The sequence below is a fragment of the Mustela lutreola genome, chromosome 6 (genome assembly GCF_030435805.1).
Source record: "Mustela lutreola isolate mMusLut2 chromosome 6, mMusLut2.pri, whole genome shotgun sequence".
Lineage (NCBI taxonomy): Eukaryota > Metazoa > Chordata > Mammalia > Carnivora > Mustelidae > Mustela > Mustela lutreola.
Window position 1 is genome coordinate 144001784 of NC_081295.1, and position 72089 is coordinate 144073872.

General features: G+C 40.1%; 1 long non-coding RNA gene across 1 annotated transcript; it reads right to left on the bottom strand.

Moving 5' to 3' along the window:
* Positions 1–3822: 3822 nt before the first annotated feature.
* On the bottom strand, positions 3823–56115 carry LOC131834552 (uncharacterized). The gene is made up of 4 exons (XR_009354927.1): positions 55962–56115; positions 20076–20157; positions 19867–19982; positions 3823–4425 (listed from the first exon to the last, which is right to left on the bottom strand). It is a non-coding gene; the product is annotated as an uncharacterized LOC131834552 (long non-coding RNA).
* Positions 56116–72089: the final 15974 nt, after the last annotated feature.

Consider the following 72089-nt stretch of genomic DNA (forward strand, 5'->3'; position numbering starts at 1 on the left):
TGATGCTTGAGTCAATAGCAAATCATTTTGACCTGATGATCTTTCGTTTTATAATGACTCACAAGGCACTCCTGGTATTTGGAGCGTACCTGCACCAAACCCTCCCCAACCCACCTACATCACAGGAAAGTTTTTGAAGTCAGGAGCATGTCTCCTCTTGTTTGGATGCCGTCCCCCCAACAAAGTCATGTATCTATTCAGCATTCTTTCAACAAATGCCCATCAGCATATAAGGGCTGCAGGCATAAGTTGTGAGGAAGACAGACCCAGTCCTTGGCCTTACGAGCCAGTGTGGAGTGGGCTTATAGAGCCAATATCCTGGGACATAAAAGGAAATGAGGCATATATTTTCTGAAGGAAGAAAAAAAGCATGTGTGATAACTTCATGAATGGTGGCAAGAGAGTTGGGAGAATCACATCTAATGATGTATTTCATGACACAATGATGTAGGTGGAGAATACCAAGGCAGGTGGTGAACACAGCCCATCTGCCAGATTCTGCAGACTTTCTACGTCCTCTCGAAATAAAACCAGTCTTCAGGGGTTTCTGGAAGTATTCTATATCTTGGTCTGCGTGATGGCTACACAGGTGTATACATAGATAAAAATGCATCAAGCTGTCCCTATTTCATAACTCCATAAAAAAGGTCTTGTGTGTCTGTGTATGCTTAAAGAAAAACGGTGAGAAGGAAAGCAAAGTGAAACACCTGACTGCTGGTGTGACCTCTTATTCCCATAAAAATACTCCCAGATCAGTCCTGCCTGGATCCCAAGGACACAAGCTGGAGGTGTTTTTTGGCCATAAAGTGCAGAGCCACCCAAATGGGTTCTTGATGCATTCAATGGGAGACTTGGAGGGAGTCAATGTTCTCACATGCTGGAGGATTAGTACTGAACCTGAAGATCAGGGCAACGTTTCTGAACTCTGGCAGCACATTAGGACCACCTGAGCATTCTTAACAAAACCCCAGTGCCTGGACCCCGCCCTCTGAGACTCTGATTTAGTTGGCCTTGGATGGGCCTCCTGTACCACTATTTTTAAAAAGGTGCCATTTTTAATGTGCAACAAGAATTCCTAATCCCTAGTGAATCCCATGTCTTCTTCAGAGCATTAAGGAAATGGGATTTCACAAAGTTTAAGTGATTTGCCTCAAGCAGTGCTCCTGGGTACATGTCTCAATTATCGGAAGAGCTTGTGGAGTGTATCCATGCCTGAGAAGAACCACTGGCTCAAGGTTACAAAGGACTGAGTGGTCAGAGCCAGGAATCCAATCCAAGTGCTTTGATTCTTAACCTCTAGTTTGTTCCACTTCATCTCCCCTAAAGGGAGACATCATTATTGGCAAAAGCTTTTGAAATAAAAATTGTAGCTATGGCTTTAATCTCAATTTGAACTCATTAGAGCAACCCCACTGACTGGAAACATTAGAAGCAATCTAGGAAGGTGGAATTCACTCTTTAAAATCCTTCTTGATGGGAATAAACAATGTCAATGGCTCTCCCAGGTCTTAGTTCTCACTTCGCTTCTCACCAGCCTCCCCCTTCCCAGCCCCCACTGATAGATTCTGTCTGCTCAGTTAATACATTTGACATAACACACTTTGTGCCATCACTCTGGCACTCCTCCACATTAAAACACAGTAACTCGAGAAATCAGAAAAATGAGGTGGGGATTAGTCAGAAAAAGACTAATGTAGAAGCTGATGTATCTTGAAACATCTGAGAAAGAGCATTAATGAGATCTTCACAAGCTAACTTAAAACTTCCAGTAATAAATGAGCTGCCCAACGAAAATGACTTCCCAACTCTATAACGATAACTTGAAATCTTCAAGCAGTTGCTTAAGACATTGACTACAATGTCTGTTTTTCATTCGTTAGTGAGATCAGCATCTAGAAGCAAATGTGAAAGACTTTCTCAGAAATCCATCAATCAGATGAGTTGAAAATAGCTCATCTCCCTACAGCTTTTTATCAGTGCCTTCCTTTGAGGTAATCAAGGCCATTTCTGCCTTCACATGTGATGATGCTCTTTTCTCCATTTTATCACTTTCATCTGGATAGTGATGTACATTTTTGCGAGGGGATCATTATGTTTTTAACAAGAGTACAGAGTACATTCAAACATGAAAGAAAGATTCCTCTATTAGACTGTGTCAGTGTGGTTGGACAAGTGCATGTTAGATGAGAGATTGGTTTAGATCAGATCTAGCTTGTCTTCAGGACTGGCAAATGTAGAAAATAAGGTATGGTGGAGCCCTGGTGCCGAGTAGCACTGAATTCAGCTGCAATCTGGCATGGGGAGGACAGCACGGGGATTTTTCCAGATGCTCTCATCCTTCCTTTCTTTTTCTTAGTAAATTTTTTAAAATTTTAATTTCAGTGTAGTTAACATACAGTATTATCCTAGTTTCAGGTGTACAGTCTAGAGATTCAACAACTCTATACGTGACTCAGTGTTCATCATATAAAGTGCCCTCTTAATTCCCTTCATCTGTTTCATCCACTTCCCATCCACTGCCCCTCTGGGAACCACCAGTTTGTTCTCTCTTAAAGAGTTTGCTTTGTGGTTTGTCTTTTTTCATTTGTTGGTTTGTTTGATTTCTTAAATTCCACATGTGAGTTAAATTATAGGGTATTTGTCTTTCTCAGTCTTATTTCACTGAGCATTATATTTTCTAGCCCCATCCAGGTTGTGGCAAATGGCAAGATTTCATTCTTTTTTTTTTTTTTAAAGATTTTATTTATATATTTATTTGAGAAGGAGAGCAGAGGGAGGAGCAGAAGGAGAGGGACAAGCAGATTCTGTGCTGTGCATGGAGCCGGATGGGGGGTTAAATCCCAGGACCTTGAGTTCATGATCTGAGCTGAAACTGAGTCGATGCTTTAACTGACTGAGTGACCCAGATGCTCCAAGATTTCATTCTTTTTTTTTTTAATGACTGAGTAATATTCCAATGTGTGTGTATGTGTATGTGTATGTGTGTGTACATGTGTGCATGTGTGTGTGTGTACCACCTCTTCTTTATCCATTCATCTATCGGTGGACATTTGGGTTGCTTCCATAATTTGGTTATTGCAAATAATACTGCTGTAAATATACTGGGTATATTTACTGGCATGTATATACTATACTATAAATATACTGGGTATATTTATTGGCATGTATCCTTTCAAATTAGGGTTTTGATCTTCTTTGGGTAAATCCTGGGTCGTGAAGTTACTGGGGCATAGGGTAGCTCTATTTTCAATTTTCTAAACCTCCATACTGTTTTCCAGAGTGGCTGCACCAGCTTGCATTCCCACCAACGGAGCACAAGGATTTTTCTTTCTCTGCATCCTTGTCAACACCTGTTGTCATCTTTCCTTTCTGACTTAGAGGAAGTGTTGCTTCACAGATATTCAATAAATGTTTGTTCATCCATTCATTCATTCATCCAACCAATTATCATAAAGTTGCCAACTGTTTAACAAGTGCTGCTAGGTGTTAGAGTATACATGTGAATAAAACACAGTTCATGACTATAAAGTTTTTATGGATTCCTTACTGAATGAATGAATATAAGGAGGAAAGGGAAAAAAAAAGTGTTTTCAAGGGGCACCTGGGTGGCTCAGTTAGTTAAGAGTCTGACTCTTGATTTTGGTTCATGTCATGATCTCAGGGTTGTGAGATCAAACCCTGTGTCAGGGTTCCACACTCAGCGTGGAGTCTGCTTGAGATTCTCTCTCTCCCTCTGCCTCAGGCCCTCCCTCTGCTCTAAATAAATAAATAAATAAATAAAATCTTCTAAAAACCAGCAACAAAAAAAGTGTCTAGGGGAATAACAATACTAGAACAGTGTTAAGAAAGTATGAAGTTTTGAATCAGGCAGATACTGGTTCAAATCTAAAAATCCCTTCTTATCAGCTCTTCATGCCTAACGTCAAGAATTCAGAGTAACAGAAGCATTTAGTCAAGAATACTTAGGTTCATTGGGATCCTTTGAGAATCAAAATGCAAAATAAGACTAGACGTGACAGATTTATTGAAGAAAACACCTGTGAAGGGTAAGGAAGGAGGAAGAAGGAATATGTAGGAAGATGCCTCAGACCATGATGCCTCAGACCATGATTCCTGGGAAGCAGAAAGGGAAGGGAGGAGGGTTGGATAGGGAGAATCTGAGATTCCAGTGCAGTTGCAAGAAAGTTTTAGCCGAGTTGATGGGAGTCTTTGAGCCAAAGTCACTCATTGGAGGAAGCCTGCATCTTATGGAGGAAGCCTTGGCATCTATGCTTAGCCATTACAGAATAGCAATTTACTTGAAGTGTGGCTTCTGAGAATGTGGTCACGGATCCAGAGGGTAGCATGGATCTGGGGTTGCTGTTCACTTATGTCATTTCCACAGCATGACATCAAAGTAGCCCATGACTACCAAAGTCGTTTTCACTGGAAAAATAAAAAAGAAAATTCAATTAATGTTTGGCTAAATCAAGAGTTGAGAAGATTAAAAAAAGAAAGAGAGAGAGAGAAGATAGTAAATCTTACAAGCTTTGTGGCCATACAACTCTTTTGCAGTTAAGAGAAGCCATAGACATTATGTTAATTTGGAGGTGTTCCAATAAAACTTTATTTACAAAAACAAGCAGGAAGACTGTTGGATTGTGGAGCATAGTTTGTGGATACCTGGTTTGCATGGATAAGGTGCTATTTCCTCACATTATGTCTAGAGATAAGATTGCAGGTGATGCTTCAGGGACTCAGCATGACATAAGACTTTTCCATCTTTTGCTCTTTTATTTTCAGCATCATTTTAAGGCTATCAGCTGATTTTCAACAGAAATATTCTCAGCAGTTTTAAAGATAGCAAATGACTTCTCAAGGGATGCCTATCCCTTATATAAGGGAGGAAATGACATCTTCTAAATTCCCTAGCAACAATGAACTCATTAATTAATCACAGATTTATTGAGCAGTTACTTCAGATCAGGTATTATTCTAGGTGTTCCCATAGTTAACAAAATAGAACAACTCTTTGTCCAAATGAAGCTGACATCCTAGTGGAGATGGAGGGGGTGATGGAGGATAAACAAGATAAGTAAAATATGTAGTAGTAGATGGTAGGAGATGCTATGGACAAAATAAAGTCAGGAAAAGGGAAGGATACTCCATGTGGTGGCAGTAAGGAGAAATTGCATTTTAAGTGAGGTGGATCAAAAAAGATGTCATTGAGTGGGTAATATTTGCAGAAAGATAAGGTAGTGTTAAACTATGAAAATAAATTATGGAAAAATTTTCCAGGGGAGGGGAATCTATCCAGTGCAATGTTCTAATGCCAGATCTATGTAGCTGGAGTAGAGTGAACCAGGAGAGAGGGGGAGACTCGAGGAAAAACAGGTCAGGAGGCCAGGTCACGTGGTGGGGATTTCTGGGGCTCTGTGATGACTTTGGCTTCTATTCCGAGGGAGATGAGAAGCCATGGGACCATTGTGAGCTGAGGGAAGAACACAATTTACATATTAACAGAGCCACTGCGGACGCTGTATTGCGACTACATGGAAGGAAGCGGCAAGATGGAAGCATGGCGTCCCATTAGGAGGCTTCAAAGCTAAGAGTTGCTGGTGATTTGGAGCAGGACAGCAGCAGCAGAGGTAAGGAGAAGCCTAGAGTTGCAGAATCTGTGGATTGACTGGATATGGACGGACCGTGAGAGGAAGAGGAAGCAGTGATGACTAAGCTGGCAGACTTGCATACCGGGGACACTAGGGTTGACATTTAGTTAGATGGCGAACACGGAGCAGGCAAAGACACTGGAAAGGCCAAGAGGATGAGTCGGACCAGTTGGACTGAGAATCTTATCAGCTCACTGGCTAAAGATGCTGAATAGGCAGTTGGTTATGTAAGTCTCTGCATTTAGACTTGAAGTCTACCCTGGGAATCTTCCGCAGATGCTTCCATATCATTGCCTGGAATTTTGTCATATAGGCAGCTTATCCCTAGCTGCAGGGAAAGTAGAGATGTCCATGTTCACCTTTTCCATCTTCCACAGAGAAAGATAGCAAGAGAGAAAGGGATTGGTATTTCAATGAGCAACATCTGACTTATTGTCTCTTAGCTCTTTCTATCAGGGATAATGAAATCTACTTTACATGATTATGGCAACAACTCACCTGAGCTAACTATAGAAGGCTCCGGGCATACATAACGTGTTCTTTAAATACCCGAGTTCCCCTCCCTTCCCTTCCCTTCCAGTGACCTGAGATGTCCTGGTAAGTTGTTAACTCTGTCAATAATACTTATTTTTGGACTTCCTCATTTAATGAAGCAGTGACACCACTATTTTTATAATCACTGCTGTGGCAGAAGAAAGGAACTTTTCCTTCCCCATGTTTCCGCCCCCCACAGCCACATACTTTCAAGAGCTGGATCGGTGAAGCTGGTTTTCTTCCTCTCAGTGACTCTTCCTTCTCATTTCTCAGAGGGTTTCGTTTTCACTTTTACGTTTTAGTTTCTGTGCGTAATGATAGTCAGAGAATCTACAAATTCTTAGTAATGATCAACCATCATGAGACAGGCAAAACTCTCCCCCAGTCTGAGACTTCATTGAAGAGTGTCTGGGGAGAACATTCACAAATACAAAGAAGTCCAAAGCAACATGAAGGGTGTCTCGTTCAAGGCCAGGTGGAGGCATGTGTTCGGGCCACTTGGTGGGACAAAGTCAGAGCGAACCCAATGGCTGTCAGAGGTAAATAACTCTAGAGACATTATTCTCCACTCCCACATCTGGCAGAAAACTATGTAGGAGCATTCTGAAGCCCTGTGTCAGCCTTATCTGTCCATTTTATATTTGCTTTATATCCCTTTCTCTCTCCCAGTGCAGGGAGAGGGCAAAATGTTTGTGTGTGTTTCTACCTATACAGGATGGCCATAAAGTCTTGACTCTAAAATAATATCGTTTTATCCTTTACTGTAGTGTGATAACAGTAAATCTTTTACAATGTGTTTGTCTGCTTTTCCAGACTTTGTGGCCACCGTGTGTGTGTGTGTGTGTGTGTGTGTGTGTGCGTGTACACGTACACATGCATGTGTGAGTATTATGTATTGGTTACTAGGGCTGCCCTAACAAAATACCACAGAGTGGACGGCTTACACAACAAAAATTTATTTTTTCACAATTCTTGGAGGCTAGAAGTCTGAGATCAAACCTTCAGCAGGGTTGGTTTCTTCTGAGAGCTCTCTCTTTGTTTTACAGATGGCTGCCTTCTCCTGTGTTCCCATACAGTCTCCCCTCTGTGCATTGACTGTGTCCTAATCTCTTCTTTTAAGAACACAAGTCATAGTGTGTTAGGATCCATCCTTGTGGTTTCATTTTAACTTAATCATCTCTTTAAATATACTCTCTTCAAATATAGGTACATTCTGAGGTACTGAGGGTTAGGACCTCAAGATATGAATCCTGGAGCTACATAATATACAGCTCATAACGGTATATATTTATATATAAATATAAAATGTTACATATAAAATACATATATAAAGCACATATTATGTCTTATATAATGCATTATATTTATACCTTTTATACATATACATACATGTATCCGTGCACATGCATTATACACACAAAGATTTTGAGATATTGTCCAATTTGTGCTTGAAACTTCCTCCTGTCTGTAGAAATGCCAGTCCCCTGACTGCCTAGGGCAGCTTTCCCCTGTAACTGTAGATGTCTGCCAGAGGCTCATTGTCCAGATCTGTTAATCTTTATAAGATGCTCTGAAGGGCAGGATACCTTAACCTTCTAACCTCACCATGCCTGTTAAGTAGGAAAGACGGTGCTCTGCTCCTGGGGCAACTTCACCTGCCGTGTTCATGAGCAGAATCTCAAAGCAGAAAAGCCTCTTGGATGGGGGATAAAGGGAGGGGGGTGGGGTGCGTGCTCCGTGCTTTTGTTTCCCTAAAATTCCTTTAGCAGCAGGCAGGAAAAGTGACCACAGCAGGGTAGGCTTCTGTTTAGGCTGAGGAAGCAGGGAGCCAGCCAAAGACCAGGAAAAGACCCATGCTTCTGGGTTAAAGATAAACTGAAAAGGTATTTTAAGAGCTAGCTGTTGGTCCAGTGGGAACAATAGATAAGTTAAAGGCCTGGGTATTAAGCCAATTTCATCTCTGAGTAATATTTTTTAGGAAACTATGAATGACATTGAGATTGGCAACCATTGTTCACTTGAAAGGAGATTTTTCAAGAATCTTGACTTTTCCCGTGATGTATGGTCAAAATGGGAAGAAGAAGCTAAGATTTCCCTGCCGCTCAACTTCAGTCCTTTGGGGTTGACTTTTCTACTTGTCAGTTACAGATTGGTCAATTTTATTTTCAATCATGTATAGGCACTAATTTGTCCAATTTCTTTACTACTCAAATTAACAAGTCTGGACCAGCAAAGTTCACACCTCCTGGGAGTTGTGAGACATAGAGTCTCTGGCCCCTCCCAGACCTACAGAATCAGAATCTGCATTTTAAAAAGATCCCCAGTTGATCTCTATTAATATATAAGTTTAAGAAACAGCAGTCTAAGGGCCTAACATCCTAGTTGTGACCTTTTCTGGAAGGTAGAGACCATATACAAAAGTATAACACTCTATTAGGAAACATTTCCTATAGTACCCCATCTTGAGTAGGCAATAAACAACCGGTGTGCTCTGATGATCGACAGGTGATCATTAATAGAAGAAACAAGTGAACAGTAAGAGATGTTCTTTCAAGACTCCAACAAACTGACACCTGCCTATTCCTTGGTACATTGGTAACTTTATTATTCATCTAATTACAGTATTTTTATGCTGTGTTATCTTGAGTCACTTACTTGACCTTCTGTGACTTAGTTTCTCTTCTACAAAATGGGGTTTAAAATAATACTTATCAGGGCGCCTGGGTGGCTCAGTGGTTAAGACTCTGCGTTGGGCTCAGGTCATGTTCTCAGGGTCCTGGGATAGAGCCCAGCATTGGGCTATCTGCTCAGCAGGGAGCCTGCTTCCTCCTCTCTCATCATCTCTCTGCCTACTTGTGATCTCTCCCTCTCTGTCAAATAAATAAATAAAAGCCTTATAAGTAAATAAGTTTATACCTGTGAAGCACTCATATTGGCATATTGTGTCTGGCATATGGTAAGAGCCAAATAAGTGTTAGTTAAAAATACAATACAGCAGGACCTGTATAAATGTTTATGTCTCAAAATCTTCCCATGTGTGAATTGTTATGATTTTTTTAAATGTATTATCTGGTTTCTCCCTATATATTTGCATACTACTTTTCCTGTTGTTCTTTAGGTTTCTTGAAGAAAGAATAAAAGACGGTTACCATCTTCCCATAAAAGTATATAGCACAGTGCTCAGCACACAGTAGACTCTTAGTTTTGCAGAACTATGTATGTTCAGGTGCACAACCATTTTGAGAGTGAGAGCTGATTTGACTAGTTTGATGTTTTTCCACTGCATTGATGACAACATTGGCTATAGTTCACATATTCATTCATTCCCTCATTTGACAAAGGTTTGAGCACGTACTGTGGTCTAGATTCTGTCCTAGGTGTTCAAGATATGCAGGAACAGATCTTTTAAAAATTCTTTGAGGAGTTTTGCTCTAAAGAGAAGCAGAGAAACTAGGTACTCATGAAGGGAGAAGGGGGGTGGGCAAGAGAAGTTAAAAAATGGATGATGTGGGGCGCCTGGGTGGCTCAGTGGGTTAAAGCCTCTGCCTTCGGCTCAGGTCATGATCCCAGAGTCCTGGGATGGAGCCCCACGTCGGGCTTTCTGCTCGGCAGGGAGCCTGCTTTCTCCTCTCTCTCTGCCTGCCTCTCTGCCTACTTGTGATCTCTGTCTCTCAAATAAATAAATAAACAAAATCTTTAAAAAAAAAAAAAGGATGATGTTACAGCACGTGTATACTCATGGAAATTGAGACAAGATGATGAGAGAAGATAGGGGGGCAGTTCCCTCCTTGGGATAACAAGAGAGGATGAGCTCTAATGCACCAGTGTTGCAACTGACCTTGGCTGGCAGCAATGACAACTTCACCATAAAGAAAGGAGAGAAAGCATAGGACATAGGAAACAGGGTAGGTATCAGCTCTATCAGGAGACAGTCAAGGGGAGAAATTGGAATTTTCAGGGGAGAGAAGGTGAGCAGTAGTCCTTGAGGACAGCGGGAGAGGTAATAGGGTCTGCACACACAGAATGCCTGCCCGATGGTGGTAAGGTCCATTGTCCACTGTGGTCATGAGTTTAAGGGAAGACCAGGAAGCACATTGGTGTGTTTTTCTTTGGTCCCTTTTAGCTCCCCGGGTGCAGGTGTGGAATAGGCCAAGAGCTGCTCCTCACCAGATTGTACTCATGATTTGGCACCACAAGTACATAGCCACTGGAAAGACTAGATGCGCCAGTTCCTTAGGAAACTCACAGAACAAGTACCCTGGATATGAATTATTTGCATAATAAGAAATCATTTACTCCCAAGGACTATGCCATATCCCCTGGTAGTATTCTGTTCGTGTTGGGTTTTTATATTCCTCTTATCAAAGGCTTTCATTTCTGGAGAAGTAACTGATATTCCCATAATCTTTCACCCGTATAATTCCTTGCCTTCACTTGGACCCCACTTGGACCCCAAGTTTACCTATGCCTTCTTATGACCCTTAAAATATAGTGACCTTATTTAGTACCTCTGCCTGGGAATGGGCAACCCACAACTGGAAATGTGTTTGCTCTGCTGACTCAGTAGTTTGTTGAACAGCCTGAAAGCGTTAATGCAGCTCTTTCCGGGATTTGGGGTATCTCTTCTATGTCAGGACCTTGCTTTTTTCTTTTACATTCAGAATGGAAATTTTTTTTTCTGACGGATAGATTTGTGTCACCCAAATTTCATTTTTCGTCCCTTCCTCCATGTCAACTGACGTTATTACCCAACTTCCATGATTGTCCTTTACCTGAAACAGCAAGGCTCCAGAATAGCTCTTAAAACTTTGCTGCCCCAACAAGGAGGAAATAATGAGCTTCTTTCTCTTGAAAATCTTTTGTAACCTCCTGTGGTGAGTGCAGGGGTTGCTCTGTGCATTCTCAATTCTCTCTGGCTCCTGGGCCACTCTAGGGCAATGGGAAGCTGACTGTGCTCTGGTCACTAAATTGTCCTTGACTTGGGGGTTGCATTGTGCTCTCTAATGTAAGCATTGTTGGCTGCATATTTCTTACCATGCACAGGTGCAAAAAGTACCCAGGGGGCTTCCCCATAGCTCTGGATCATGCATAGCCTTCCCTTGATTACATTCTGTACCCTCTTCACACCTCCCCTCCCTTGAGTCTTCCCTGATAATGCCAGGGTAGGGACATTCTGTTCCAAGCTCATTAGTCAAGAATGTTACCAGACTGCCCTGAAGATTTTTTTTTTCCTCCCTGGTGTGGGCTCTCCCCAGTTCTGCAGGAAATCTGAAAATCATGCTGTCTTTATACTGAATTCAACTCAGGATCACATTTCTTCACCTGTGCCCGGGCATTATAGAGATGTTCTCTTAAGACCCCAACAAACTGACAAAGATGTTCAAATTAACAGTTCTTCTGCATGTGGAAGAATTCGATGACTCCCTGGGATAGTCATTCCTGAACTCGTTCTTCCAAATGGTGCAGCTTTTGGCTTCATCTTGCTGGGAAGAGTAGCCCTTCTGAAACACTAAGAGCAGGGTAACATTTGTGTCTGCCTACAGCCACTTTGTGGGGATCTCTGGGAAAGCTAGAGAGCCAAGCATTTGATTCATGAATATTTATCAAGTGCCTACTATGTGGCAGGTGCTGTACTTTGAGAATCACAGAAGTGATTCTAAAATTTTGCCACATTTCAGAATCTCCTGACGAGCTTAAAAATAATACTGATGCTTATGTTAAAGCCCATATCAAATAAATCAAATCAAGACAGCAGAATTTTTTGAAGCTCCTAGCAGATTTTTGGGACACCTGTGTGGCTCAGTAGGTTAAGCATCTGCTTTTGGCTTAGGTCATGATCCGAGGGGCCCTGGGATCAAGTCCCTGTCTGCTTCTCATTCTCCTTCTGCTCCCCACCCCTCACCCCATGCTCTCTCTCTCTTTCTCTCTCAAATAGATAAATAAAAGAAAAATAAAAAAAGCTCCTAGCCAATTCCAATGTGCAGTCCAGGCTGGAACCAGTGTTTTTGACAGTGCTCTTCAGCTTTAATATGAAAATGAGACCCCGGGACATTTTATTAAAAATGCAGAATTTGATTCAGTAGGCCAGGGTAGGGCCTGGGCTTCTACATTTTCTTAAAGTTCCTCGGAAATACTGATGCTGCTGGTCTGCAGACCACACTTTGAGTAGCAAGCAATAAAGTTCCTTTATCCCTTGATGTGTCAAACTTTCCTGCCCTTGAGTCTTCACGTAGGCTCTTCCTTTTTCTCTGAAATCACCTCTCTGGAAATCCCCAGAAAAATGCTTTCTCATCTTTTGGTCCTTCAGGTTTCCCCTGACCACCCAATAGAGAGTAATCTCTACCTTCTTTCTCCATAAATGTCTATTTTTTGTTTTCTCAAGGGTTCTTCTGACACTAGTGCAAGTGCCAAGAAGCCAGGAGCCACCTCCATTTTGTTCTAGACAAATTATATTCAGCATTCAGTGGATGTCTAACAGAAAAAGCAGCTGATAAATGCTTGTTGAATGAATGACAACAGGGGTGCCTGGACAATTTCACCTATTTTTCTATTTCAGGTGAGACAAGAAGAAGTGAGAATAGTCCAGCCTTTTCTGTGAAATAGAAGAGAGTATCTTTGAGCATGTCTTATCTGGCCCTTTAAAAAAAAAAAAGAAAGAAAGAAAGAAAGAACTTTGACTAAAAAAGTATGGGCAATCTCAAGAAACTCAAGAGCCATTCCTAAAAACAGAGCTTGAGGAAAAACACTAGGACAACTTCTTGCATTGCTTAGTGAATACCTTCAAAACGCTAAATCATCAGTTTGACAGTATTATCTTTTCAGGTCACTGCAGCTCACTAAGATAGCACCGAGTTGAATAATCAACAGAGAAATACCATAAACATCTCAGAAACTGAAGTGACCTTGGGGCTGGTTCATTACTAAACTAAGATCATATCAGAGGCCTTAATTCACCATAGGCAGTGTCTCATCCTTGCCTGGGCTTAAGATGGCAAGTAGACTGAGAATCACATGTAACTCCTCATTTCAGATTTAACTTGTGAAAAATAGAAATTTGTATTGCTTTCTCATGGATGGTGCAGTGGTCAGAGATAGTACCAAGGCTGTGGGTGCCCCCATATAAAGGACCGTGGAAAGTCGAAGTAAAGTTATTTGATAGGATTAAGAGATACAAAATTTATCCAGTCTCACAAAATGGGAGGAGAGGGCTATTACTCTTGAGAGAACTAAGGCACAAAAGAACTAATTATTCACCTGAAGTTGTTCAGCAACGGGATAGAGGAATAGGACCAACTCATCTCTCTACCCAATGGAAGCCGGTCTACTCAGTGACACAGTTTCCCTCTTCCTAAATTCATGACACAAAAGATTTATGTATTATGTTTTCTTTAATCTTTCTGAATGGGGCACTACAGAATCTCAGCCTTTTTCAAGCATACAGATTCTAAGAGTAATGAATTTTTGTATTTGCCTTTAGTGTTTATTTAGTTTTTCATTTTGAAAAAATTGACTGTTACCATTGACCTTTTCCTTCATACTGAGAATGCCCATGGGCTGTGTATGCTGGTGAGTGTTTGTTAGTGACGCTACCTTTCTACATTATAGAAAAATAAACAGGGAAATGTCCAGAAGGAGCTGAAGTAGTATTTAGGGACAGGACACAGGACACATTCCATCTATGAGTCTCGTGATACTGCTTGAATCAGTGCCACAGTATTATTTAGTCTGATCCCCATGTGGAAAAGGAAACTTTTGGTAGGATTGTCCATCTCTCGTGCACATTTCCAAGGTCTGAATGTCTCTAAAATGCATGGAACTGAAATATTTTGTGTAATTACAGCCTCTAGAGGCCTCTACAGCAAAAGACATAAATCAGTAGGAGTACGTGTATTCCAAGGGAAGTTTCTCTGTTTGTCCTTCAGCCATTCAGTTCTAAATTCTATGAGAAGAGAATGAAATTCATTCTGTTGTGGGCTCCAGGAAAATCTTTGGAGAACAAGCATGTGATCAGCATACATCTCACATTGCTAGCAAAGCTGAAGAAGCTGCCTTGAGAGATTATAGAAATCATAGGATCTCAGCCCTGGATACCAATTGGATGGGTCTCACCTAAGTAGAGAACATCCTCTAGGCCTGGTGAAGAACAAAGAGCTCAGAACTTTGGGGAAAGTTTTTCTTTGTTGGATTTAATTTTAAAACACATCTTCCTTAATTTAAGCCTATGTCTGTATCACTCTATCTTCTACACATCTATCATAGTTCTCACCTCTTAAGCAATATATGTAAGATCAATTCTTTTTCTGGCCATTTTACATCCTTTATAGGAATGGTTTTATTTATAAGTTTAAAAATGAAAATGTCTTTCCAACAATAATCCTTTGAACATTTAAACAAAGATATGAAGACCTGTCTTACTTAATGTCCTCTACTACACTTGAAATGAAAATGATTGATTGTTATGTATGGCTCTAGGCCCCTCATGCCAGATGGTCTTCATGCACTCATTTATTCACCACGCAATCACATATTCATACAATACACCGTATTGTATGAAATATACAGAGTGCAGGAGGACCATTATTTACCTTGTGCCTTCAAGAAAGTAGGTTTATTGGGGGTTAGCTTCTTTTTTAATTTTTTTTAAAGATTTTATTTATTTATTTATTTGACAGACAGAGATTACAAGCAGATAGAGAGGCAGGCAGAGAGCCTGAGCAGAGAGCCTGATGCGGGGCTTGATCCCAGGACCCTGAGATCATGACTTGAGCTGAAGGCAGAGGCTTAACCTACTGAGCCACCCAGGCGTTCCAGGTGTTTCTTTATTAGCATCTTTTTCACATAGTGATCTGCCTCTAGCTAAGTCCATCTACTTCTGTCTGTGGCTGGGAAGATGTTTGTCAAAAGATTCATGATAAATATCTTCAAATTCGTGTTAAAATGGTCTTGAGAGAGAGTGGAACTATACCACACAATAGATAGTTTAAAGAGACAGGTAACTAGAAGGAAACATAGACAAGAAACTAGAGTCTGAAACAGGTAGCGAATTGTCTTGTGAGTAGCAACTTTCCCTTCACTAGAATCTTCTCAGATGTTGTCGAGGGGCATCCTGCCACTAACACCAAACTAGAGAATTTGATTTAATTACTGGAGTGGTGATTTCAACTGTCTTTAGACTTCTCCACTTTTTTCTCCCAATTATTTGGCTTTGTTTTGTTTTTAAACATTTCATTTATTTGACAGACAGAGATCACAAGTAGGCAGAGAGGCAGGCAGAGAGAGAGGGAGGAAGCAGCCTCCCCTGCTGAGCAGAGAGCCCCGATGTGGGGGCTTGGCTTTGTTTTTAAGGAGTGTAGAGAATAAACCCTCCCTCTGCTGAACTGCTGAAAACTAGCCCACACTTTGCCCCATGGAGCCATCCATGCATGACCCAGGCAAAGGTTGTATCATTTACCCAGTTCCAGGCATGGCTCAAAGAGCTTCACATGCATTTAATCTCACTATTCTTCTAACAGTTTTATAGTTTTAGCCTCTACATTTAGGTGTTTCTTCCATTTTGAATCAGTTTTTGTATGTGGTGTGAGGTAAAGGTCCAACTTCATTCTTGTGCATGTGGATATCCAGTTTTCTCAGTATCATTGTTGAAGAGATTTCTTTTCCCCATTGAATGGTCTTGGCACCCTTGTCAAAAATCATTTGACCTTATATTCCAGGGATTACTTTTAGGCTTTCTACTTGATTCCATTGCTTTAAATGTCTGTCTTTATGCCACTACCATGCTCTTTTGATTACTGTAGCTCTGGGGTTAAGTTTTGAAATTAAGAAGTGTGAGACCTCCAACTTCATTCTTTTTCAAAATTGTTTTGGCTATTTGGGGTCGCCGGAGAGTCCATAAGAGTTTTAGGATAAATTTTTCTATTTCTGCAAAAAATGCCAGTAGGATTTTGATGGGAATAACATTGAATTTGTGGGTCATCTTAATATCATTATGTCTTCTGATCCATGAACACAGGATATCCTTCCATTTATTTGTGTCTTTAATTTCTTTCAACAATGTTTTATAGTTTTTAGTGTACAAGTCTTTTCTTCATCCTTGGTTAAGTTGATTCTTCTGTGTTTTATTCTTCTTGATGCTATTGTAAATGGAATTGTTTTCTAATCTTTACATTAATAACCCATTTTATAGATGATGACACTGGGGCACAGAGACATTAAGTCACCTGTTCCATGAGTAGTAGTTCTGACAGGACCACCAAACTGTGAAATCAGGATTTGAACTCAGTTTGCTTGATCCCAGAGTTGACTTCTTCAGTGCCCCACTGCACTGTCATTGCAGAAATAGGAATGGACCTTCAAGGGCCCTCAAGATGGTGATTTACAGTGGAAAAGCAGGATTTCTGTGGTTTCTGACCACTCCTCCCTGTCCTTCCTTCACCCTTCCAAACTCTCTTTCCAACAGTTCATTGCAAAAGGGAGACAAATTGTAAACAAGAGACCTTCAACTTTCAAACTTTAGAAGCTTGATGAAGATTTATAGCCCATTCTCTTTAGAGTGCCCCTTTTCCTTCCTTAGCTGGACTGTGAATAATTCTTATCTACTTATGTGTTCTTATTTTTTTTTTTTTACAGTTTACTCCAATTTCCCAGAATAATTTCAATAAATGATTAGAAACTGGTTTGAACACATAGCAATAAATTTTTTTAATGAGCTTTGTAGTAAAGCCTTTGTCATTTTCCTTATTATGGATTTGTCTGGATTGAACAAGGATCCCTTTGTATAACCAACCTCAATAAACCAATACACCAAAGAGAGGCTTCATTTATCTCTGGTACAGTAGCACTAACCTAATTCAGGTGGCTGACTTGAATTAGTATGATAATCTCTCTCACAAACCCAGATATCAAAGGCTTGAAAATACATGTGGAAATACCCCAATGTTTCACCTGTTTTATTAGGGCCATGTTCTAAGAACTCAATGGAGAGCCCCCAGATGAAAGTACTGGAAAAATGTCTATTCTGTAACATCCTCCATGCAATCAAATGAGGAAATAATGGAGAAAAGGGTGGTGATTCTTCATTCCTTTGTCTCTCTTTCCATCTAAATAACCACCAAATTCTACCCATCCTTATTCCTACATATCTCTCCAGTCCATTCACTCCCTATTCCCACTGCCACTGTCTTCGATCAGGCTCCCATTCTCATTGCCCCAGATTGTTACTGCAGTCTCCTCACTGGACCTCTACTTTCAGTCTCCCCCCAGGGTGATCCTCCAGAAAATAAGTCTCATCAATGGATCTCCTCACCTGAAAACACTTGATTTTAAGTCATCCCTCTTTCTTTTTCTTACCCCTTCCTCTATCATACTACTTTATTTCTTCTCCTCTAGCTAGACTTGTATATCTTAGGACATGCTATTCTCTCTTTCTGGAGCACTAGCCTTGCTTATCTTATATATCAGTCCAGGTCCACGCAGGAAAATGAAAACCACTGTAGTTTAGACAGAAAGAAATTTAGTAGAAGGCATTGGTCACATAGATGACTGAAGAACTGAGAAAGCAAGCAGAAGAGGTGATACAATGCCAACTGCCAAAACAGGAAATAGTTACCATTCTTTGGCCTGGAGGGATAAAGAGAGAGAATGGTGTTATTTGATCCCAAGGTCAGATAGACACTAAACTCAGAGTAGAAGCTGGAGCCATGGAGAGAGAGGATATCTTATGAGAACTGGAGCCATTGAGAAGATGCAGCCATTGCTTGAGACCCTAATGAAAGAAAAAGGAAGAAGGGACAAATACCAAGCCTTTTTTCTCCTCCCATCATCCAGAATCCCACAGTGCTTCTCATTGGCTGAATTTACATTGAAGCTATAAAAGAAGAGTCTGAGTCCTTCCTATACACAGCAAGAAAGAGAAGGGTAGGAAAATGATCTGTATATTTAACTAATTCCGTCTTTTCAGAATTCAACTTAAATGTCATTTCTTCTGGAATATTTTTCCTGATGCTGTCATGATATCCAATTATGGCCCTCTCTTTAAATTAATTTTATTATTCTTACCTTTTACTTTTTAATATTTTTACCTTTTAACATTTTATTATTATTACCTTTTATTATAGATGCTCATGTCATTATTGATTTCTGATTTAATCCATGAGGTCTTTCAGAATATCCGTAGTCCCAATAACATAGTTTCATAATAATAAATATTGGTTAAATGAGAAAATTATTTTGGTAATTGCTTTCCCTAGAAATTGTACCAGTTTGCACTGGCCAAAACAATAAAAGTGCTTATTTTTGACATCTTCACCAGACTGTATGCAAGTAAACTGCTTGATCCTTGTGGACCTGAGAGTTGAAAATTGTATGTTAATGAAATTTATATTTGCATTCTTTTTATTGCAAGTGAAGATAAGCATCTTTTCATACATCTAAGAATCTACAGTGACTATTTATATCTTTTGTCTTTTTTTCCATTTGGTTGTTGATCTTGGTAATACTGATTTATAGGAGTTTATATATTAGGAGAATTAGCCCTTTGCCTCATGTGAGCTATGAATGCTTTTTCTTAACTTATTATTCATTATGAGACTTGGGTTCTTATGGTTTTACCATATAAAAATTTTCTAATTTGTTAATATTTTCCTTTAAGGGTTTGAATTCAATATGGCTTTTGACTTATACTTAGGTCTTCCCTAAAGGATTATATTTTTTTAAACTCTCAATTTTCTTTTAATATTTTACCATTTTATTATAAAAATTTTTATGCTTAAATCTGTGATCAGTCTGGAATTTATTTCGATATATGGTAAAAGACTTGGAAAAAGCTTTATTTTTCCCCTAAATATTTTTTTAGTTGTCAAAACAACATTGCTTAATATTTTTTTCCTCACAAACACAAAAGGTTAGTTTTATCACATACTAAACATGGATGTCTCTTTGGGTTTGTTTCTGTACTTTCCATTATGATCCACTGATTTGTCTATTGATGCAACAGTTCCATAATGATTTAATAACTATACATTGAATTTTGATTGCAATATTCAGATGTTCTGGTTAAATGCCTATTGAAAATGTATGACAAATAATGAATCAGAAATAATAGTAGTGACAAAGTTTCCTGTTAGAGATTCCAAACTAAACCATGAAGAGACATATAAAATTAAATAAGCAAGACTTCTGCATTCAGTTTGCATATAGGCTAATCTTTCCACTGCAAGAAAATCTTGATCAATTACAAACACATTGTATTTTTAAAGATGCCAGGATACTGCAGAAACTAGAAGGACTGGATATACTAATTTTTAGTAAAGAAAAAATGTTTCTGAGGAACATTGATATCAGACATTTTTTTTTTTTTTAAACCTTAGGGGCATTTGTTAACTATGAGCATAGCTTCGGCATTGGGTTTACCCAAGCAAAGAGACTCTAGTAGAATGAAAACCAGCAAAGCTGCAGCAGTCATGAAGAGTTGGTGTGACAGGATGAAAACTCACAGGGACCTAAATGCACCATCAGATTCCCATGGAAATTTTCCTTGGTTCTGGTGTTATGTGGAAGACAGGGGATCTAAGATGGAAGATTCTAAAAGGCAGAATAAAACCTCTCAGACTTGTGTGCTTGGGAACCAAAAAAAAAATTCTAGGATAACATTGACTTCGATACATAGCCACTCTCCCCCTCAAGATACCTTCCAGAGTGTGAAGACACATGGATATGAAGCTGCCTATTCGATCCCTTGATCTTTCAGTACTGAGGAGATGGAGACTCTTCAGGCTTTCAGTCAGAAGATCAGATATCCATGCCCTAAGGGCAGAATTAAACCAGAGAGAGATAATTCTCACTACATTTCAACCCAACAGGGCCCCAGCTCAATTTCTGAGTTGTTCAGAACCTCACCTTGTTTGCCCAGCAGAGAAGAAAAGGAATATCCTCTGTTGTAAGAAAACATCTTGTAGAATGGTCCTTTAGTACACAATATCTGGAGAAAAATTAAAAGTTATTAGTCATGCAAAGAAATAAAACTGGCTGATAAACAACAGAAAAATAATATAATAGCTATAGACCCACAGATGATCAATGTATTGGAGTTAGCAGATGAAGGCTTTAGTAAAACTGTGATTATTATGCTAAAGAAAACAGAACAGGAAGAACAAAGTAGATCAAAGTGTGGATAATTTTAATAGATAAATCAAATCTACAAAAAAGAAATTAAGTGGATATTTTAAAACTGAAAAACAGGATAAACATAAAGAGAACCTCAACAAGGCAAATTGTAGTTAGATTGCTTAAAATCAAAGTCTTAAAAATATCCAGAGGAAAAATAAGCACATTACCTTTACAGGAACAACAGTAACACTGAGAGCTCTATCTCAACGGTAGTGATTAAAGCCAGAGGTAAGTAAATAATACTTTTTAAGGACTGAAAAAAATTAAGAACTAATTCATATCCAGTAAAAACATATCATTTATATCCAGTAGGAACATCCTCAAAAATGAAGGTGGAATACATATGTTTTCAAAGGCAGAGTTAGAGAATTAGTTTAAAACAGACTATACTAAAGGAAAAACTAAAGAACATATAACCAAATCCTTCAGATTAAAAAAGTGATTCCAGATGGAAACATAGAAATATTGGAGGAAATAAAGAATAGTATAATGGGAAAAATACATGGAGATTTAAACAAATGCTAACCATATAAAAGAATAATCTTAATGTCTAGTGAAACAAATTATATGCAGAACTCGAAATGCATGGCAATGGTAACACAACAGTGATTGGAAGTAAATGGAACATAAAGACTCCTACCAATGTCAGGAAAGTAGTAGAAGTAGTAATTTATATTAGTACTATAATAAGCTGAGAATGCCTATTATAATCACTAACAGAATAATAAGGTAATTTAAAACTAACAAGTTAATAGAAGGAAAAATTAAGTAATAAAAAAACTGACTACCTCAAAAGAAAGTAAGAAAAGAAGAACAAAATAGAAATATAAATAAGCCAAATGGAAAACAAAAGGTAGCCAATACATACTGTAATGTATCCACGATTACATAAAATATAAATGAACAAAAAGTTCCTAGTAAAAGAATATTTTTGTTAGACTAAAAAAAAAAATATGATACTCAGAAAAGCCTAAGTTTGAAGTAAAAGAATAGAAAAAGATACACAATATAAGCATCAATGAAAAGAAAGTTGGTAAATCTGTACTAATATCAGATGTTATATTTTAAGACAAAAAACATTACTAAAGATAGAGGGACACTTCACCATGATAGTGCCAAATCAATCAGGAAGAAATCACAACACATTGATACATCAGTATAAAAACATTCTTCAAAATACATAAAGCAAAAGTGAAAAACACAAATCTAAAATCATAGTGGGATACTAAAGATCCTCTTTTAGTACACAATAGAAAAAACAAAAAAATCAGTAAAGATATAGATTATGTGGATAAGAATATTAACTAAACTGATTTAATTGACAATAGAGAATATTGCATTGAAAAGTGATTAACACTTTTAAGGGCACAAGAACATTTTCTGAAACTGACCATATGCTGGGTTATAAAGAAAGCATCAACAAATTTCGAAAGATTGAAATATGGAATTAAACCAGACATCAATAACAAAAGGATAAATAGAAAAATCTAAATGCATGGAAATTAAACATATGTTTTGAAATTATTCATGAGTTAGAGAAAAGATCTAAATGAAATTATAAAACATGTTAAATGAATAGTAATAAAGACACAACACAGCAAACTTACAGAAATCCAGCTAAAGCAGTTAGTGGAGGAAAAGAACTCCCTGAAGGACATATATGAGGGGAAAACATGAAAATTTAAGTTTCTATCTCAAGAAACTATAAAAAGAATAGCAAATCAAAGATTAGGGAATTTGAGGAAAAGAAATAAAAAAGATACTAATGAACAAGAATAAAACAGGAAAGAAACAAACAACTGAGAAAATCAACAAAGCCAAAATTGGTTCTTTGAGAAAAACCAAAAATACTCTAGAATTAACAAACCCATAATAAAAATGATCAAGTAAAAGAAAACACAAATTGCTACTGTCAGTGATGAGAAAGAAACACTACTTTAGATCTAGAGACAGCCAAAAAATAAGAAAATGTTATATACAGTTTTACTAAAATAATGTGTTAATTTAAATGAAATATATAAAAATCCTCAAAAAATAAAACTTATATAAGAACAAAGAGAAAATATGAATGTTACATACCTATTGGAAAGATTGAATTCTTTATTAAAAACCATCTCATAAGAAAACCCAGGCCCAGATGGCTTCGTCTTTGAATTTCTCAAAATATTAAGGATGAAATAATACTATTTTGCACATAGTATTCCAGGGAGTTAAAAAAAAAAAAAGGAAGAAAGAAAAGGAAGAGTAAGGAAAGCTTTCTTAGAATGCAAAGAATATCTTAACTGAAACAGAAAAAAAGATAAATAGGGTTTTATCAAAATGTAAACTCTGTTCAGCACAAGAAACACTAAGAAAGTGAATACCAAGGCAGCATCCAAGAAGAAAATATTCACAATACATGCATCTGACAAAGGTCATGTATTTTATCCAGAACATTATTTTAAATGAAGTCACCTAGGGCTCTTACTGTTCCCTGCCAGCCAGGTCCAATAGGCATAACGACACCAAATATCTGTGCCAGCATGATGTTTGGAGGCCTACCAGGTATCAGGTTCCTTCTGGACGATATTATGACAAATAACAGAATTGACACTGCCCAAAGCAAAACAGTTAAACTGCAGTATACTCCTTGTTTCTGCCATGTGAATACAAATGATTTCTTCTGGAGCTCTAGATGAATTCATAAACACAAACATGCCCAAAGGTGAGAGAAGATAACCGCAACATTTCAGGGCCTTGAATGTATTGGTGAAGTTTCCAGGGGTCTAATTTTGGGGACACTTGGGATATCCCTTTACACTACTCACCAAAGAAAAAAAGCACAAGATGGACAGTTCTCTTTGAATTATAAAGGCAGAATATACCATATTTAAACATGCTGCTCCAATCCATTTATCAGCTAACCCACAAGGATATTAGTTTTTGAATGGATCAGAAGAGAAGCCTCTGAAGCAGGTTCATGCCACATGGCAAGCTGTTCTGGCCATTGGGTCATAGGCTGCACCACAACCAACTGTATTAGAAACTGGTTCTTAGAAGTCACCGGAAAACCTTGAGAGAGCATTCAGAGAACAAGGTGTAAGTTTTAGAATATGGGCATGTTTTCTTCTGCCAATAATTCTCCATTTGAAAAGTAGCTCCAGGGATGCCTGGATGGCTCAGTTGGCTGAGTGGCTGCCTTCAGCTCAGGTCATGATCCCAGTGTCCTGGAATCGAGTCCTGCATCAGGCTCCTTGCTCAGCAGGGAGCCTGCTTCTCCCTCTGCCTCTGCCTGCCTCTCTGTCTGCCTGTGCTCACTCTCTCTGACAAATAAATAAATAAAATCTTAAAAAAAGAAAGAAAGAAAGAAAGAAAGAAAGAAAGAAAGAAAGAAAGAAAGAAAGAAAAGTAGCTCCAGATTATGCCTGATCATGGGAAGTGAAATGACTCTGCAATTCTAAATTCTCTTAATGAAATTAGTATTATCTGATCCACTATGAATCCTAGCATCCCATTGTAAAAAGAAGATGGTATACACAAAACTGGACCTGAGTAGGTCCAGAAAACACAAGTACAGTGTATAAGAGAACAACACAGACTCACATAGCAGCTGTTCCTACTACTTCGTAGTAGTAGAGTCTGCCTTGACCCAGTCCCATGCCACATGGAAGATTCTTATGACCAGGCAATGAAGGAGAAGATAATGTGAGCCTGGTTTACAGATGTTATCCACACATCATCTACCTTATAGTCTTATGTGGGGCTCTTCTTGAATAGTAGGGGTGTAGGGACAGTCCCCCAGAGGTCCTAACTTCGTACACTATATTTAGTTGCCCACTTTGCGTGGAAGGAGGGATGATTTTCTATGGATCTACATTAATTCATGGAAGGTGCCAAGGAGCTGACCTGCTGGATAGGGACTTGTAAAATTGACTATTTTATTCCGGAAATTCTGTGGGGGGTGGGACTAGGAAGTGGATGAGCTTTTGGAATGGGCATACAGTATGTAAATATTTGTGTCCCACATAAATGTCCGGACAGTATCCACTTCAGAGACTTTCAATAATCAAGTTGTCAAGACAAGTCACCTTGTGGATCTCAGTCTGCCTTTTTCTCCCACCATCCTGCATTGATGAACACTGGGGGCAGGAAGGGTTAAGCTTGGAACTTGGTGGATTCACTGGGACATCTCTGAGTGCTGCTCTCTTGCCCAAACCTCTGGTAAAAGGAAAACCATGACAACCCATAGGATGGCCAAACACTCATAGCCTATAGAAATGAAGGTCCAGCTATACCCTCATAGAGAAACATGCCAGGCCAAGATGAGTATAGGGAAATTTGTGATGGGTGGTAAAACAAGGTTTGTCTGATTATACATTTAGTCTTGTGACCATCTAAGTAAGTAGAACTACACTTTGTATTAGTTGATTCTTTTTGCTCCTGCTATCTTATACCTTACATGGAGAGGACTAAGGGTGACTAATGTTTTAAGTTTTTGAAGGCAGTGTGACTGAGTTTATCCTGAAAGGATACAACATTTGATCAGATTTTGTGTGTCTCCTGTGTTGGGAATCATAATAGTTTTCATCCAAAGTATAAGAACAGATGCCAAGGGGCAAAGACGTGGACTGAATATTTTCTTTGGCCCATTGAACCTACTCTCCATCCTTCTCCAATTTACTCCGTGTCCAGAAAATCCACTTTTTTTTTTAATAAAGATTTTATTTATTTATTTGACAGATAGAGCTCACACAAGTAGGCAGAGAGGCAGGCAGAGAGAGAGGGGGAAGCAGGCTCCCTGCTGAGCAGAGAGCCCCAAGCGGGGCTCGATCCAAGGACCCTGGGATCATGACCTGGGCCGAAGGCAGAGGCTTAACCCACTGAGCCACCCAGGCGCCCCCAGAAAATCCACTTTTATGGATTATATTAATGGGCATTTTCACTTGCCTTCTTGTTGGGTTTGACCAAAAGAAGTCCCAAGCAGGGATCTAGACGGCAAGAGCAGAGAGAGAATTCAGGGTATTTATTTCTCTAGTTATCATCCTGGAGGTGGGTCACATCATCCTATTTAAGGATTAGTTCCTAATGGAGACCTTCTGGCTTCTGGTAACTACTCCTTCTTTGACTCCTTCAGGTTTAGTAGTGGGAATAGCACTACCCCTTGGTGACTTCCCTAAACCCTACACATACCTTTGTAATGGGCTCTCTACTAAATTCACCTTAATTACTCATTTGGGTGTGCCATGTTTTCCACTTGATGTACTATCATTTTATATCTCCTCTTTAAAACCCTTCTTATTCATGCATTCCTAATATTAACAGATGACATTACCACCTACCCAGTTATCCAAGACAAATATCCATGTAAATAACATCCTGGTGTGTTCTTTTCTCTTCAGTCCTCATGGCTCATTCACAACCAACTCTTCTTCAACATTTTTTTAGGGGCATCTGAGTGGCTCAGTTGGTTAAGCGTCCATTCTTGGTTGAGGCTCAGGTCATGGTCCTGAGGTTATGGTATCTCCCTCTCTGGGCCTCCTCCCTGCTTGCTTACATGCTCTCTCTCTCTCTCACTGTCTCAAATAAATAAATAAATAATCTTTTACACTTACCATGCCTACTGCTACAGCTTTACAACTCAATACTTGCAAGTCTTCTTAATATAACTTCCCTTTTTAAAAATTAACATATAATGTATTATTAGCCCCAGGAGTACAGGTCAGTGAATCACCAGGTTTACACACTTCGCAGCACTCACCATAGCACATAGCTTCCCCAATGTCCATAACCCCACCCCACTCTCCCTCCCCCACTCCCCTTGGTGACCCTCAGTTTGTTTTGTGAGATTAAGATTCTCTTATAGTTTGTCTCCCTCCCAATCCCATCTTGTTTCATTTATTCTTTTCCTACACCCCAAACCTCCCACGTTGCATCTAACTTCCTCATATCAGGGAGATCATAAGATAATTGTCTTTCTCTGATTGACTTATTCAATCCAGCATAATACCCTCAAGTTCCATCCACGTCATCGCAAATGGCAAGATTTCATTTCTTTTGATGACTGCATAGTATATCCATTCATCTGTTGATGGACATTTAGGTTCTTTCCATAGTTTGGCTATTGTGGACTTTGCTTCTATAAACATTTGGGTGCATGTGCCCCTTCAGATCACTTTATTTGTATCTTTAGAGTAAATATCCAGTAGTGCAATTGCTGGGTCATAGGGTAGCTCCATTTTCAACTTTTTGAGGAACCTCCATGCTTTTTCCAGAGTGGTTACACCAGCCTGCATTCCCACCAACAGTGTAAGAGGATTCCCCTTTCTCTGCATCCTCACCAGCATCTGTCATTTCCTGACTTGTTAATTTTAGCAATTCTGACTGATGTGAGATGTTATCTCATTGTGCCTGATGCTGAGTGATGTGGAGCACTTTTTCATGTGTCTGTTGGCCATCTGGATGTTTTCTTTGCAAAAATGTCTGCCCATTTCCTGATTGGATTATTTGTTCTTTGGGTGTTGAGTTTGATAAGTTCTTTATAGATTTTGGATACTAGCCCTTTATCTGATATGTCATTTGCAAATATCTTCTCCCATTCTGTCAGTTGTCTTTTGGTTTTGTATAACTTCCCTTTTGAGTTCTCTGCCTACCTATCCATCCTACATGCTATTGCTTTTCAAAAATGCGTAATCGAGCACATCCCATTACTGCTTAAACCTTTTGATGTTGCTTCCTCATTCACAGTCTCAGTCCAAAGCCCTGAGAATGATATGGAGGGTTCTTCAAGCTCTAAAGCTCCCTATTTCTCTCTTCTTTGCCTCACACAGTTTGCTTTGGACATACTGAATTGTCTGACTTGCTGAGAACTGATTAGGCTTGTTCGTGTCATCATGCCTTTGTGCATACTGATTATTCTGCTTGGCAGGCCCTTCTTGATCTTGTCTACCTGGGAAATATGAAATCTTTTTTTTAAGACACGACTCAAATATCACCTTCTGTAGGTACACTTTCTTTTTTTCTTTCCTCTTTTTTAAATTAACATATAATGTATAATTTGTTTCAGGGGTACAGGTCTGTGATTCATCAGTATTACACAATACATAGCACTCACCACAACACATACCCTCCCCAGTGTCCACCACCCAGCCACCCACCCTTCCCAACCCCCTTCCCTCTAGCAACCCTCTCAGTTTGTTTCCTGAGATTAAGAATCTCTTGTGGTTTGTCTCCCTCTCCGGTTTTATCTCTTTTCATTTTTCCTTCCATTCCCTTATGATCCTTTGTCTTGTTTCTCAAATTCCTCTTATCAGTGAGATCATATGATAACTGTCTTTCTCTACAAAATAAGTCACTTACACTTTCTTGACTTACTTGAAAATCATGTAACATTTATTTTCTTACTTTACATTAACTCCTTTAGTAAATATTTATAAACACCTAATACCACATACTTAATCTATCATCAGAGATATAGTGCTGAATGAAATATGGTCCCTATTCTCTTGGAGCCGGTAATCTAGCAGAGAGATAAAGATAAATAAAAACAGGTAAATATATAGTATATACATTTGTGATTCAGGCTAGGAATAACATCAAGTAAGTTGAGAAGCTTGGAATTCCCAGAAGGAAGGCTATTTTATAGAGGATCATCAGGGCAGGTCTCATGGATAAGGTGATATTTGAACAAGGGCCAGAATGAAATAAGACAGCAAGCCTGTGGGTAACTGAAAGAACACTGTGCTAAGCAGAGAACCCTACGATCTCAAAAGTCCAGCGGCAAGTATGCACTTAACCTTTCAAAGGATCAGCGAGGTGGCCAGTGGAGCAGAAAGCTATGAGTGAGGTAGAGAATTGCAGGACATGAGATGAAAGAGCTCTAAAACTTGGAAGAATATTCGATTTTTCTCAAGGAATGATGGGAAGATGTTGGGGAGTTTTAAATGGGAATATTAATGTGATCTGACAGAGTCATTTTTTAAAATGATTCTGTGGGCACCTGGGTGGTGCAGGGGGTTCAGCGTCCAACTCTTGATTTCTGCTCAGGACATGATTTCAGGGTCATGAGATCAAGCTCCCAATTAAGCCCTGCTTCAAGCTCCATGCTCAGCATGGAGCTTGCTTAAGATTCTTTCTCTCCCTCTCTCTCTCTGCCCCTCCTCACTCTCTTTCTCTTCAAAAACAAAAAGAAAATTCTGCTGGCAGTAATCTGTAACTCAGCTAGGGCAGAGTCAAAGAGGTCAGATAGGAGGCTGTTGTAGTGATCCAGAAGGTGGTGGTGATATAAACCAGGGTAGTGGCAGTGGATGTGATGAGAGGTGCTTAAATTCAAGATATAGCCTGCAAGGAGAGCCAATAGATATACTGAGGGATTAGATGTGAAGGAGGAACACACACACACAGAAAGAGAGAGAGAGAGAGAAGAGAGTTAAGAATGACTTCAAGGTTTTTGCTTCAGCAGCTGAGAAGTTGGGTTTGCTCTTTCCTGCCCTGTGGAGTCCAGCAGCAGGTGCAGCTCCTCGTGGGGTGGGAGGGGGAGGCAGATGAGGAGTATGTATTAAATTCAAGCTATACACTAGACGTCTCTGCGGAGATCTCAAGTAGACAGCTGGATATATATGCCCGGAGTCAGAGGGGTGGGATAAAGATCTACTTATGATCTACTTAGTTCTCTGTAATAATACCCATGACATCCTGTTGGATTTCTTTTGTTTGCACATTTGCACCCCTAAGTAAACCATAAGCTCCTTAAGGCCAGCAACTATGTCTGATTCAACTTTGTGTGCATAGCAGCTAGACCAATGCTTAATAAATATATATTGAATAACATGAATGTGTGCATGACCCTCCTTTGGCCTCCTCTTCTTCTGCCTTGCATACCTGTTCTCCTAATTCTCATCCCCATGGAGGAAGAGATACTCTGGACACATCTATTTACTCTTAACACCCAGTACACCATATATATTTGCTATGTTGAATTAATTATCCTGTACTCTATTTACACCTGTATTTTGGATACACTTTTGGATTAACAAGCACAATTATAATTTTGAGATGAGCTTCTCATCTCAATACCTCTCCCATCTCTAGTCACCTTTTCAGTGTCAGGCAAAACTCAACATAAGTGGGAAAAAATAAAGGAATTTATCCCATAGTCAAATACAATTGACTTTAGCATGCTCAACTCTTATCTCTATTAATATATTCCTCCACTTTGTGGTGTCCTATAATTTTAAAGACCTTTTGAACACATTTTTTCCTATAATTCTTAAAACCAACACATCACCAGTGAGGACACTACTTGCCAAGTACTGCACTCTTATTGAATGACAGGGCTTAGATTCAAACCTGTTGTTCTTGTTTGTTTGTTTTTGTGGGGTTTTGTGTGTGTGCATGATTCTAATTTCCAGACTCCTTTCCTCACACCATTTTATCTTCCTGGTGGTCTCTATATTTTTAGCACAAAATGTTGAGTTTTGAAACTCAGTTTTCTACTGAAGACTATTGCAAGATGTGAGGAGGAAGAAAGATAAGTGTTGGTGAAGATGTGGAGAAATTAACCGTCATGCACCATTGGTGGGAATGCACACTGCTGCAGCCACTTTGGAAAACAGTATGGCGGCTCCTCAAAGAAACAAAAATAGAACTATCATCTGATCCAAGAAACCCAGTCTGGGGTATTTATCTCCAAGGGATCCCAAAGAGATACGTTCACTCCCGTGTTCATTACTGTGCTATTCACAATAGTCAAGTTGTAAAAACAACCTAAATGTCCACATATGGATGAATGAATAAAGAAAATGTCTCTCTCTCTCTCACACACACACACACACACACGCGAAGATTATTCAGCCATTAAAAAAAAAGAAGAAGAAGAGGGGCGCCTGGGTGGCTCAGTGGGTTAAGCCTCTACCTTCGGCTCAGGTCATGATCCCAGGGGCCTGGGATCCTGTCCCGCATAGGGCTCTCTGCTCAGCAGGGAGCCTGCTTCTCCTCATCTCTCTCTCTGTCTGTCTCTCTGCCTATTTGTGACCTCTCTCTCTGTCAAATAAATAAATAAAATCTTTAAAAAAAAAAAAAAGAAGAAGAAGAAGAAAATTCTGTCACATACTACATGGATGAACTTGGGAGGACATTATGCTAAGTGAAACAAGCCTGTCACAGAAGGACAAAGAAGACACGATTCCTTTTATATGAGTCTCCAAAATGGTTAGAATCAGAACAAGAGAGAGTAGCGTGGTGATTGCCAGGGCCTGGCAGGAGATGGAAATGGTGGGGGTAGGGGAAGTTGCTGTTCAAACGAGTACAAAGTTTCACTAATATAATATGACTAAGTTCTAGAAATCTGTTGTACAACATTCTTACTTAACAGCAGCATGTTGTGCACTTAAAATTTTGTTAAAAGCGTCTCTCTTCAGTGGTGTTCTTTCCACAATGCAAGAAATTGGAGATGATCTGTTGCCTAGAAGAGAGAAGATAGGCTGCCACTGTGCTGGCAAGATGTTGAAAAGGTCACACGGATTGGCAACGCAGGTCGTAGGCATTTAGCTTAGCAGTGGGGTGACCCTGGTGCAGACCCTTGTCTCGTGAAGAAAAGGACACTTTATGGTCGTAATTGGTGATTTCTGTTTGCGCATTTTCAGTTGTCACTTTTTTATTTTTATTTTTTTAACACAGAGAGAGAGAGAGAGAGAGAGAGATCACAAGTAGGCAGAGAGGCGGCAGAGAGAGAGAGAGGAGGAAGCAGGCTCCCCCCTGAGCAGAAAGCCTGATGAGGCGTTCGATCCCAGGACCCTGAGATCATAATCTGAACCAAAGGCAATGGCTTAACCCACTGAGCCATGCAGGTGCCACTTTTCAAGGCAAGTCCTGGAATAGAACACAAACTTCTGCTTGCTGAGTTCTATACTCCAAAATGTGAAGCAAATGTCATGTTTTCTCCTCATTTTACAGTTTCATTTTGCTCTCTCTTGCAGGGACCTCTGCATCCCCCCTGCCCAGCCAAAGTTCCTTGACATTCCTTCCATCAATATTTCTGTTTTGTATCTAGAACAAGCTCTGGAAAAGAGGTGAGGTTAACACCATGACCTTCTCTCTTGTCTCAGACACCTGTGTGTTCAGACCCAACATATGGAGTATTTCTGTCTCTTTTAAATTCCCCGTCATGCCAGACAGACATCAAAGGAGACCATCTGGATCGTTTACAAGATGCAGACAACATACCATCCACATAGGACATGGAAATAGCGAATGTTGAAACACCCAGACCTTCCCCCTTCTCTCTGAGGGGGTCCTTCGTAAGTATTTTCACTCTCTGCGGCGAGGAAGACACAAAGGGGTCTCTGTGTAAAGCGTGACCAGCCTTCACACATCTGGAATGCTCCCACGATCTGTCTGTACCAAGTTTCTGGAGGAGGACCAACAGACCCTGGCAATGTACCTCGTGCTACCAGGGCACGTCACAGACTCTGTCCTAGGACATGGGCTGAGCTGTCTGCTGCCACTGCCACAGTCTTACTCCACTCGGTTGATGGAGATGTGTCCACTGACTCCCAACACATCCTTCTTCTCCTGCTGCTCCCTAGGCTGGTCTGGGTTCGGGATGTGACACCAAATCATTCTGGGAGCTGGGTCCCTGGTTGCAGTTACATGGGCACCCACTCTCCCCCACTCCACCCCTTTCCCCGTTCTTCATGGGCATGGGCGTGTCCACATTTGACAGCCAAATGGCCAGTCCGAATGATGTCATCTGCCTTATTGTCAATGTCATGCTTCTGTCTGATAGTTTGCCTCACTGGCTCCTTTCACTGACCTGTTCAGGTCAGGGTCATTTAGAAAGTACAGAGCTGAAAGAACATGCACCGTTAGGAAACCTCTGCATTTTCACAAAAAAGCCTTCATTCAATTTTCCCTTCTCCTGGAGCCTTGGTTATTGAGGTCAGGCTAGGAATGGTGTTCGTTATGAGGCAGCCTCAGTATCTATAATCATGTGATCGATTTTTACATGCTTTCATGGTCCAAGCTCAAATATAGAACTATACATTTCTACTGCCGTGTTCATTCGATGTGCCAGTATTTCGTGGAGATCCCGGGGTGGCAAGTTATTTTTATCTCGGTTTTTACAGAATATAAAAATTCTATGCATCTGATGACAAATTGTCTTTTTTAAAAAAATTATTTAATTATTTGACACAGAGAGAGAGAAAGTGAGAGAGAGCATGAGAGGAGAGAAGTTCAGAGGGAGAAGCAGACTCCCTGTGGAGTTGGGAGCCTGTTGTGGGACTCAATCCTAGGACTCTGGGATCATGACCTGAGCGGAAGGTAGTTGTTCAACCAACTGAGCAACGCAGGTGCCTCCAATAACAAATTATCTTAATCCTCTCTTTAACTTTTATGGATATGACTAGTTCTCACTTCGGTCAGTATAAAAATTTTTTGAGGGGCATCTGGTTGGCTCAAATGGTTAAGCGTCTGCCTTCATCTCAGTTCATGATCTCCAGGTCCTGGGATCGAGCCCCAAGTCCAGCTCCCAACTCAGCGGGGAGCCTGCTTCTCCCTCTCCACTGACTCTCCCCCTGCCTGTTCTCTCTGCCTGTCTCTCTCTCAAATGAATAAATAAAATCTTCCAAAAAAAAATATTTTGGAAGCAATAAAGAGAGAAGGAGGTGTTATAAATTGTTGAGACCTTTGTAAATTATGCTCTGTAGTAGCGGGCCACACACTAACAAGAATTTAGGTCCTGTCATGGTCTCTTTCTTTATAACTGGTCAAAAAAAAAGAATTCTGTACTGTTATTGTTCTCCAAACTGCGTTTTTAAACTTACTCTGACTTTTAGGTAAGCCCTCTTCTGGTTTCTTTCAGGACCTGTACCTTCGTCCCAGAGGAAATTTGAGGAAAAACAAGCTTGTGATTCTACCAGCTCTGAGAATTCACCAAAGGAGGTGGTGGGACACACAGCCTCCTTGCAGAATGCTAACTCATATGTATTTTTAAGAATCCAGTGTAACCAGGAGTATTTTTCAGTTGGTCCCCTTTAAATTTTTTTGGAAGATTTTATTTATTCATCTGACAGAGACAGATCACAAGAAGGCAGAGGGAGAGAGAGGAGGAAGCAGACCCCCCGCTGAGCAGAGAGTCTACATGGGACCCAATCCCATGACCCGGGGACCACGACCCTAGCTAAAGGCAGAGGCCCAACCCACTGAGCCACCCAGGCACCCTAAATTTGTTTTTTTTTTTTTAAGTGCATTCAAATTTGTATACTTATTCCAGAGCATGTGGAAGGCAAGAGCCTGCTGGGTTGGGCTGGGGTCTTTAAAATGACCAAGGACTCCTCACTGTTCCACGCACGCTACTCCATGAGAGGAACAGTTCTCTGGGAGAGAATTATTTCCATTTCCACTCTACTGAGGGGCTAAGGCAAAAAATAAATGTCCTCAGAACAAAATGCAAATGTGAAAGAATCATAAAAATACAAAGACACAAAACATTGAGGAGATGCCATTGCAACTTCTTCAACGTTTAAAGTTAGAACCATGGAAAATCGAACTCCAATGGAAATATCTTAGATTTCTGCCCTGAGTTTCTACCAAAGGGAATTTATCTATTTGCTGGTATATCATCCATTCTTTGGATGTTTATAGCTATTATTTTTTTAAGGCTTTTATTTATTTGTTCGGGAAAGAGAGAGAGCATGAGTGGAGGGAGGGATAGAGGGAGAAGCAGACTCTCCACCGAGCAGGGAGATGTGGGGCTCCATCCCAGGAGCCTGGGAATCATGACCTGAGCTCTAGTCAGACGCTTAACTGCCTGAGCCCCCCAGGTGCTCCCACAGCCATTCTTAACACATTATCCTAGTTAATTAATTTTTGACCTATTTGAAAGGAGCTAAGATTTTCCTACGGAGATTACAGAATTCAATTTTGCCTTCATTAGAGATTAAGATAACTGGATTATTTCAGTATATAAAACAAATCTATTATAGATGTTCTCTCTGAAACACACTCTGTCCCACAAATATACACATAGATTCCTGCACATACAAGCCATGTATACACGTGATCTACACATAAACGTGCACTATTTCAGGAGCTGGCAGTAGGGAAATTTAGTTCTCCCCAGATTATGCCTTGTGCTATACACATAGCCCTTGTACTAAAGCCTATATGTTAGTCGTTCAGTTGAAGGGATTGAGGACAGGAGTGTCATTTTAGGAATCTGTCCCAAGTATGATTAAGATGGACTGCTTAAAAGACACAATAGAAGATCTTTTGTTGTGAAGAGCAAACAGGCATCATTTAGTTTGCTTCACTGACTTTCTGGGGATGTCCTTACTTGGCACTGAATAGAATCTGATTTGCAACATTTGGAAATTTACTTCCCCCTCTCAGGGCTTCCCTCTTATTGTTGCTGGCTCCCAGTATGCCCCCTAGGGTTAATATAAGTAGGTGTACTGAGGGCATATTATTATTTATTATTCTTTTTAAAAATTATTTAAATTCAATTTAGTTAACATATAGTGTATTATTATTTGTTTCAGAGGTAGAATTTAGTGATTCATCGTTTGCATAGAACACCCCGTGCTCATTCCATGAGGTGCCCTCCTTAATGCCCATCACCTAGTTACCCCATCCTTGCCCACCTCTCCTCCAGCAACCCTCAGTTTGTTTACTATTCTAAGATTTGTATACTATTACAATTTCCATTCTACTATTAGAAAATGAACTATTGGAGAAATTGAAGATGAGAGAGGTTAACCCGGCCTCAGTCTTAAGGTCAGAGAATAGTATGACTTTGCATCTGTTGGACCCAAGATATATGCTTTGAACCCCTGTGTTAGGTTGTCTCCAGAGTTCTGAAATCTAGCTGGGACTGAAGAGGCCATCTGTTCCCATCCCAAAGTTAAATTAAAAGGAAAAGAGATAAAAGCTTACTTATTCGTTAACTTTCTCTACTGGCCTATCTTTCTAGAATAACTAGAGTAAATTGTCTTACAGAAAACCCTAATTAAAAGTTGTAGCACCCTGAGGCTCATAAGGATTATGATAAATAACAGCAATAAAACAGAAATCTATGGCTCAGCCCCCATCCAGAGATAACTAGAATCCCAACTGCCTTACCAAACTTTGCTTGGAAGAGGTTTCCATGTCCTTCCACCACTCACGATGGCTCCTTCTCTCGTTCCTTCATGTTGGTCTCTGGAATTCAGCTCTCTCTTGTGCTCCCACTCACAGCCAGCCATCAGGTTGGCAGTGTTTTCTCTCAGCTTCCACATCGGCAATGATGTTGCTATGACCCTCATAGCTTTTCTGTTCAGCTCCCTGAACTGGATGGATACTACTCTCGTACTTTGGCTCCTGGGACACCAAGCTGTATTGTGTTCCTAGCTTCTCACTGTAATTTCAGCAATTCAACACCTCTATTTCCCATTCTTTATGGGAAAATCAGGACATCTAGTCCTCAAGTCACAAAATTCATCTTCCTTGGAAGTAGGTGCAGTCACCAAGCCAATGCCAGTCACCTGGCCTCTCCCTTAGGACCCAGGCCCAGATGTTAAGGAGTGGCCTCTTTCCTGGGACAGCTCTGCTGCTGCGCTTCAGCCCTTAGCCTTGGCATGTCTACTGGGGTCCCTTGGTCCTCTAGAAAGGTCCAGACATGCCTGAACTCATGGTGTTCACATGATTTAGGCCCTTGCTCTGGGAACTTTGCCTCCTCCTTTTTTTTTTGTTCCTGGGTTCTCATTTCAGTGATCCTCTATCAGATCTTAGCCCTCCAAAACCCAGCTCTGAAACCATACTCTGAAAGTCCTCAGCTTTACCCATCCAACTCCCAACCAATATGGTACCCCCATTTTTCTGTGACTAGTGTTGATATATACTATTATCCTTTTCTAGGACACAATTTCCTCTCACTAGGTTGAATGAAGTCATATACATGCCTGTACTGAAGGTCCACTAGGCAACTGTTCCAGGAAACTCTTTTGTTCCTATCCAGAGGGCTCCAAGGTGGGATAGTCATACCATCCTTGGTGAGCAAGACAGTCTTGGCAACAGAGCAAGAAAATATTGAACTACTATTTTCATTTATGTTTTACCAGAAGAGAAGTAAAGTGCAAACTTTATAGTCTCTGCTCTGTGTCTTGACATGGTTGCTTTTTGTTCACATGACAAAGGATGCCATATCACCCATGGACCATGAGGGATCCCAAGAGAAAGTTCTACTGAAGGCTTGCTAGTCACTTGGTAGCTGGTTGTCAGCATAGCGGCACATATTGTCATTTGTTGCCTGATTTAGTGGATTACAGTTGTTTTCCGGATTTATTAAATGAAATCTCACAATATGATTAAAGGCATACAAAAATGGCTGGAAGAGATGGCTGATTGATAATATTAATAATGTTGGCAAAAAGGAAAATGTAGTGAGGCTGACTCTTTTGAGTCCCACATAAGCTTTCATTGGCCAAAGTAGGTGCTAAAAACAATGATTATTTAATCCAATATCAAATAAGAAGTCAAAGTAACAAGAATTCAAAAAAAAAAAATCCAAAATCATCAGGAAGACTCCTTGATATATGGATTTAAACTCATTATGATTAAGAATGAATCTCCTTTAAGGATGTATCTCCGTCGTTTAAAATATCGGCCATTGTAACTAGAAAGACATTTAAAAATATCATTCAAAATGACATTAATATTTTAAGTGGGAGATAAAAACTATTTGATATCATTAATATGCAGAAGATAAAACTATAAACAAAATAGTACCAAATGAAATAAAAATTACTTTCAAAGTATTTAATTTTTATCTTATTCTTTTAAAATGTGTTCTTTATAGTTGTCCTATATGGTGTAGATATAAATGCATAATTTATAAATGATGAACTGTGTATATATAGATGCATTTATTTAGTATTTTTATAGTGATAGGAATAAATGACCGAAAAACCCACTAGAGATGGTAACTGTGAGAGGAGAAGGAAAGAACATCCTGCTCCAATGCAAACTTGTATTAAGAACATTTCAAAATTCTTGGACAATGAGTAAAAATGAATTAATTTTCCTTATTTGTCCTCTCATGATTTTCTCTTCAGAATTCTTCTAATTTCAATGGCATCTCCATTTTGTTTTTTCCCTTTTAAGTGGAAATGCCAGGGCTGACCTCATCTTAATATCGTAATACTGTAAAAATAAGGCCAAGCACATTACATCCCTGTTCCACACCTTCTTCCGCTTACTTCCCATCAACACCCCCACGATGGCCTTCAAAGCCCTATGAGCTCCCTTCCTTCTTCTCCCCTTCCAACCTCATTGATTAAAATTGTCCCTGCCCTCACTGGCCCTCCCCTTGCTCTTCACGCATATACCATTTAACTACTGTCATTTTATAATACACAGAAGGGTAGGTTTGTTTGCTTAAGGACTACAACTCCTTGGAAGGGACAAATACTATCATTTAGATGCATCATATTTGAGAAGAGGACAAAAGTTTCATCAGAAATGATTTGGGCTTTCCACATAGAAAATATTTAATTTTGGAGACCTGTGCATTTTTAAAATTCCAAGAATGTATTTAGAGGAAATCTCTTTTGACAAATTTATTTCTTGGAATATTAAAAGGACTCTGTGGAGAAAATGCTTCATAAGTATCTAAGCATTTTCTGACAGAGTCCTTTCACGGGGTAAGTTCATGAATGCAGGACTGAAAATACTATAGATTCAAAGAAAATAATTTCATTGATTCTCTATTGCCACAAAAAAAGTACCCAGAAGGAAACTAATCTATGGAATCATCGAGATACTAGATCTTTGGAAAAATTTAATTACAAAGGTACCCTAAAATAATTCACCGAATCCACTGAAGGAAAAGAAAAAAAAAAAGAGATTTTATGGATAAAAGAGATTTTATGGATAACAGGACAGAAGAGGAAAAGCATTGGGGTAACATCAACTTGAGAAGGCAGTGTGCACTGGGAACATACAAAATAATCCTTGTATCTTTTGGAAGTGGGCAGAAGTCAGGGGATGGCTAAGGCCTTTCTGCAGAAATGTAATCAGAATTATTGCCAATCTACACAGAAAACGTTCACTTGAAGCGGACCTGCTGACCAGCTTCAATACCTTCTTCTTTCAGGGATCAACCTCATTCTGGCCCAAAGATACTGGAGGAAATAAGAACTCATGAGGATGATGGTGCCTCCCAGTTATTTCCTCTGCTCTGTTGGTCCTACTCTTTTATCAGCAAGAAAGGCCTTCAGGAAAGAGGTCATACACTAGTTATCACCAGTTACACACTCAGCTTGCAGGACATTCCTGAAGCCACATATTTCCAGGGCTAGCTGAGATACTGCAAAAATGAACCAAATAGTTACATTTTGTCTGACCTACAAAGACCCTGCACAGACATCTTATTCTTCAGCAGCTCCTGCAAAGTCAAGTTATCAAGAGCTCTGTTGAATAATTGGCCTCGCTTTTGTTTCTGACTTTTCTCAGGTAGAGACATGAGTTAGAGGACATACAATCTATTCTGATAGCTCAGTGGGGCAGACAGAATTCAGCTATTTAGGATAATTGGATGGACTAAGTTTTTAAAATGTAATGTTGCTGGGGCACCTGGGTGGCTCAGTCAGTTTAGCATCTGCCTTTGGCTCGGGGTCCTGGGATCTTGGGGTCCTGGGATCGAACTCCAGTTGGGCTCCCTGCTCAGCAGGGAACCTGCTTCTCCTTCTCTCTGTGTGTGTGCATTCTCTCTCTCTTTCTCCTCTTCTCTCTAAAATAAATAAGTAAAATCTTTACAAAATAAAAAGAAGGGCATGTGTTGTGATGAGCCCTGGGTGTTATATGCAAATAATGAATCACTGAACACTACATCAAAAGCTAATGATGTACTACTATATGTTGGCTAACTGAACATAATTTTTAAAAAGGAAGAAAAAAGCAAATAAATAAAATAAATAAATAAAAAGTAAAATGGCTTCATGATTCTGGGGCAGGATTTCCTCTACATTCTTTATCAATGGAGAAATCGGACCTTTTTAAATGGTAATAATTAATTGTTCTATTTGGGCATTTGCTATGTGGGAAGAACTTTCTTGGTGATTTTAAGATCCTTGACACCAAAGGCTTTCCCTAACTCACCTTTTCTATCCTCACAAAATTGTATTTTCCCATGATAGATGATCAGTCAAGTTTTCTTAAGTGAATGGGTCAGTCAATAAATGAAAGTCTGAATTATAAATAAGTATCAGAGACATACTCTCTGTCTTTAAAAGTCTTAAAATGTAGGTGAGACAATACACGATCTGAGGGAAACATTGAATGAGTCAGTAGAGACCAAACATGTGGTCCAGATAGTATCTTCTAAGGGATTCCAGTGGTGGAAAGGCCTCTTGGCAGGAGCTGGATTTGAACTGCATGTGGAAAGATGAGCAGAATTTTGACAACCAGAACAGATATTAGAGTATTCCTGACAGGGGAATGTTGGGGAGAAAGACGTAGAGATAGAGATATACTAGGTATGCTCTGGGCAGAGTGAAGAGATAAGATTAACAGAGGAAGGAGGTTTAGAATGCTAAAGAAAGGCACTTAGACTTTATCCTGTAGACAGCCTCGAACTGTTCAGTTATAAAATTCATCTTATAGACTCTAGGGCTGGTACTAGAGAGACACATTTAGGAGAGATAGAGCCACAGATAAATGCCACACAAGTGACAGGCACTCTGATGACTGTGTGAGTTAGGGTATGGTGGTTGGTTCTATGTCAGCTAAGAACACAGGGCTGCTGAGGACAAGCCTGTCTCTCAAGCTGGACAGCTTCCACTGTGCTCAGATAGAGAAAGAGAACAATGCCCATGTGAAGAAAGGCCCCAGATGTGCTACCCCGGGGCCATCCATCTCATTGTCCGGCGTTTTCCCAGGAGAGTTGAAATCCTACCCGACACACTGGCCACTGGATAGCCTCCAGCAGCACTCATGACTTGCATTCCCCAAGGGCTCCAAATCTATCCTGAGTTGTGCAGGAAACTTGTAAATTATTTTCAAAAATTTTTTTAAAAATCATAGGGAAAATTCATTGTATACCTTCACACTTAACATATAACATCAACATTGTCTCTTCTTCAATCAAAATATCTGATGGAAAATAACTAAGATTTCTTTATATTTTAGTGACTGTGAAAATTAAAATGAAGTCCACATGCAGAAGTATTTTCATCGTTTTGACCCCCCTTTGGGGAGTAATGAGAGCCGATAAGTAACTTGTTTCATTGGGGCCATGCAGAGAATTATAACAATGTTTTAAGCATGAGTTATAAAGACATGTACTTTTTCTGAAATCTGTAATGACAGTCTTATAATTTTCAAGTAGGAAGAGACTATATTTAAGTTTGTTTGGGTTTGCAGAGGTGGTACTTCTGTCCTTGCTAAAAATGTAACTTGCTTTAAAAGTAAACTTCAGGGGGCACCTTGGGTAGCTCAGTCAGTTAAGCATCTGACTCTTGGTTTCAGTTCAGGTCATGATCTCAGGGTTGTAGGATCAAGGCCCATGTCAGGCTCTGCAGTCTGCTTGTCCCTCTGCTCCTCACCCTACTCTCTCTCTCTCTCATTAAAAAAAAAAAAAAAAAAAAAAGTAAACTTCAGAAAAAGAGTCCATTGAGTCCATTCAGAATTTTAATGGTGGGGGGATGGGTGTGGGGCGGCTAGGGAGCTTTTTTTCCTGCTAAGATAATCTGAAAACTTTCCCTGTTGTGCTGTTGAGTCTCACAACTTTGTGGACTAAGAGAGCATCATGACCTTGGATAGCCACCATTGTAGAAAAATCTAAGCATGACAGAACTTAGCATTCATGACTTTGGTAGCTTAGAGAGATGAAACCTGAGGAGCCTGCCTGCCCTCACAGGATGCTAATGGAGACAACGTGACTTTCACATCTCCAGTGAGGTTTGGTGTTTGTAAATATGTCCAGCCCTGGAATAAATCCCACTTGGTCATGGTGAATGATCCTTTTAATGTACTGTTGAATCCTAGTATTTTGGCTAGTATTTTGGTGAGAGTTTTCGCATTTGTGTTCATCAAGGATATTGGTCTATAGCTCTCTTTTTTGATGGGATCCTTGTCTGGTTTTGGGATCAAGGTGATGCTGGCCTCATTAAATGAGTTTGGAAGTTTTTCTTCCATTTCTGTTTTTTGGAACAGTTTCAGAAAAATAGGAATTAGTTCTTCTTTCAGACGGGAAGCCGTCTGGCCCTGGGCTTTTGTTTGTTTGGAGATTTTTGATGACTGTTTCAATCTCCTTACTGGTTATGGGTCTATTCAGGCTTTCTATTTCTTCCTGGTTCAGTTGTGGGAGTTTATATGTCTCTAGGAGAGCATCCATTTCTTCCAGATTGTTGAATTTGTTGGCGTAGAGTTGCTTATAGTATGTTCTTATAATTGTCTGTATTTCTTTGGTGTTAGTTGTGATCTCTCCTCTTTCATTCATGATTTTATTTATTTGGGTCCTTTCTCTTTTGTTTTTGATAAGTCTGGCCAGGGGTTTATCAATCTTATTAATTCTTTCAAAGAACCAGCTCCTAGTTTTGTTGACTTGTTCTATTGTTTTTTTGGTTTCTATTTCATTGATTTTTGCTCTGATCTTTATGATTTCTCCTCTCCTGCTGGATTTAGGGTTTCTTTCTTGTTCTTTCTCCAGCTATGTCCAGAGTTACATGCTTTAACCGGAAACTAGTAAAAATAGAATAAAATAAAATAAAGTAGTGTACCTTAAAACTGCATTCTCAGGTGGTTCAGATCGACTATTCTTCTTGTCCTCAGGAGACCCTACATCTAGAACCACAGAAGCAACTTCTGTTTGTAACTGACCTTGCCTGAGAACCACGTTTGCAGCAGCATATTTCTCCTGTCTGGACTCAGATACGGGTCTCCCAATAACCTATGACATTTCACCTTTGATCCCTTCTTCTTTCCCACTCTGACCTCTGGTAACTCCAAGCGCTGTGAATCTATTACCTTGGCTACCTGAACTCCTGACACCTGACTCACACTTGCATGAATCCAGGAGTACCCGCTGGTACAGCTGACAGATTTGTTAGTCTTGACCTTGACTTTGATTTTTCTCGCCAAACTGCCATTCTGAGACACTAAATGGCTGTAAGATCTCATTAAGGAGGTTTGTGGAGTCACTTCCTTGGGAAGTTTTCATAAGAAAAGCTGAATAAACTTACGTAGGTATATGAGTCTAGCCTTGGACTCAGAGGCATCCTTATAAGTCTGCGGTCCTTATCAACATGACTGCTCTAACCCCACACGGCGCCATGCTGAAAAGAAAGGGTTTCTGTAGGTTACTAGAAAATGCTGACAGTCTCTCTCAGTTTCAATTTCAGGTCCTCCTCACGGGAGATGTGTCCTGTATGTGTGGATGTTAAGTCACAGAATCCCTAAAGAAATTATGGAATTATGACAATAAACCTGCAGCAAGAACCGCAAACACAAAGAACTTGATTTTGCCCCAAATCATTAAATATTTCTGGTAAGAAATTTAAATTGACATCCTTTATCACTTATTTCACCTTTGGAGAGATTTCTGAACACTCGGAGGCACCTTTATTGAAATGGCTGTGGTAGGGGCGCCTGGGTGGCTCAGTGGGTTAAAGCCTCTGCCTTCAGCTCAGGTCATGATCTCAGGGTCCTGGGATCGAGTCCCGCATCGGGCTCTCTGCTCAGCAGGGAGCTTGCTTCCCCCCTCTCTCTCTCTGCCTGCCTCTTTGCCTACTTGTGATCTCTGCCTGTCAAATAAATAAATAAAATCTTTAAAAAAAAAAAAAAAGAAATGACTATGGCTTGATTTCTGTTCAAGGGATTGGAAAAAAAAAAAGAAAGTCAGGGCTTTCTGAATTAAGCCTCCCCATATCCATCTGGGGGAAGGAGATAGCTGTGAAGCCTTCTACAGAGGGAGTCTGGCCCAGAAAGGTGCAAGATGAGAGCATGTCTTAAAAACATAGAGCAAGATGACGTCAGGCATCCAAGAGTCTGGGAGAATGAGGCCCTGCTAGGCTGCCCCATATGAAGACACTGTGGGACATGTGGGACCCCAAGGAGGCACAATGAGGCAGATTGACAGGATGAGGCTGAAGGAAGCCTTTCTCTTTCTCCTGGGGTGTTGGCTTAGCATCCAGGATTGCTAAGCCTGGGGCCCTGCCTGCCTTCCTTGCTGGACATTTTCCATTGTGCCCACCCAGGAATAGAAATCACCACACAAAGGGACTGAACAAACAGGAGCCCCAGACGCTCAGCCCTGGGAGCCATCTTCAGGCAATTCATCTCACTTCCAGCTGTCCAGTGTTTTCCGATGGGAGCAGAAATCCTAACTGACACGGGGCCACCAGACAGCCCAAGCTGGGCATTTCCCTCGGCAGCTCTAATTCCCCAGGGTCTTTACAGGGATCCTGACCCAGAAATGCATCTCAATAGGTAAGAAGTTAAAAAAACACAAACAAACAGGGGAAACAACCGGGTGATAAAACATTCTTGAGTTCGGGGGAACTCAGAAAGGGTATTTGGAGCACAATTCAAGCTTGGGCCAGCCAGCTCTGTTCATGCTGATAAGTCATTTTGGGAAAAACAAATGAATTCATATCTGATAAACCAGCACATTGATAATACCAAATTCCTTTTGCTTTTCTAAGGCTCTATCAGGGAGGGGGCAGATAAATTCCTGCTGTACGAGGACCGAGGAAGGTAAGATTTAACCGCGGGTGCGACACAATGGAGTGTTTCTCAGTTCAATTGGTTTTGCTGGGACTCGGGTGATAAATGGCCTTCCTCCCAGATAGTTAGGACATACCTTCATGCCCCCATACCTGCTGGCAGCCCCCATACCTGCTGGCAGCTGATAGACTCTGTTTCGAGAGTGTGGTTCCAATCATAAATCAGCTAAGCGGATCTCAGGGGAGATTTTTTTTTAATGGCTCCGGGGGGTAGGTCAGGCGCCGTCTAAATGGTACTTCCCATTGCACACACACACGTGTATACACACATTCATAAAAGTTCTTCTCCGTGTTTGTTGTCTCCTCATCCTTACCTAGGCAATGGGTGACCCTGGAGAAAAATAGGGTTAATAAATTAGAGATTGGGATTATGCTGAATGAAATAAGTCAAGCAGAGAGAGTCAAATATATGGTTTCACTTACTTGTGCAGCATAAGGAATAACACGGAGGACATGGGGAGATGGAGAAAAGGGAGTTGGGGGAAATCGGAGGGGGAGACGAGCCATGAGAGACTATGGACTCTGAGAAACAAACTGAGGGTTTGGGGGGTAGGGGGTGGGGAGATGGGGAAAGCTGGTGGTGGGTATTATGGAGGGCTCGTATTGCGTGGAGCACTGGGTGTGGTGCATAAACAATGAATTTTGGAACACTGAAAAAAAATTAGGCTAAATTAAATTTAACCTAAATATCGATATTTAGGTTAAATATTAATAAATTGAAGATTGGGCTGGATTCTGAATGGTAGCTCTTGTAAAATGCCTTCTGATTCCGCATCTGGTCTTAGCAGTGACGTATATGTGTATTTACTCTTTGTGATGGTAAATGGTGGAACATAGACAAGTAAAAAATGCCCAGATACTCTGGTGACTGCTAGCAAGTTATACACGAAGTAGGTAGGGATACCGGAAGAACAAGTGCTGATTCTTTCTGGGTAAGATAAGGATGAATTTATACAAAAGATCTTGAAAAATGGTTAGGACATCAGCAGACAAAAATTTTTTTCTGAGTACTCCTAGTACAACATAACCACGCTCAAATCCCCATTCATTCATTTATTCACCAGAAATACCTACACAAGCACTTGGGATATAATGGTTAATAAGGCGGACGTCCTTGTTTCCATCACGCTGTGATGTAATTATTTAAGGACTACGATTGTAACACAGTCTGAGGCAATAGAAAGGACTAGGCAGGAGGGGCAGCTTGCTTTAGCAGCACGTCACAGAAGGACGAAGACGTTCCAGGCTGCCTCTCCTTTGGCTCTTCCTCACTAAAGGTAAAGTGCTCCCTTGTTTTCCCTGCAATTTATCAAGCTTATTCCTTGGAGAATAGTCCCTTAAAAGGAACTTCTGATGTCATTTGGTCAAAATATTCAGAGTCAAGGCTACATCCATCTTCCTGCTTTGTTCCCTGAAGTCCAAATTAAAGGGTCTTCCTTACAATACAGATTTGATTTTGTTTTCCATCACCAAGCAGGGGCCTGGGCAGACAGCTCCCTGTACTTGTCCTTCAGAGACAGTCTTCAGAGTCCCAGAGGCAGCCCTGCCTGCTGGTCCGCGCTGAGAGGCAGACGTTGCCTCTCTCTTACGAGCAGACACTCCATATGAGACCGTGGGGGCCGCTGCCTCTCTGAGCCTCAGTTTCCCTTTTCTTCTAAAAAATTGAAATTCAGTTAACTCTAAGGTTCTTTTCTACCCTCATACATTCAGAATCTCCTTCTCTGTCTATTTATTAGGAGAGAAATCTCTGGAATCAATGGTGCTTTTGCATCATTAGAGGGCAGACTTCCCTTGGAGTAGGAAACGAAGGAACGTTTTGAGAAATTAAAATATTTATTTCATGTGCAGCAGTGGCTTCTTCTCTTGGTGAGCATCAGAGAGTGAAGGACGGGGGAAGACAGTGGAAGTGAGGAAGCTGTCAATCAAATCCTTGGGGTACAGTGTACCGTGTGGAACTGCAGGTCCCATTAGTCGGCCATGAAATCAGCTCATCACGTTAGAAATAGCGTTAAAATTAAAATGAAGTAGGGGCCCCTGAGTGGCTTGGTCGGTGAAGCATATATGACTCTTGGTTTCAGCTCATGAGACCGAGCCCGGTCTCGAGCTCTGAGCTCAGCGAGGAGTCTGCTTGTGATTCTCTTGCTCCCTCTCTCTCTCTGCCTCAGAACGTACACTTTTCTCATCTCCTAAGATTCCTTAGTTAGTTTGGATCTTTGTAGTCTTTGTTATTGGCTTTAAAGTTAGACCTGCACCCAGGTCCCAATCCCACCATTCCAGAGGAGTGTGACTCTGGGGAAATAATTTAGCCTGTTTCTGTCTGGTTGCCTTATCTTTTAAAAATGAGAATAATGGGGCACCTGGGTGGCTCAGTGGTTAAAGCCTCTGCCTTCAGCTCAGGTCATGGTCTCAGGGTCCTGGGATCAAGCCCCGCATTGGGCTCTCTGCTCAGCGGGGAGCCTGCTTCCTCCTCCCTCTCTGCCTGCCTCTCTGCCTACTTGTGATCTCTGTCTATCAAATGAATAAATAAGATATTTTTTAAAAATGAGGATAATTGTACCTTGCACATGGGGTTGTTGAGTTGTTTTTACTCTATTAGCTAATGTATGTAAAGGTTAGCCCAGTCCCCAGCACATAGTAAGCTTTCAAAAAATTATAGTTCTCATAGTTATAAGAGAATTAAACAGTTTTCCTTCTTGATTTAGGAAGCCTAAGTGCAGAAAAAGCCGTGTGATGACTGATAAACCGACGCAGAGATCCACCTTCTAGAAGCTGCCTCCCTGCCCTCACCCAGGCCCCGAGAAACCGGGTATTAGGTGACAGTCATAAATTAGCATTCACAGCAAAGAACAAAAACTGATCTCAGCTCATATGCACCTCCTTCAAATTGCTCCTTTAATCTGGCTAAGAGACCATATCATTTCTGGGCTGTTTTCCAGTTGAAAAACTAAAGAACACGATGTTCCTATTTAGGGTGAGTTAGTTGGCTGTTGACTTGGGACAATTCACTGCCCTGAACGGGATCTGACTTCTCAACTCGGCATCAGGACATGATCCTGAAGCGGGGCATTAAATGTCGTGTGTACACTCGGTAGCTTTTAGAGTGCTGGTGACAGAGGAATCCCGTAGGGGTAATATAGTTGTTTTCTGAGAAACCAAGTCTTGTTATTCGTGAATATCACCAATTGGAGGTGATGAAATTCATGGGACATTCACAAAACATGGAATATCTTTTATCTTTAGCCCATCTTGTGCCCTATCTGTGGCCAACAATCTCAGCTGACCCAGACTTGGTCCTTTCCAGAAACTGAGCTCACAGTCTTCCAAGTTACCAGAGCTGGTGGGCAGATTGATGGTTTATCTGACACATGACAGAGTTATATAATTTTCAGTTGTAAGACAGGACAGAGATCGGGGCGCCTGGGTGGCTTAGTGGGTTAAGCCTCTGCCTTCGGCTCAGGTCATGATCCCAGTGTGCTGGGATCGAGCCCCGCATCAGGCTCTCTGCTCAGCGGGGAGCCTGCTTCCTCCTCTCTCTCTGCCTGCCTCTCTGCCTACTTGTGATCTCTGTCTGTCAAATAAATAAATAAAATCTTTAAAAAAAAAAAAAAAGACAGGACAGAGATCATCTAAAATAAATCCTTCATTTTACATTGAGGAGACAAAGCCAGAGGTATGAGATTCTCTGCTTAATTTTGTCACTCAGTGTGTGGCTCAGGACCTGCACTCAGACATTCTGTCTCCAAGCCCGGTACCCGTCCCACTGCATTCTAGATTCCCAACAATGGGTATGAAATAAAGGCAGTTCAAGGTCATGGCAGGACTACTTAGAGTGGCCTTCACAAAGCAAGCCGTCAATTCTCCATCAGCCTGGCCATGAGACAGACTTTCCAGGAAAGGCAGGAAACGAGGCTTTCTGACACCCAGCATCTCATATTTCTAAAGAACAAAAAAAGACAGACTCCCTTTCTGAAGGGCATTTGACTATATGTTTCAAAAGCTTTGTGAATATTCATGACTTTTAGCTTAATGATTTCACTCCTAGAAATTAATCATGAAGAAAGATCCTAGATAAGAGCATAGAGTTAGCTACCAGGATGACATGACATTGTTTTTATAACAAGATCTTGGACCCAGGAGAATTGTTTAAATAAAGATGATATATGTATATACCATCATTTATTTTATAACCAAAAACGTTCTAACTTTTAGAAAGTAACATCTAATAACCTGGGGGAAATGTTCTTGATGTAACAGCTTCAGAAAACAGTGTGTGCAGAATGATTCTAATTCTGTAACAACAATCTATATTTATACCTCTGTTTGTTTAAAATAAGGACTCAGATTAGATATTTCAATATATCAAGAATAGGTGGTAAAATGACTGAGCCATTAATATTTTTGTCTTTGGGTTTTGTTGTATTTTCCAAAATTTTGAACATGCATACACATCATTTTTGTAATGAGACAAAATTACTTACAGTCTGATTTCTTTCTTTACTGTGCTTCTGGAGTAGTCCCAACAAGCTAAAGATGTAGGGTGCCACTCTAGACCATAAGTGGGGGAACAGTGGTGAGAACAGGGAAGGAACAGACTCTGCAGATTTATTATGGCTAGTGTTTCCTGCCCTTTGGGTATATGGTAAACTTCATCAGACACAAGATATTTTTAAAGATTTTTATTTTTTAATGCTTTTTTCTAGACTATTTGAAGGTAATTGGTCTGAAACTTTTTTTTCTTTTCTTTTTTTCTTTTTTTTTTTAGATCAAGCTCCAATCAGCTCAGTCAGCTTAACATCCTACTCTTGATTTCGGCTCAAATCATGATCTTAGGGACTTGAGATTGAGCCCCGCATTGGGCTCCACACTCAGTGGGGGGTCTGCTTGAGATTCCCCCTCTGCTTTTGTCCCTTCTCTCTGCTCTTTCCCTCACATTCTCTCTCAAATAAATCTAAAAAACAAAAACAAAAACAAACAAGCAAAAAAAAAAAAAAAAAAACAATTTGGGAGGGAAAACCCCATGACCTAACCTTTCTATCTAATTCCACTTTCTATTGGTTATATAAAATTGGTGAGAAACAAAATAAAACACATTGTAGCAAACTGTTTGCTGGCAATAAATAAGAATCACTTACTGTATATGAAGAAACTATGTATATGAAGAAACTTGAGCCTTATCCACAGGATCTCAAGCTATAAAGCCATGTTCCATAAACTTAAAATTAACCTCCTAATGTTACTATCTTGTTAGTATGTTGCAGATTACTTACAGAGAACAGATGTATTAATGGTCCATGCCACCTGGAGGTTTTACCATCCAAGCACATTTGGGGATTTATATCTACTTTAGCACGGGGTGTGGGTGAGTCATATTTGAACCTGAACACACATACCTCAGTTTAGGAATTGGGAAATTATAGGCCAAAAATAAATTGGATACAAAAATGTATCACTATGCACTATAAGGCTAATGAAATAAACTACATCAAACCACATTGGCAGTAACGAAGCTAGACCAAGAGCAATTTGTCACTGAAAAGCAAAAATGACAGCTATTGAACACTGCCTCCAACCAAAACAAAAATGATGAGGCACTGATTTGAAAGTCACCTTCTCAAAATTTATGGAATTCCAAATGTCAGCTTGTACCTCTACACCATAGGGCATGGGCAATGCAGCCACACAGTTCCATCCTTTGGTAGAATATGAGAGAAATTAGAGTACTCAGTAAGTCCAATAATAGATTATTCTTGGTTTATGGTTGTGAAGTTTGTGTAACTTTTTTTTTAAAGGATTTTTTTTTTTTTTTAAGATTCTATCCATTTACTTGAGAGAGTGTGAGCAAATGAGAGAGAGAGAGAGAGCACACATGACGTGGGGAAGGGTAGAGGGAGAGGGAGAAGCAGGCCCCTCACTGAGCAGGAGCCAATGTAGGGCTGGATCCCAGGACCCTGGGATCATGACATGAGCCAAAGGCAGATGCCTTAACTGACTGAGCCCCCCAGGTACCCCCAGTTTGTGTAAATTTATAATTTCCTTAGCAGATTGGTTCTATGTACAATGGAACTCAGCAGCCTTGCTCCGCTCCTGCCTGCAGGCGTATAGGAAAGGATTCTCATTTTATTTATTTTATTTTTAAAAAGATTTTACTTATTTATTTGTCAGAGAAAGAGCACAAGCAGGGGAGCAGCAAGCAGAGCAGGCAGAAAGAGAAGCAGGCTCTGCACTGAGCAGGGAACCTGAGGTGGGGCTCGATTTTAGGACCCTGAGATCATGACCTGAGCCAAAGGCAGCTGCTTAACTGTCTGAGCCACCAGGCACCCCAGGATTCTCATTTTAGAATCACCATTCTGTCCGAGGGTCACCACTGCACCAAGTTAGTCATGTAGATTACCATGAGACTACAGAAGTTTTGATCAATGTGAAGTAGAGAAATGAGTGAGAATCTGGGTGCCTGGGTGGCTCAGTGGGTTAAGCCTCTGCCTTCAACTCAGGTCACGATCTCAGAGTCCTGGGATCGAGCCCCGCAGCAGACTCTCTGCTCAGCAAGGAGTCTGCTTCCCCCCCTCTCTCTGCCTGCTTCTCTGCCTACTTGTGATCTCTCTCTCTCTCTATCAAATAAATAGAAATGAGTGAGAATCTAATACCTGGGTTCACCCCGGGCCTCTGAATTTTGACCCCAGGAGTCAGGGGGCAGAGAAAGAGGCTTCTTCTAGAAAAAAAATGTAGACGGCTTTTCTGTTTTCTGTTTGATCTTGCCTCCTTTCCTGTTCAAGTTCTGAGTAGTCACAAAAGAGAAGATTGGTTGTGGAGGACATCCCATGTCAGTGGATTTTGGGTTTGTTTGTTTGTTTCTGATGACTTTTCATTTTTTTGGTTGTTTTTAAACAAGCTGTCTCTCATCTCTAGAATTACTTCCCTTTTCCATCACTGTGCACCCTTGTTCTGCAGAAATAAAGGCAGGGGTGGGGCTTTGGAATTTTAAAAACAAAGACAAGAAATTGGAACCTCTGTAATAGCCTCCACCTTCAGGGAGTGAGTGATCATGAGACCATTCCCGACCGACCCAAAAAGAAAACCCAGGGAACCTCACCACAAGACAGGCACTGTGAGGCCTGGGCCTTCCGAGGGTTGGAGAATTCGCTGGGATTCGTGGAATGGGTGGAGGGTGTGAATTCCAGCAACTGAAAGAGCTTTGCTTAACCCCCTCCCTTTAAAAATGGTTTGGCTTGTCAGATGTGATTTGGCCCTGACGATTTACATGTCTCCCTCCAGGGGCAGAGGATAATGGAACAGTAGCAGTGGTCTGGAGGCCTCACGATCATCCAGGCACCGGGACGACACCGCGTGCAGGCTCCCGCTGTGTGCCACATGGCCAGACTCTGAGGCTACTCAGGGCTTGCAGACTTGGGGGCGCCCCTGGTCGCCACTGCCGGGTGCAGAGGCCCCGCAATTGCTGAGGCCGCCCTGTCAGAACAAGTCAGGTCTTGGCACCTTGGGTCTGGGTGAGGCTTGTCTCCCGGCCCCTCCCTCCTGCTGTCTGCTCTGCTGTGCGGCCTCTTTGAGCTTCTCAAGGTTTCTGGACTCTTCCTACCAACCCCCATACTCAGAAAAAGTGTTGATCTTTGCCTGAGGAACGAAAATCAGCTGAGGTTGACCACTACCTTTCTTTCAAAGCTGTGTATTTAAGATCTATTTATTTCAACAAGAAAGAGAGAATGCACACATAGAGGGGTAGAGGCGGGGGAGAAGGGAAGACACAGGCTCCCCCCTGAATGAGGAGTCCGTTGGGCGCTGGAGCCCATGACCCTGAGATCATGACCAGAACCAAAGCCCAGAGTGTGTCGCTTAACCGACTGAGCCACCCAGGAGTCCCTGACCACACTGCCTTTATGAATGCAGTTGTCATTCTCACATTTTCCTCCAGTGGTGCAGACAGGGTCTGTCCCCTGGCAGAGATGGAGTGGTATTTGGGGGACTAGAAGGGCTTCTCAGGTTCCTACACATCCCAGAACTACTCCTTCGTCAGATAAGTTCTGCTCCTGAGGGAATGATCGAAAGGGGCAAACTCAAGCTGGAAACAGTCACTGGCTGTCAAAGGACTTCCAACAAAGAATTTAGATTTTTTTTTTTTCCTCTCAGGAAAGAAATTGCTCCTATCCAGAAGTGCCTCTGTCATGTCTTTACTTACACTTTCCTGGTTATAGGGAAGCACTGGGTAAATGGCCTAAATGAGCTGTGCCTCAGTTTGCCTTATCTATAAAATGGGGATAACAAAACAGTATTATCTTTTAGGAGAACTAAATGTGATAGTCGGTGTGAGGAGGCATTTGGAAGAATCTTTGACACAGAAATCACACCTGGGCGCCATCACTGTTCGCCTCTGAGGCGTGAGGGGTTAAGATTTAGCACCTAACTTTGGAATAGGGCCCAAAGGTGGGATTGTTGTTTTGTTTGTTTCTAAACTGAAAGGACAAAAGTTAAGCAGCAGGACACCTTTTCTCACTTTGTGCATTTGGGGACTCACGTGGCAGGGGCTCATCGCCAGGAAGCCTCTTTGCCCTCGAAGTGGCTCTCGGTCAGTCAGACGGAGCACACGGGCCCACAGTTCCATCTTCTTCCCTCAGCTCCTCTGACGCAACTCCCTAATTGTCTGGTTTGGCTCACCCCATACTTCTGTCTGTTAATTTTGCTTTGTGTCACCTGTCAACCACTGTCCAAAACCAAGAACTAAGTTCTCTCTCAGCAAGCACGCAATACTGAGAGAAAAAGAAAGAGAGAAAAGGCAGGGAAAGTCTTGAGCATATGCTCAGTTGGGTAATGTAAGCTGAATCCACAAAATCCAAATAAACCAATGCACATTTCCATCAACAGCTGCTTTGGCTGTTGGGTGTCCTGGTACAGATCACACAGAAATTGTGTGTTTCTATGTCTGTCTATCCTGCCAGATTCAGCTTCTTCCGGCTTCCAGGGTCCTCTGTGTATCCCTCAAGCCAACACGGGAGGTTCTAGGGAATATGTTTTCTGCTTAGCCAGTGGCATACCTCCCCTCTGGTTACTGAGACTAGTCAGGGAAGGCCGAGATGAGGGTTTCTTTCTGCAGATATACTAGTGGGAAGGACAGGCTCACCTAGCATCTGAGAAAAGAGGCCAGGCATGGCTGTGTCTTCTGGAGCCTACGGCAGCCTGGAGATCCGTCCTGCATGAATCTCTGCTCTGATGCCTGTGATTGATGCGGTCACTTCTCTGTCCGTCCCTTAGCTAGGGCTGTGCTAACAAAATCGCATGGGCTGGTGGCTTATAAACAACAGGATTCACTTCTCACTGTTCTAGAGATGGGGAGGTCCACGATCAAGGTGTTGGCACATGCTGTATCTGGTGGAAGCCTCCTTCTGGGTTGCAGACAGCCGACTTCTTGTCGGAAGGCGATGGGAAGAATGCTAGCGAGCTTGCCGGCCTCTTCTTATTGGGGGACTCCTAATGAGGGCTCCATCCTTGTGATCTGATTGCCTCCCACAGGTTCCACGTCCAGATGCCATCACACTGGGATTAGGCTTCCACTGCCTTAATTCTGGGGGACACAAACCTTCAGTCTGTTGCAGTGTCTCATCCACAACCTTCCGAGCTCTCTATCTCCACTCCCACTAACCAGGCAGGACACAGGATGGCTGCCTCAGGGACATTTGTTGGAAAGACTCACAGGGCAGCTTGCATAGCCCTGGCCACTCACCCAAGCATGGCAGCAGCCCGGCTTTCTTCTAGCCACTCTTCCTGTGCCTAAAAAAGATGAGGACCAGTCGACAACACTACTTACCATCCAAGTCCTAGTGGGACCCTTTCCAACGTGGTTAAGACATTGGATCCAATAGCATGAGCATCAGAATTTGAAACAAGGTGATTTTTATTCTCACCCTTGTGACAAACTAGCAACAAACATGCCAAGGCCTGGGACAGAGAAAGTCAGGTCTCTAAGAGGAGTCAGCCAATATTCCCAGTTCTGTGACTCTGTCTGACTCGCTTTGTAGGCTACAGCCAAATCTCTTATCCCCAGTATCTATCTAAGCAATTGCACCCTCTCACCAGTGAGAAAAGGACAGAAAGATTCACCCTAAGACAAAGAAAATCTCCAAAGGTGCAAATCAGAACTTCCAGAAGTGTTTTTGTCATTTTATTTAATCTCAGCATTTTTGGTTCAGGGTTGTCTCCACTCCACAAGACAAGGAGAGAAGAGACAGACAAGCAATCTACAAGGGAAGAAAGCCAAGAGGAAAGAGAGATGCGATGAGAAGGTTGGTGAGCAGTTAGTTGATCTAAAAGTAAGGGTCAAGCACTGAAATACTGTTTTACTAAGTAAATAATCTCCTGTATCTCCTATCAGACTCTTGGTCTGCTTTGTCTTTACCCCAGTCTCAGGCATCTGGGTGGCTCAGTGAGTTAAGCACTGCCTTTGGCTCAAGTCATGATCCCAGAGTCCTGAGATCGAGTCCCATATCAGGTTCCTTGCTTGGTGGAAAGACTGTTTTTCCCTCTGCCTGCTGCTCCTCTTGCTTGTACTCTCTCTCTCTCTCTCTGTGTATCAAATAAATAAAATCTTTTAAAAAAAGAACCTTCTATTAAAAACAAAACAAAACAAACCTGTCCCTTCGGGGATGGAGAAAGAAAGGCTATGAGCACAGGAAGTCATCCCTAAGTGCCGTCCTCCCTCCCTGCACCTGGCCGCACACCCCTCCCCCACAGCTCCTGGTGAAAACCCACTTGCTGTTGCACCTGCTACACTGTAGCAACGCTGGCTTATGGAAACAGGAGTCCACAGGGGCCTCAGACCAACTTATTAACCTTTATATTTGAGGGTCCAGCCCCTACTCTGTTTAACAAATATTATTCAGAAAGAGCTGAAACATTTCCTGTGACGAAACACAGTGAAACAAATAATTCTGCTATTTGCCTAGTTGATTAAAAATCCTTAAGTTAGGGGCATCTGAGTGGCTCTGTCAGTGAAGCAGCTGACTCTGGATGCCATCTCAGGTCATGATCTCAGGGTCCCGGGATCGATCCCTGGGTAGGGCTCTGTGCTCAGCAGGGAGTCTGCTTCTCTCCCTCTCTCTGCCCCTCCCCAGCTTAAATAAATTTTTAAAAAATTCTGAAACTAGAAACATGTGTAACGTACTCTCCTTCTCTTCCTGTGATCATCGAGAGTAAACGACAAGCTTCACTAGAACTAGAGCAAGAAGGACCACGTGCAGTGCCTACACGGACATACTGGCAAGAAGGCACACCATCGAGGGGCAGTATTATTGTGGCTCAGCAGGTCCTTCCTTGCTGGGGTTAGAGGCCAGAGGTTGGCTATCAGGTCAGTGCTGCCTGCAGACCCCCCAGCAAATTGCACAAGAAGCACTGAGGTCTTCTTGTTATAAATGAGCTGTGAGCCCACAAAATAGAAGAGGGGACCTTGATGCTTTAGCACCATACAGGTATCAAAACCAAAATTTATCCTGGTTTGAGAGTTTCTCTCTCCCGGGCTCAGTTTTTCCACTTTTAGCTTTCCTGACAAGTTGTCATCAAAGAGTTATGGTTGGAACAAGAGTCCTCTAGGCAGATTATTAGCCAAAACAACAACGACAACAACAACAAAAACTCTTACAGTTTTTAACACATCGGACATCCACCTTATTTCAAATGGCTTAAAATGAATAGAGGAAGAAGGATGGACTCGAACTAGACAATATCCTCATCATTGTCCCTACAGTTTCATCATGACCCTGGTAGCTCCCCATCCCCTTCCTGCCCGGTGCCGTCCCCTTCTGTACACCCCGGACAGGCTTCCCCCTCTATTGGAAAGTTTGCTTTATGCCTCTCCGCGTTTACAAAGGACCTATTTTAGTACCTGTTTTCACGAACCAGTAGAAACCCAAAGAGGATTTTCCCTTTCATGAGACGTTAACTGCTTCTTTGCCTTTTGCCAGTTCAGTTTTCGAGACCTTCGTAGAAACGCTCTACTTTCAGACAGTGGGGGAACCTGTGTTCTTCTTCTTCTTGTGCTTTGGCAGCCTCTGCTCTGCTCAGAAAGGCATGCGAAATGACTGCTGGTGGAACCGCTCTCCATTGTTAGGGAGACAATAAAAGGATGTCTGATAAGGATCTTACGACAGATTTTTCTCCAGCTGAAGCATATTGGCGGCACAACTTTCCAAATTTGCTTTCTACCTGTGACTCCACGGAGCTAGCTCAGACCCCTTGCCAAGAGAGGACATTGTTCCTTCATTTCTAGAGGCTGCAAACACTTCACTGCATTGTTGCAGACATTGTCTTAGAACCGGCTGGTTCACACATGACTGATTGGAGGCTATAAATCCTTTAAATAAGAACATCCTGGGGCCCCTGGGTGGCTCAATCAGTTAAGCATCCAACTCTTGATTTCAGCTCAGGTCATGATCTCAAGGTCGTGAGATCAAGCCCCGTGATGGGCTCTGTGCTCAGCTCAGAGTCTGCTTGTGATTCTCTCTCCCCCTCTCTCTCTTCCCCTTGTGCTGATGCTCTCTCTATCTCCCTAAAATGAATAAATAAATCTTAAAGTGAGTAAGAGCATCCATATGTATTTAACATATGATTTAATTAAAGAAATTTCAAGTTATATGCCAAATTGTAGGAATGTCTGTTGGGTGAAACAAAACCCTTGTTTAAGATCTTCTATTCAACTGTATTTACTGTATGTGTGCTGCCCTGAAGGCAGGGTACGTGGCAAGCATTTTGGAACATTAAGAAGTTAAATATCTGAAGGGAAATATCTATTGAAGAAACAAGTCATAGGTAGATAGAAAATTAATTTTAAAATACCAAATGGTTGCCAGAAACTCTTGATAGGCAATGTGGGGGTTTATATCCAGGAGAGAATGTTCCAGACTGCAACGCTGAGGAAATCTTTCATTAAGGAAGTAGTATCTGACCTGTCCCCTTTGAAATTGTTTACCTCTGTTCTCACTGCCTCCATTTAACTGTATATTTGTGGTTAATCAGAAATCAGTCCAGAATAATAGTTCCAGTTGTTGCTTCCAATGCGTCTCAGAGAATGACAAAAGTAAACAGAAACATGAGAGAAAACCCAGAAGTCGATTTGCAGGACAGCTAGAATGTAAAAAGGTAAGTGGGACGGGAGAACAAAGTTGTTTATTGACAACCCATATCAATGATTTAACATCTTGGTTTCATTCATTCAGTTTAAGCAGAAGTATTTTCAGCATCATAGTCACCACAATAAAAAGAAACAGCTGGAAGCAAATTAACTGCCTCAAACCCTCTAGGTCAGTATCAACAAAGCCACCATGATTGCAACACTTTGAAATTGTTGAGAATAGCTAGTGTGGCCCTTTCTAACACAGTGTGAATAATAAGGAAGCATTTCAAGAATTGGACTGAAGTTCTCTATTTTGTAACATTTGGTAAACATAAGGCGCCTTCATTTTCTGTTCACCATATGCGCCATCTTTTCTATTAGCACCAAATTCCAGTGACCCTTAAGTCATCCAGATTCAGTGACAGAGCATGACTAAGATTCTGTTACTCTTAAATAGACGAATAAAATTCTATTTAATCTCATACATTTTTTGAAGAAGATTTCTCCTTCTTGAAAACATTTTTAATAGTATGAAGTATTGTTTAGAATCCAGATATTTGTTATAAACTCGTTTCATTTAGAATAGTAATTTTCACTTGGCCTATTAATTACTTTAAGCATTTTTTTTTTTTTTTAGAATTAATAAAATAGCTTTCCACTTACTTAATCTGTTCTTTAAGTAACTGGGTTTCAGTAGCTTTCTTTGTCCTGATATTTTGGACAAGGCAGAAAGAAGCAAAATGAACAGATAAGCACCCAACTTCATACACTTGGGGAAAATTAAACAGATGAAAGTTATCTGTAGAGTGTGCACTCAGCCTGGTGCTAATAACTCCTTTGTGTATAAAGAAGTGAGCCTTGGTCCAGACCCTCAAAGTGCCTCCCATTTTGCTGGGGAAAGAACACTCCTACAAGTGACCAATTAGGCAATAAGATCTAACTTGAGTGATTCACAATGATGATATTTAGGATTGGAGATACATAAATGGAATCAGACCCCTAAGGGGATGTGTAGGAGAAAGTAGGACCTGACATAGTCTTTGAAACAGATTCCATTCTGAACAGCCTTGAGGGCAACAATCATTGGAAAGAGGCCATTCTGTTCATGGTCGGTGAAAAATGATCACTTAATCAAACAAACAGAATCCAGAATTAAAAACAAACCAACAAAAGAACCTTCCTGACTGGAGTGGAGATAATCTTGGGAGAATAGCAGACCCAGGTGAATCCATAGTTACCATGTGGCCAAGTATACATGGGCTTTGAAATTTAGGCAGAAGCGTCTACAGTGATAAGATGGATGCTTGACTCTGGTACAATCTTGAGGAACACTGGAGAACCCCCAGCTGGACAAGCTATTTCACAACTAGTATAGAATGGTGTGGTTTCATTTTTAGTTCGTGTATAGACGTAAGTTAGGAGATAACATTATTTCATGGTAAGTGGTGTTTCTAAGTAGTGTTTCATTTTCAGCTTGTTGGTTTAACCCCATCCTGTGTTTTGACGTCCAGTGATTGCTGATGATGGTTTTCTAGGCTAATTCGAAAAGACATTAGAAGTCAAAGAGCCATTCACCCATTTGAAGTCTGATGGCTAGCTTTGTACTTTGTTTTTAAGGAAGGCTTATGCTTGGGGCTCTAGTATGTTACATATATTTATTACATCCAGATATGGCAACTGTTGAGTAGAATAACTGGGAACACACACCTTAGAATAAGAGTAAGATTAAATTGAATTGAGACACCTGGGTGGCTCCTTGGGTTAAGCCTCTGCCTTCGGCTCGGGTCATGGTCTCGGGGTGCATCGGGCTCTCTGCTCAGCAGGGAGCCTGCTTCCCCCTCTCTCTCTGCCTACTTGTAACGTCTCTCTGTCAAATACGTAAATAAAATCTTTTTAAAAAAAGATTAAATTGAATCCCAGCTCCACCTCTCACCAGTATATGACTTCCAAGTTGTTTTATGTACCTGTGCCTTAGTTTTCTCATATACAAAATGGGAAGAAGATGGTGAGAATAACGGCAGGAATAATAATAGTACCCACTCCATGGAATTAAATGTATATTTTTCTATGTGTTTATGTATGTCTGTATGTATGTACATATGTATCTACCTACCTATCATCTAGCTAGCTAGGTAGATTTTGGAATAGTACTTGAACAGAAGAAACCACCGGTTGGTATTAGCTATGATTATTTTATAGTAGCAAACATATCCCAAATATTATACTATGATTAAATGTATAAGCATTTTATTTTATTTATTGTATCTACAAAGATCACTCTAAAATCTAGATATTGTATGAAAGAGTTGGAGAACCACAGAGCCAAAAATAGGAAGCAATTATAGTTTTTGTTTAAAAAGTGACATGATGAAAATAATTTGGGGGGAAGATTAATTATTTTCCTTCCCTTTTCAATGTATTTTCACTGTCTATGTTTTTCCTAAACAATCTTATCCATCCCCATGGCTTTATTGATGTTGTTCCTTATATGCTGACATCCAAATTCTTATCTCCAAACCTGACCTTTTCCTCTAATTTCTAACCTGTCTATTGAATGGCCTCCTAGAAATCTATTACTCATTCAGAGATCTCAGGGGACAATGTTTCAAACTCAGGTGTTGTCTGAATCTGTCATGTTGATAGACTCCAATACACTGGTTCTCAGAATGTAATCCCCTATCAACAGCAGCAGCAGCAGCAGCAGCAACACCAGAGAACATGCTGGAAATACAAATTCTTGGGCCCTACACCAGACCTCTTGAATCAGGAATTTGGGGATGGATGGGTGGAAGGAAAGGCAACAATTTGTTTTAATGAGCCCAGGTGAGCTTGATGCATGTTGGAGTTTGAGAACTATTGGTCTAAAACTAAGGTTTATACTTTGTTCTTCACCTAATTTATGACCTACTCTTCACATAAATGGTTGTTTTTCAAGTAGGAAAGATGACTTTGGTGACCTAAAAGGAGCGTGAGTAGAAGGGACAAGCCCTGATCACTAAGGAAACAGCACTCATGAGAGCCTCACCTGGCGCAGCACAGTAGACTGCCTCATGGCTAAAGCAAGAATATTCTAGGTTCCATTCTCTCAAGTCTACTAGTATTAGCTCCCTCTTTCTAACTCTTCTCTCTTAATAAGCTTTGATATTCTTAGTGGAATTTCTGAAAATTCAACTTAAATTGTTATGATTGTAAATCTTTTTAAAAGAGTTGAGAAAGGTGTCTTACTCGCCAAAGTTAAAATAATTTATCTAGATTTTCTGAATCATGAGATTTTGTGTCCCTTAAGAACAACTTTTAATGTCTATAAATTGTTGATAGATGGGGGGATTGTTTATATAATTAAGGAAATTATATCCATGGAATTTCCCCCAAATTCATTTTCGTGTATCTGGAAATAGTTTTACATTAAATAAGCGTGAAAATTAATTCATAAGGTGAAAACTTTTTAAAAAAGATTTTATTCACTTGTTTATTTGAGGTGGAGAGTAGGAAAGGATACAGACGGAGAAGCAGACTCCTCATGGAGCAGGGACTCCAGTGTGGGGCTCTGATCCCAGGACGGACCCTGGGATTATGACATGAACTGAAGACAGATATTTGACTGAGCCAACCAAGTGCCCCATGAGGTGAAAAAAATTTAAATATTTTATGTTTAATATTTGTGACTAAAAAAAAAAAATGATATCACAGGTATTCTAGAGTTTCCCGATTTGTCTATTGATTCTTTTAGATGCCATTCTTCGTAAGGCATTCACCAAATGGTTTTCTCTTTGGAACAAAAATATAAGAACTCAAGACCTCTCCTGTTTTTAAATGCAGGCTCTTAGTAGGGCAGGTGGAATATTTTTCAAAAAGAATATAAGGATTCAGTTAATTAAAATTTAAAGCAAATTATACTTTATCTTCCAATAGTCAGAAGAAAGAGAAATAACCAAAGGTGGGTTTCAAGTCAATCTGTAATTTAGCACAATCAAATTTCCAAAAGCATTTATTCTATTGCATTTAGGAAGTTTGTGGGGGAGATTACAAAGCTTTTATTCTTATTTATTTAGTTTTTAATTTATTAAGTCTTCACTATGACCCATGCATTCGTTTGCTATTGATTATAAAAAATGAATTAGACACTATTTCTGCTTTCACGGAATGCATTATCTAGAGAGGAACTGAGATTATAAAATTTCATATGGGTTTAAACAGAAAGTTAAATAATGGCAGAGAAAATTGATGTTTCCTAATGTGTAACAATATGTAATATTTGAAACAATATGTAATCTTCACAAATATAGCTAGATAATTAAGAATCAACAGATTTTATGAAAAGCAACAACAAAAAAACAAGTAGTGATAAGAATAAATGCTACAAATGATATATAGCACAAATGACAGTAAAAAGATAAGAGAAGAGAAATAGAAAGTGTTTCCTTTTTGCATTTTACTGTGAAAGTGATTGGAGATAACATTGCATTTTAGATTATGAATACAATTCTCTGACAAAAAGAAAAATTCAGAAAACAAAAGTATTAAAAATATTGTTAAATAAGAAGAAGCAAAGAAGGGCAGAAGAAAATAGAAAGATAAAGAAATTAAAATTAAGAAAACTGATGAGACTTCAAAGATGAATTTAATAGGTCCAACATCTGGTTAATAAAAATTCCAAAATAAAAGAGAGAGGGAAGGAGAAGGAGGGAGAGAGAGAGAGAAGGAAAGAGAAAGAAATCGGGGGTGGGGGGAGGAAGAGAGAAAATTTGAGAGAGGGAGGGAGGGAGAGAATGAAAGAAAGAAATGATGTAAGAACTAAAAGTTGTAATATCGTAATATCATCAATCTTCAGATTAAGTGCTGAACTAAAAATGAAGAAAAAAAAAAAAAAAAAAACTAAACAGCAAAACCAGACACGTTATGTTAAAATCCCAAAGTAGTTTAGATAATAAGATGGTCTAGAAGTCTGCATTCTGAATCTTCAGAAATGCAAAGATTTAGAAAGTTTAACACCCATGCACCATAACTGTAAAAGTTGTGTGAGAATAAACTAGCAATACAGGAGAAGAATACACAAAAATATCACGGAGTTGAAGAAAAGGGGAGCTAATTTGAGTGTACAAAAGAATTACTGGGAGGTAACCATGCAGCAGACAAAGAAAACATCAGGTCCAAGTTCCAACATGAATATCTGTTCATCTGAAAAAAAAGATCATTTCAAAATGAAAATACTGTGCATTTAATTTCATGATGCAATTAATAAGTTGGAATATCTCATTCATATAGTAGAGGTGACTTATATTTCTAATCTCAACAAAAACAGGGCAAAAAATGACTATTAAAAACTATAGGAAGAACCAATAAACTAATTATAATCTAAATATGAAGCAAACAAACATTCGCATGGTTTAGAGGAATTCAAGTGTGGTGAAAAAGATTCACATATGGTGAAAGAAAAGAGGTCTCATTTATTCTTGTTCTTTCATTTCAACTTGAGTGGCACAAATTTAAAGCCACAGAATCTATTTCACGTCCAATCATATTAGTTGATTTTATAGTAAGCGATATTTTTCAATCAAAACATTCTAAGTGCTCTTTATTGATTTTCCTTCTTTATGGTTTCCATATCTCTGCTAAAATTCTCAGTCTTGTCTTTTAATTCCTTGAACATATCAAGCACAATTATTTTAAAGTTTGTGTGTGATAATTATTTCTGCATCCTTGTGGTATTCTCCTCCCCCTTATCTTCCTCCTCTCCCTTCCTCCCCCTCCTCCTCCCCTCCCCCTCCTCCCCTTCCCCCTCCCCCTCCTCCTCCTCCTCCTCCTCATTTCTTCTTCCTCTTCCTCTATCAATTATTGTCTCTCTTATTTCTGGTGTTTTTTAGTTTGTGTTCTAGACATTGTTTATGAAAAATTACAGAATTAATTTGAGTCCTAGGACAATGTTATGTCTTTCTAGAGAGGATTTGTGTCCACTTCTGAAGGACTGAGATGTTTCCAGAGCTGAATTTCAGTTGCATCCTATTTCTGGCTCACTGCTTTTCCTAGAGTGTGGCCCTTCGGAGTCACAAGTTAAAGTCCCAGTGGTTTACCAGGGCTCATCCAGCTTGTAAGTCCTTGTTCAAGTCCTAATTCTTCACTTTACAAACGGGTGATTTAAGATATAGTGCTTAATGTTGATGCGACTGAAAGTAGACGCTTTACACATATTAAAGTCATAAAAATAGTAGATGAATCTAAAAAAATAACAAAAATAACAAAAATCTACCTGAAAAAATTTAGGACCTTCAGGGAAATAGGAAAAAGTATAAGAGCTAAATCCTCCTCTTTCATAGCAGTGGTCAAAAAATAATGCTGAACAGTGACGAATCAACCTTACTTAGAAATGTGGCAATAAACAACAGATCTAAATGCAGAAGGTTATCTCTTGGGAATAGAATCAAGGATCAGAGGAATTGGTGGAGAACTTTTTCTTTTCACTTAGACCCACTCTAAAATGTTCAACAACAACAAAAAAATGCTAATTCTGTGGAATTCAATAAAAGTTTTACAGAGATAGAACATTTTTCATTTTAATGGATAATTTGCTTTCTCCCCCTTCGTCATAGAAAAGTTGTGGTCATTTTAACCAGAAGGAGTGGTTTGGAAAACGACATAGACATTCACAGTTCCTATTTTAGAAATGGCAGAACATCCTGTAGATTGGAGCATGCAAATGAAGGATGGGAGAAGTAGGAAATGAGGCATACAACTGAGTTAGGGGCCAAAGCATAAATGGCCTTAGAAGTTCTCAAAGTTTTTCTCCAAAGTTTTTCATTTAAAAGTGTAGGAGGACACTGGAAGCAAAGCAATGTGAAGTGGAGGACACAGTGAAAAGCAGGTAATTCTTCAGGTATTTCATAAAAAGAGGTATTTCATTAAGAAGGTTCTTGTCTGTTGTATGCTATTGTACGTGGTAGAGGAACTCAATTTGTTGATTGCTTTGGCACAATAACCTCAAGAAGATTCGGTAGGATGACTTATGTAAGACCCTCTACTCCAGTCATACTCTCTAAAGAAAGAAATCTTTTAAATTGTGTTGGGTCTCGATGTCTTTTTGAAACATTGCCTTCATTCACATTTACCCTAGATAACCACTCTTGTTATTCTCTAAAGTATGTACAAACCATTTTAACTTGGCATGCGATGGATAAACATCCACACCACAGTAGCAAAGAATAATACTCATTTTGATTATCATAAACTCCGTGAAGGTCTGATGGGTCCTTCAAATTACAAATAACTTGAGATATTCTCTATTGTCAGGAAGGGGAACTAGGGAAGGGCTTGTGTATTTAAAAGCCCTCTTTTAAAATAGGATATTAATTTACAGAAATGGTTTCATGTGTACTAAAGCCTTTAGGTTTACTAAGAATTTGTGCAGCATGAAGGGGAAGAATTGATGGAGACACTATCAATATGTGTAAATCTCATTTTTTAAAAATTAAATTTATTTATTTTCAGCATAACAGTATCATTATTTTTTCATCACACCCAGTGCTCCATGCAATCCGTGACCTCTATAATACCCACCACCTGGTACCCCAACCTCCCACCCCCCTGCCCTTCAAACCCCTCAGATTGTTTTTCAGAGTCCATAGACTCTCATGATTCACCTCCCCTTCCAATTTCCCCCAACTCCCTTCTCCTCTCTAACTCCCCATGTCCTCCATGCTATTTGTTATGCTCCACAAATAAGTGAAACCATATGATAATTGACTCTCTCTGCTTGACTTATTTCACTCAGCATCATCTCTTCCAGTCCCGTCCATGTTGCTACAAAAGTTGGGTATTCATCCTTTCTGATGGAGGCATCATACTCCATAGTGTATATAGACCACATCTTCCTTATCCATTCATCCGTTGAAGGGATCTTGGTTCTTTCCATAGTTTGGCGACCATGGCCATTGCTGCTATAAACATTGGGGTACAGATGGCCCTTCTTTTCACTACATCTGTATCTTTGGGGTAAATACCCAGTAGTGCAATGGCAGGGTCATAGGGAAGTTCTATTTTTAATTTCTTGAGGAATCTCCACACTGTTCTCTTAAAAGACTTTATTTATTTATTTGATAGAGAGAGTGAGAGAGAGCATGAGAGGGAAGAAGATCAGAGGGAGAAGCAGACTCCCTGCAGAGCCAGGAGCCAATGTGGGACTTGATCCAGGGATTCTGGGATCATGACCTGAGCTGAAGGCAGTCGCTTAACCAACTGAGCCACCCAGGTGCCCTAAATCTCGTGTTTTAAAAGGCTGAGAGGCATGAGTATGTATGTGTCCTTTTCTTGATTTGCAATGACAGTGGATGTGTGGTCTCACTTTTTCATCTAATTAACTGAGCGTTCAAAGGCTTATAAACAAAGATGCCAGAATCCAAAGTAAGGCAAAGCAAGGACACAGATGCTAGACTAGTTGCACAACAACTATTGATACCACATAAAAGTGGATGCCTTTTAACAGCCGGGCTAACTGCCACCCAGATTCTTTCAGGACAATAACAGGAGATGATTGAGGACATCTCTGGACCAATACCTATTATCACAACTCTTCAGTGAACCAAGATCAGTGACTATGTCTTGTATCATATGTCTTCATTTTGTATTGGGTTGGATTGTTCCCTCCCCCTCAAAAAAAAAAAAAAAAAAAAAAAAGAAAAAGAAAAAGAAAAAGATATGTTAAAGTCTTAACCTCTAGCACCTCGGAATGTGATCTTGTTTGGAAACAGGGTTTTTGCAGATGTGATTAGTTACAATGAAATCACATTGGGGTAGACTGGGTTCTTAATTCATATGACTAGTGTTCTTATGAGGAGGCAAGGCAGGGAGAAGACATGAGAAGACAAACACAGAGACTGGAGTGATGCAGCCACAAGCCAAGGGATGCCTGACGGTGGCAGACACTAGAAGAAGCTCGAAAGGAGGCTTGAAACAGAGCATGACTCAGTTGTCACCTTGATTTCAAACTCCCTTCCTCCAGAACTGTGAAACCAGAGGTTTACATTGTTTTAAGCCACCCAGTTTGTTGGACACCCATTGGAAACTAATACACCACTAATAATCCCCAAATGCAGATACACTAGAATATGAAAATTAATCTCTCAATTAAATTCAGCAACTTCGTTATAATGACAATATTTTGGTCTCAATATCCATTAAATATTTTTATTAAAATTTTTTAAAATGTCTCCCCAAAGGACCACATAATCTTTTGTCTTATGAATGCAGTGACTTATTTTATTATTTCTCTGTGAGGTATTTAACTTATTTTGTTTTCATCCTTTTTTTCTTCTTTTCTAAATACAGTTATCATAAACACCTGGTATGGAGGTATTTGCCTACTTCTTTGACTCTTATTTTAGGATGTATATGAAGACATAGAATTACTAGATCAAAGGCACAAACTTTTTAGTATTCTTAATACATGTAATCAAACTGTTTCCCATAAATATTGTAGCAATTTATTACTTGCACAGGACACTAAAAAAAAAAAAAAGAAAAGAAAAGAAAAGAGAGATCCATTTTCAGAGATATATCCCAGCATTCAGATTTTTCACTGAAAATTAATCTCTGCTAATTTGGCTAGTAAGGGATTTATTGTTTCAGTTTTTATTATCTTGAATACTGCAGTAGGACTCCCCCCATGATGATTAACTCTTGTACTTCTATGACACTTTCTTTTTTTTTTTTTTGTCTTTTCCTTCTATTTTATTGTATTGTTTAACTTGCCACAATGATGGCAAAGTCCTCTGCAGAAATAATTTTGATGATTTTTATTCTGTAAATTCTTTGTTTGTAAAAGGAAAAAATTCAAATGTGACTTTGTGAAGGTTTCTTAGAGATATACATGACCTTCTACTATCTTGTTCTTCATTCTTTTTTTTAATAGGGCCTTTGTGTGACATCTACTTCTTCTTTGTATATGGAATATATTAATATTTTTCAGTGTCCTCAGTTATAACATGAAGGCAAGAATAAGTCCTCTCTAAAGTGGCAGTAAAAGCTAGATATGATGAATTCACCAAGTACCAGGCACCTAATAGGCTCCTAAAAGGAGGGATGATTTATCATAATTTCACATGAAGGTAAAATGAAATGACCTGCGTATACTCTCCCTTGCTCTCCCAGGCTTAGTAGCATGGTTACTTTGACTTTTCAAGTAAATTTAATTCCCCTTTGTGTAACACCCTTGGTCGTTTTCTATTTCAGCCTCTGTAGTCTTTGTTAAGGTTGAACCGAGGTGGGGGAATAAGCTGTTCTGAGGACTCACTGTGGGGAAAAGCACGGAAACATGGAATGCATTGTGTGAAATATGGTCGAAGGCTCTGCACTCAGACCACTTGTGTTCCGATCCTGATTTTGTATGTTGGTAAGAGCGTGTCTTTGGACACCTAAATTAATCATTTTATACCTCAGTTTCCTCTTCTGAAAATGGGGATTAATAATTAAACTATCTCAGATTACTATGAAGGTTAAATAAGCTCTATTAGTTGTGGATTTCTGCACACCACCTTACCCCAAATCCAGCTACTTGAAACAATACTAAACACTTATTATCCCATATAGTTTCTATGGGTCAGGAATTCAGGGGTGATTTAGCTAGGTGCTTCTAGTTCGAGGTCTCCCAGGGAGTTATGGTCCACATGTCATCTGAGGTAGTAGTCTTATAGGCTTGACTAAGGCTGGAGGATCTGATTCCAGAATAATCATTCATGTGGCTGACAAGTCATTGCTAGCCCATGGCAGGAAGTCTGAGCTCCTCCCCACATGAATCTCTTTCCAAGGTTGCTTGAGCGTCCTAACAACATGGCAGCTGGCTTCCAAATGATCCCAAAAAAGAAAGCAAGGAGGAAGATATAATGCCCTTTTGGCCAAATAGTGAAAGTCTCTTATTGTTACTTCTGCCAGTCTCAGATGTAACCTACACTCAAGGAAAAAGATTCAGTCCCCACCTTTGGAAAAGAAGAGGAACAAAGAATCTGTGGACTTATTTTAAAACAACCATATGCCTTAATACATGTTCTATGTGTAGCTGGGATGGCAAATAGGAAGAACTCAAAAGATATAGCCACCGTATCATCATAATCATCATTGTTACCCATAGGACTGTCATTAAGGATTTTACAGTGGTGCCTTTTGAGTGTATCTGAGGCATAGTAGAAAATGAGTCTGTAAGATACACCAGAGATAGATCAAAAAGGGATAAGTAGGTCATAATACAGCACTTGAATTTTTCCAATCAGTCTTAGTTTTCAAACTGGGCTACTCCTAGGACACACAGGATAGGCACAAGGGACAAGTACTACTTAAAGCAATAGGATAAACACATCATAGCTACTGAAGTGCTATTTTATTTGGAGAAAAAAAAGTAATACTAAAAAGAAATAAGCTATCAAATCATGAAAAGACACAGGGGTAACTTAAAGGTATATTACTAATAATATTACATAGTATTACATAGTAATATTATATATTACTTTTGAGATTGGAAGAGGCCAATCCCAAAAGTCTCCATACTGCATGATTCCAACTAGATGACATTCTGGAAAAGGAAAAACTACAGATACAGTAAAGAGATCAGTAGTTGCCAAGGGTTAGGAAGGAGGAAGGGATGAATAGCAGAGCATAGGGGATTTTTAGGGCAGTGAAACCATTCTGTATGATACTCTAATGGTGGGAATAGGTCATGACATATTTGTCAAAACCTACAGAATGTATAACACTAAGAGTGAACCCTCATGGAAACTATGGACTCTGGGAATAATGATGTGTCTCTCTACCTTCTGTTAAATTTTACTGTGAATCTAAAACAGCTCTAAAAATACTGTGTGCTTGAAAAAAAAAAAAAAGTAGATGTATTGGAAAATAGATTGCAAAGTTGCTTCGATTTTTAAAAATAGAACAGTAGGCAAGTAGAATATTGGCCTTCTGATAGACTGCTTTGGATTATACCCCCTGATCCTGAGTAAATAATTTACTTTTCTTTCAATCTGGGGTACCTTAAGGGAGAAATTAAATCACTCTGTAAGCTGATGAGGAATCACTGAAGGATCTTCGGCAGGGTAAGAACTTGGTTTTTTCAAAATGTACCTCATTCAAGAATATTGAAGAAATGTTTAATAAAAGAAAGGTGGCAAATGTTTGTGTTAATCCAACAGATATTAAAGGTGTTACAAAGCCTTAATAATTAAGCATTTAAAAAACTAGGACTAGAATAATGACATGATCCATTTATAAGAGTAATTGGTCCAGAAATAGATGCTGGTAAATGCCCAAAACCCCAATATATAACTAAGAAGGCATTACCAGTGAATGGGGGAAGGTGTGGATTCAGTGCATGTCAAGAGAAAATGGACTCTTTGGGAAAAAATTTAAGCCCTAGCCTCATTTTGCTTTATATGCTAAAATAAATTCCAGACAGGTGGGATAAATGTAATTTACTTGCTCTATGGATGGAAAGGGATTTCTAAATAGAAAAGCATTAGGGCTCACTAGGGGAAATAAATGAATGGATGTATCTAAGCAAGTATTAAACCTTTGTATAACACAATAAAATTTCTAAAACAAACCTCAAATACTGATGGGTAACATTCGTCATATACCAGTGCCAAACACCATGCATAGAGCTTCTTCTGAATTACTTATCATTAATCCTCACAAAAAACACCAATCCCCAGTATTATTACCTGCACTTAACAAGTAAGGAAAGCCAGAGTACAAGGAGCGATAGCAGTAGTTTGCAATTCTGGATGCACATTGGACTCTATAGAAGGCTTCACAAAACCCCACACCTAGCCCCCATCCAAGTACAATCTAATTAGCATCTCTGAGAGTGGTAAGTGGGCATCCAATGATTTGCCCAAAGTTACACAGCAGAGACAGGGCCAAGGTCTTTCTTCCTCTTAAAATCTGGGCTTTTTCTACACCAAGAGAAGGATTTCTTTAAAATATAAACAGCTAGTTCTCAAAGATCGTAAAACCTAAACAAAGACTTAAAGCAGAAAACGTTTTAGATATGATCATATGTTTTTTAACCCATCTGCAACATGGACTTCCTGTGTTTTGCAGTATTGGGAAAGAAAGAAAGAAAGAATGAAAGAAGAAAGGAAGAAAAGAAGAAAGAAAGAATGAAAAAAAGAAAGAAAGAAAGAAAGAAAGAAAGAAAGAAAGAAAGAAAGAAAGAAAGGCAAACCAAAATAACCAAAGGGCTGGAATGGATGATCTTCTGAGAAGTCCTTCAAAGCTGTGGGCCACAGGAAAGAATAGAAAGTGTAGGAAATGACTAGGGGAAGGATAGCATTTTGATGGTCTAATAACTTTGAAACAATTGGCAATGCAGGCACAACATGTAGGATGTCTGAATGAATCTACTTTCTTTGGCTTATTATTGCCATTGTACTTTCTCCATCAAGCAATCTAAAACAACGTGCATGAGCAACTTTATTGCATCATTTTTTAAGAGTACAGATTTTGAAAACAAATTACCTAATTTAGTTCCCAAATATACTCTCTACAGCTCTACAATATTACTTTTATTAACTACTCCATGACTCAGTTTCCCCAACTGTAAAATAAGAATAATTTTAGTATCATCTTAATGCTGCATAACAAATAACCTGAAATACTAATAGCTTAGGATATCTTTTATGGTTTTTCTGCAGAAGCAGCTTGGATTGGTGTTTCCAACACAGGTTTCTTTAATTGAGGGCTGTGGTCACATGATGGCTCAATTAGGACTAGAGGACCCATTTCCAAGGTGCTTTGCTCACATGAATGACAAAATGGTGCTTATTGTTGGCAGAAATCTTTGGTTTCTGTCCCCAGAGTCCTCTCTGCTGGACTGCTTGGGAGTCCACCATGGCATACTATCTAATTTTCTCCAAAGCAAGCAACCCAAGAGACCAAGGTGAAACTTGTAATGCATTTCATAACTTAGCCTTAAGGTCATATGCCATCACTCCCACAGTATTTCACTGGCCACACAGATCGACCCTGATTCAATGTGGGAGTAGACTACACCCTTGACCAATAAGCAAGGATCCCTTGGGGTCATTTTGAAGGTACCTACTGTAAGTAACTAGTTTTATAGACTTGTTGCCATTGTAAGCAGCTAATTTATAGGCTTTATATATTATCTGTTAGATATATATCCACTTAGAATAGAGCTTAGGCCAATAACTTAGAACACACTTAGACCAGGGCATATTATATTGTGTGTGTGTGTGTGTGTGTGTGTGTGTGTGTGTGTATCTTACATTTAGAATAAAGCTTAGACTATAGTATTATATAACTAAATCAGAAATTCTGAGGGTAAGTTTAGGCATTAGTATTCATAGTTCAAAAATCACCTCAAGTGATTCTAATATGCAACCAGTTTTGAGTATCCTGACTATATCCCCATACTTAGCTTCATAATGATAATCAACCCTGAAGCCCTAGTAAAGAGGTTTTCTACCTTGGCTGACCAGTGGAATCATCTGGAAAACTTTTTTTTTTTTTTTAAGATTTTATTTATTTATTTGACAGAGGGAGATCACAAGTAGGCAGAGAGGCAGGCAGAGAGAGAAGAGAGAGAGAGAGAAGGAAGCAGGCTCCCTGCTGAGCAGAGAGCCCAATGCGGGACTCGATCCCAGGACCCTGAGATCATGACCCGAGCTGAAGGCAGCAGCTTACCCCACTGAGCCACCCAGGAGCCCCCATCTGGAGAGCTTTAGCAAATCTAGATACCCAGACTACATAGTGGTCCGATTATGTTAGAATCTCTGCAGCATGGGACTCAAGCATCAACATTTTTTAAAGCTTCCTAGGCCATTCCAGTGCATTCCAGTTAGAGACCCTCATTCCCATTATTTAACTTAGATGATTATATTCCAATCTCCCCATTTACTC